This window comes from Trichoplusia ni, chromosome 2 (assembly GCF_003590095.1).
Source record: "Trichoplusia ni isolate ovarian cell line Hi5 chromosome 2, tn1, whole genome shotgun sequence".
Taxonomy (NCBI): domain Eukaryota; kingdom Metazoa; phylum Arthropoda; class Insecta; order Lepidoptera; family Noctuidae; genus Trichoplusia; species Trichoplusia ni.
The window spans coordinates 7980583-8051379 of NC_039479.1; the positions used below are offsets into that span (position 1 = coordinate 7980583).

The 70797-nt window shown below is 34.1% G+C and overlaps 10 protein-coding genes and 1 long non-coding RNA gene across 12 annotated transcripts in view; 6 read left to right on the plus strand and 5 right to left on the minus strand.

The window, feature by feature from the left end:
• Positions 1-600: 600 nt before the first annotated feature.
• LOC113506096 (polymerase delta-interacting protein 3-like) lies at positions 601-5006 on the plus strand. Its single transcript, XM_026888957.1, has 8 exons — positions 601-951; positions 1062-1239; positions 2542-2635; positions 2728-2853; positions 2949-3141; positions 3299-3476; positions 3559-3743; positions 3917-5006. The coding sequence occupies exons 1-8, from the start codon at positions 890-892 to the stop codon at positions 4005-4007; spliced, it is 1107 nt and encodes a 368-aa protein (XP_026744758.1). The 5' UTR covers positions 601-889; the 3' UTR covers positions 4008-5006.
• Positions 5007-8999: 3993 nt separating this feature from the next.
• LOC113506129 lies at positions 9000-11480 on the minus strand. Its single transcript, XR_003401697.1, has 2 exons — positions 10035-11480; positions 9000-9686 (listed from the first exon to the last, which is right to left on the minus strand). It is a non-coding gene; the product is annotated as an uncharacterized LOC113506129 (long non-coding RNA).
• Positions 11481-11582: 102 nt separating this feature from the next.
• Positions 11583-14029, plus strand: LOC113506120 (nuclear cap-binding protein subunit 3-like). Its single transcript, XM_026888977.1, has 3 exons — positions 11583-11858; positions 12016-12310; positions 12541-14029. The coding sequence occupies exons 1-3, from the start codon at positions 11754-11756 to the stop codon at positions 13536-13538; spliced, it is 1398 nt and encodes a 465-aa protein (XP_026744778.1). The 5' UTR covers positions 11583-11753; the 3' UTR covers positions 13539-14029.
• On the minus strand, positions 14024-22824 carry LOC113506105 (MICAL-like protein 1). 2 transcript variants are annotated; one of them, XM_026888966.1, is made up of 14 exons: positions 22439-22824; positions 22154-22338; positions 21937-22001; positions 21459-21807; positions 20334-20989; positions 20127-20257; positions 19148-19228; positions 18695-18899; positions 17835-17979; positions 17427-17597; positions 17039-17153; positions 16740-16839; positions 15980-16118; positions 14024-15822 (listed from the first exon to the last, which is right to left on the minus strand). In XM_026888966.1, exons 1-14 carry the CDS (start codon positions 22588-22590, stop codon positions 15629-15631), a joined length of 2688 nt encoding a protein of 895 aa, XP_026744767.1. In that variant the 5' UTR covers positions 22591-22824; the 3' UTR covers positions 14024-15628. The 2 variants fall into 2 exon arrangements, with proteins under 2 accessions (XP_026744767.1, XP_026744763.1); XM_026888962.1 differs by having other exon boundaries at positions 17421-17597.
• A 608-nt stretch (positions 22825-23432) lies between these two features.
• Positions 23433-26166, minus strand: LOC113506165. Its single transcript, XM_026889018.1, has 4 exons — positions 25866-26166; positions 24572-24763; positions 24049-24240; positions 23433-23579 (listed from the first exon to the last, which is right to left on the minus strand). Exons 1-4 carry the CDS (start codon positions 26099-26101, stop codon positions 23471-23473), a joined length of 729 nt encoding a protein of 242 aa, XP_026744819.1. The 5' UTR covers positions 26102-26166; the 3' UTR covers positions 23433-23470.
• Positions 26167-28523: 2357 nt separating this feature from the next.
• Positions 28524-32738, plus strand: LOC113506145 (trithorax group protein osa-like). Its single transcript, XM_026889001.1, has one exon. It carries the CDS (start codon positions 29188-29190, stop codon positions 30802-30804), a length of 1617 nt encoding a protein of 538 aa, XP_026744802.1. The 5' UTR covers positions 28524-29187; the 3' UTR covers positions 30805-32738.
• Positions 32701-34882, plus strand: LOC113506155 (G-protein coupled receptor 143-like). The gene is made up of 7 exons (XM_026889006.1): positions 32701-33049; positions 33241-33343; positions 33423-33517; positions 33597-33775; positions 33993-34152; positions 34227-34394; positions 34478-34882. Exons 1-7 carry the CDS (start codon positions 32897-32899, stop codon positions 34682-34684), a joined length of 1065 nt encoding a protein of 354 aa, XP_026744807.1. The 5' UTR covers positions 32701-32896; the 3' UTR covers positions 34685-34882.
• A 4-nt stretch (positions 34883-34886) lies between these two features.
• LOC113506136 (A-kinase anchor protein 10, mitochondrial) lies at positions 34887-36949 on the minus strand. Its single transcript, XM_026888991.1, has 3 exons — positions 36746-36949; positions 36532-36639; positions 34887-36455 (listed from the first exon to the last, which is right to left on the minus strand). The coding sequence occupies exons 1-3, from the start codon at positions 36768-36770 to the stop codon at positions 34939-34941; spliced, it is 1650 nt and encodes a 549-aa protein (XP_026744792.1). The 5' UTR covers positions 36771-36949; the 3' UTR covers positions 34887-34938.
• A 2686-nt stretch (positions 36950-39635) lies between these two features.
• On the plus strand, positions 39636-41804 carry LOC113506185. Its single transcript, XM_026889035.1, has 3 exons — positions 39636-40153; positions 40425-40834; positions 41543-41804. The coding sequence occupies exons 1-3, from the start codon at positions 39986-39988 to the stop codon at positions 41604-41606; spliced, it is 642 nt and encodes a 213-aa protein (XP_026744836.1). The 5' UTR covers positions 39636-39985; the 3' UTR covers positions 41607-41804.
• A 279-nt stretch (positions 41805-42083) lies between these two features.
• LOC113506174 (malectin-B) lies at positions 42084-43346 on the minus strand. The gene has a single exon (XM_026889029.1). The coding sequence runs from the start codon at positions 43153-43155 to the stop codon at positions 42358-42360; it is 798 nt and encodes a 265-aa protein (XP_026744830.1). The 5' UTR covers positions 43156-43346; the 3' UTR covers positions 42084-42357.
• An 8926-nt stretch (positions 43347-52272) lies between these two features.
• Positions 52273-70797, plus strand: part of LOC113506195 (sex peptide receptor-like) — a 34223-nt gene continuing 15698 nt past the window's right edge. Inside the window, exon 1 of the mRNA XM_026889043.1 lies at positions 52273-52305. The gene's annotated coding sequence lies outside the window, so the exon portion shown is untranslated. The remainder of the gene's footprint in view (positions 52306-70797) is intronic.

Here is a 70797-nt window from a genome sequence, read left to right on the forward strand (position 1 = left end):
AATGCTGATTACCTGTATTATTTAGTTAAGTGTTTTAAATAGAAATGAGTATCTGAGTGCATTATCCAATTTGTCATAAAGGTGCGGCCTCATGCAGCCGTTCGACGCCCGTTTGCAGCGACCGACAGCGATTTTGATTTTGAATCACATTCGTACCCAAGGCAGTGATACAAGTGCAAGAAATAAATGCCTTACCTTTGATTCTAATATTTACAGAAATTAATTTATAAACGGTTGCAGCATCACACTTATGTCGACTTGTCTCGCCGCTCAGTCTCGTTTTTTTTTCCACGACAAAGCTTAAATTTTTCAGCTTTATTGCTACATACCAAGTGACCAGATTTGTCGCTGAAAATGAGAGTTGAGCGACAGCACGAGGCCACACCTTAAGATTTGAGTGTGCAACAAAGAACATTATGTATATTAACCGGTTTAATTTTTAAGACTTGAATTACGTAGAAATGTTTTTTATAGACTGGTTGTAAATATATGTTAGTTTTTTACCACCGCTAAGAGTACATTATGGATTTCAATAAACGATTTGATTTATTGATTTTAGTGCATCAGATTTCCGGCCGGCCACAGATGCTCTTTCTGGACATAGTCTGTAAAATTTACTGTCAGTCAATTTGAGAATCTTTTATACCTATCAATGGCTGCTGTAATTGTTATATTAGTTACTTTTCGCCGGATGGATAGTGTTGAAGTTGTAATATATAATTGATTTATTGTGAAACCTTCGCATGCACTTATATTAACAAAAAAATAAAAAGTAACCCAAAACATTTTAAGAAGATAAAGTCGATTTAATAAATTAAGGACCCGTATAGCTGCAATAATCTGTTGTTATTTGTAAAATATTGTTGCTACGGCTATTTTTCGCTTTAGGATGACTTCCTATGTTGATATGAGTTTAGAAGATATTATTAAAAAGAAGAGAGAAAATTCAAGGTAAAAAAAAGTGTAAATTTGCTATCTAATTGAAAAACTTTGTAAGTCTCAATTTGACCCACATTTATTTGAATATCTTCAACTTATACCTTAAATTCTATATGTTTCAGAGTCAAGAGAAGTAAAGCAAAAGCGCAACCACCTCCTCAGAAGGCTCCAATGGCCGATGCCAGAAATAAAATAATATCAAAGAAAAGAACCCAAATAACTGATGCTAGAGAAAAGCTGGCGCAACTTGCAAAACAAAAAGATGCACGTTTCAAACTAGAAAAGCTTCGGCTGGAAAGAGTGAGTACCTACTTATAAATTTAATGACTTCCGGTGATTATACAGGAGTTGCAGGTTATGAAAACATAACTGGATCACTATATTTGTTTCAACTGATCTGAGCATTTCGCTGTATATTAAATGTACTAAATAGAAATATTATTATATTGTACATGTTGTACTGCTTTAGCTTTTCAATCTTCACTACAAAGATAAATGAGTCCTCTTTATTTGGGATTGAGACTTGTAATACACAACAATCAATAAAACATTTATATGGATAACAAAACTGCCTATCATACTATCTATCCATTTTGCTCTCTTAAATTTAATTGCTCTTTAATTGCCATTGCCTTCATCATTTAAATTCTAATTAATTTACTGCAAAAATGGCTTATTCAGGTAATAAATGATGCATAAATTGGTATCTGCATAATCATTGGGAATGCATGCCATTTTACAGATATTTGTCTCTTCTGAACATGCATATTTATATTCATTTAATAAAATGCATCATCTCAATAAGTAAAAAATAAGTACATATGGAAAAAGTACTTTAATATTTTATCTATCATTAGATTCTATGTCATTTATTAAATTTAAATTTACATTGTTATAGCCAACGGCGGATCCAGGGGGGGGGTCATGGGGGTCATGACCCCCCCCTGAGCTGGTTCCAGGACTTAGGTAGACCACTAATTGAACATAATGATTTTTTTAATTAATTTGATATAATATTATTTCGAGAACGAACGAATTTGATTTTTACCGCGTCACACTTGCGCGCGCTTCTCGACTACTAGCGTGTTACGATTTCCAAGTGTACAATAACGAATGAATATTTTTAAGTACAGTACTTCCGTACATTAATAAAATGCCTACTTTTTACTTGTATCTATTGTTATCAAAATTAAATTGTAAGTTTTCGACTTGACCACGACTATGTGACCCCCCCCTGGTGCAAAAGCTGGATCCGCCCTTGGTTATAGCCCTTTTCTACCAAGAATTGTTTAAGTTTATATTTAAACAGATGCTACTGCTTTCTTTTAATAGCTTTGGAAATGGTTATTTTAAACCTGTGAAGCAGTTCTGCTTTTATTCTTGTTATAGCATATTCACTTCTTTGAAATTTAAATCAAATTTTTCATGATTCATAACTTAACATACTCTGTGCAACTGCAATAACACTTTACTGTACTAAAGTGTACTACAAATTTTAAATGGTATATTTTTTGTTATTTGAATTGTGTCTATGAAACTTAAAAATACAATGGTGATGGTGCAGTAGTAGATTGAACAAAATGATTTTCTCTTTTGTGACAGGCAAGGATTCAGGGAGCTGTGAACTCTATCCCAAATAAATTTCAAAACCGAGGAAAGTTTAATAGGATGCCACCACCACCACACAAGGAGCGAGGTACAGGCTTGTTTAAATATGTATTCTCATGTGTTGTCATTAACTAAGGGGAACCATGACTGTACTTTATTAATTTGTTACTATCTCTTTAGTTTTTACAGATGTGTCAAGGCAGGTAGTTTCCCAGCCATTACATGTATCTAAAAACAGTGGTAGGCGTCAAGTGAACACTGGAAGATTTTTTGAGGGTAGGTCAATTGACAAGACAAAATTATTCGGTAAGTTTCATGAAGTATGTTATTAAGATTAAAGACTGTGTGTAAAGATTAATAACCTAACCTTCTTTGTTCTTTAATTAATTTCAAATTTACAGATTATGAACACAAAATGAAACCTAAACCCATACTTAGAACTGTGGAAAATGATTTGGAAATCATTGATGACCCAATGGAAGATGAATATGTGCCACCCAAGGTATCAGCACTAAATAGGAAAGCAAGTTTGCAGCTCAAGATTACAGCTCACAACAATGATCTGCGTGATCAGAGAATATCTAGTGTTCAGAGGTAAAGAAACAGAATATATTTAGCTAATAGTATTTAAATGAAAAAAGATTAGCTTGAAGCAAATTAGTACTATGAATATTATAAAATTAGTCAATCATTTGTTATTGCCTCTTTGTGTTTTGTACTTGGTTTCATCATTTATTTTTTGATAAATTAGGTCTGCTGTAATAGAAAAAGAATCAAGTCCACCAAGACCTCCCTCAATTCTCAAGAAACGTCCTATGGCAGCCCTAAAAAGTGACTCTCCAAAACCACAAAAACCAGATAAACCTGTTTTAGAATACAGAATAATTGTGAGCAACTTACGTAACACAGTTACTGCTGGAGATATAGAGGTTCGTAACATAACAGGTAAAATATTTTTAAATTACAATTCCCCAAAAATTAAAAAGAACTAATATAATATGACACTTTTAGGAATTATTTGGTGATGTTGGGGGTATGCTAGAGTCGCGATTAGTTCGCCCCGGCACTGCAGAAGTCATTTATAAAACACAAGAAGATGCACAGAAAGCTGTTGATTTGTATCATAATCGGCAATTGGACTGCCAGCCTATGAATTGTCTCCTTGTTACTCCAAGATCACCAGCATCAACTGCCAGGTAAATCTCAACAATGTTTGATCATTTTCTAATTCATGTTTTCTATTAAGCAATTTATCCAACCACTGCTAGTTCCAAGTCCAGGTGTTTTTTTGTACATGTAAATTAAATTGCCTACTGAAATTCGTAATCTTCATGATTGCATTTTTTATTTCAAATTATTGTTGTTACAGAAGCAGTAATAAGCCTGCCTTGTACAGTACCAACTCAAATGTAGAACCTGATATTTCTACTTTTCATAAAGTATTGTTTAGCAATTTGTAAAGTGTTGTGTTAAGTCTTCATACTTAAATTGTAACCACAAATTACGAATACGAGTCAATATCAAAGTGTTCACTGAGATGACATCCACATTATGGATGTAACCATGATTTTGCTACTAAATGTATGTATGATTTCAACTGGCAGTTATTGTTTTGAATCACCTATGAATATCTGTAGTCCTTTGTGAGTTCTAGTGATTACTTATTATTATCAATTTACATTCGAATGTTCCTGGTAAAATAGAAACAGGAAAAAATAAGGATAACAAGCCAGGTATAATATTGAAAAATCAATCTTTCTGTCATGATCTATAATCTAACTAGAAATATGAGCATTGAAAGACTATGCATATACATATTTTAAGATAGGCATTAAAATAATTTGACTGTCTTCGTGTTGTTCATAGATAAAATACACGTTTTAACATAGAATTTGATTAATTACATATTTGATTAGATACATTAATTATTGAAATATACATAGGTAGGTTTATTGTAGACTTAAACGTACTACGAAAATGGTAGTTGAATCTGAACTTTTCGCTGAAGTGTAACAAGTTTTCCTTGTTCTTCACATCCCTTACAATATTAGTAGAAATAAGTATTATGCAGAAACATAGATCCATAATCCAAATAATACGTTTAAGTCTATTTATAAATCTGTCTAAGATTAGACTTTACTCTAAAACTTAAGTTTACCATGAGTAAAATAAGTAATATCAATGTGAGTTACTGTATATTAATGGCTGCATCTATTAAATTAGTTAACTAAATCAATTGGGTATTGCCATAAAAACATTTTATAAATCTTTTTTGTACTTACAAACCAAATTTAGCTAAGTTTGATAAATAAAAATCTGTGTGGTCAACTTTACTCAATAAACAGGAGTAATGAAAATAATCAAACCCCAATACCCAATTGATGAAATCTCTGATCACTGTCTTCAAACCCTGTATTTCATTATTTGAGTAATTTGATAATAAAAAAATATAAACTTGTCTGGTGTGTATATTTTGCACGCAAAGAAATCTCTACCAGCCTCCTATAATTTAATTATTGGATTAAGCTGATTTGAGACTGTTACATGCAGGCCATGACATGACAGGACCTAATGCTATACTATAATAACATGACGTTCACATACGCGATATTCCAGTATTATGTCGCTCGTTTCGCTTGCGGGACGGCCGGGGGTGAGGGAGGAGGAAGAGGGCGGTGCGCAACAGCATAGCTTAAACTATGCGCATCGCACCAATTTATAGCGTACTAGCTTTTCGCCCGCGGCTTCGCCCGCGTAGAGGTCGGTTATATCGCGTTTCCAAAAGAACTCTTTAAAAATCCGAGATAAAAACTATCCTATGTTCTTTCTCAAGGTCAACTCTCTATCTCTGTATCAAATTTTATTAAAATCCGTTCAGTGATTTAGACGTGAAAGCGTAACAGACAGACAGACAGAGTTACTTTCGCATTTATAATATTAGTAGGGATAGCAAGCCAATAATATGTAGTACAGTACAATGTGAACGTGTCCATAAGAACGTATGGAGCGCGATATTGTTATGCTTTGAGCTATATTATGCTATTATAGCGTAGTCTGAAATTAGCTTAACGAAACGTAACATGGAGTAGCGAGAGGTCTGGATAACTGTGGCTTTGATGGATAGGTAGGTATTTAAAGTCTGGCATGCGAAAGCTGTCCACGATTTTTTTTTCAACACAATATTATTTCAACACTTTTCTATTTTTATGTAGTGGGTACCTAATTTATTTCATTGGGTATTGTGGTCGTATTTGGATCGCAAAATGTCGAGTCCAGAGGAATTAATAAGAAATTTTGATGGTTGCGAGGAAGATGTAGAAGATTTTGTGACCAATAGAAGAGCAGGAAGAATGTACACAAATTTTGAAATTTGATTTGTTTTTATAATCCTAAAAGTACAATTCTTTTTGGTTTTTGCCAACTCACTACATATTGTTTTTTTGTACTTTTATAACTCAAATGGGCTTAATTTAAGGTTAGTTTAGGTTAATATTAATATCGTTCTACCTTAAGCCCATTTGACCTATGTCACTCTCGTGAATGAGTCGGACATCATTAAGTATTAACTTAAACTTCATTTAACCCAAGTTTATTTATCTGTGTTAAGACCTATGATTCACTTAACTTCATTTAACCAAGTTTTATGTTTTACTTTTCTGCAGCCTAACTCTTTGTAACCTAAGCGTATGTTCCTCAAATGTGTGTCATCGGTGTCGGGGATGCCTCCTCCGCTATCTGCCGTTTGTTTTCGCGGCACAACAGTTTGTTTTACACGTTTCATTATAGAAATACACAATAGGATACACTTGCCTTTGTCTGAGTTAATTAGATAGCATAGACCCTTGTTCTCAATATTTGTATATTTCTTGTAATCTAACTCAGCATGGGTTTAAAAACTTCCAACTAGTAGCATATACATACTTTTGATAAATAATAGACGTTTGAATAGTTCAAGTTTATATTTTCAAATTTTTCAATTACCGCCAATCCAAATTTCCGCTCATCACCATGACTTGTCCACAGATAACACATATATTTATAATTATTTGTAACACCTCCACCCTTAATTATTACAGATAAACTTACTTACTAAATTATATTTAAACAATGTATCAATAATAATCATAACAATCTTATAATATATTTTCTTACTTCAATTGTACGATTACTAGTTCGTATATCCCTAATATTAATAGGAACCCTAGGACTACCCGTCTCCTGCACCTTGGGCATATTTAAAGGTACACTTGACGTTGACAAGGGTTCACTTGTAACCAAATCACTGTCATCTGTTTGCGTGCGGGATGTTTCCTCGGCCAATGCTTTCGTCAAGCTGATTCCGTTTGTCCGGTCCGGTTCTGTGTTCGGCGCTTGACTATTGTCTGAAGGGAACACCAGAGAAGAGCGAGAGCTCTGAACTGGTTGAAAGTTCCTAAAGTTTGAATCTAATAGCCTAGCTGTCATATTTATCACTCTTGGTTTTAGTTGGTCAAAGTGTCTATGCACCTCAGTGCCGTGGATAGATTTAATATTATAATCTGTACTACCTGTTTTCTCTATAACAGTCCCTGCAGACCACTTATTCGAGCTACGGTACTCTCTGAACCATACAGGGTCCCCCGGATTAAACTTTCTTGTGACGCCACTTGTAGCTTCTACACTCTCTTGGCGAGCTTTAATTCTCTCGTCATTCTTTTACCGCTTGCGATGTGGTGCTCAGCATTCTAATAGCTTCAATCCACTTTGAATGTGCATCGACTACCACTAGATAAGTAAGACCGGCTACCGGGCCTAAGAAGTCTACGTGTATCCCGGTCCACGGTCGATCTGGCCACGGCCAGGCGCGGGGCGCATGCGCAGGTGGTGCGTCCGCCACTTCAGCGCACACGGTGCAGCTGCAACACGCTGCCTCTAGTGCCTCGCCTATTCCCGGCCACCACACGTAACTTCGCGCTAACGATTTAGTTTTAACTATGCCCATGTGACTCTCATGGAGCTCAGCGATCACTTTATTTCTACACGTACTAGGAATTACTAGCCTATGCCCCCACATTACACACCCTAGCTCGATATATAATTCCTTTCTACGGTAAAATATGGTTTTAATTCTTTCATTTCTACCTCGACCGGCCAGCAGTGGCGTGCAGTCCATAGAGACAAAAAGACACTGCCTACCCTGAGAAATTCAGATATTATAGGTACATAATTACTATCCATAAAATAAACAATATTCGTAAAACACGTATCAGCGCCATCTATCTATTACACGTTGTAACATAATCTATCAAGGGAGGATTATCAATATTTCAAAATTAGTACACTTTTTTGCCGAAGTGCGCCGCCGCTGGCACCGTTTTCCCGTTGGAAAGACACTTCAACTCGATGTCTCAGTGACGTAGGTACTTTAAGCATGTGTGCGTGTGACAGACTCGTAGTCATGACAATGTGTCTATGTCTGTTTTCCTATACACATTTGTCACACAATGTCAAAATAGTCTGCGTTTCGTTAGTGTGTGTGATAAAATAGACACTGCCTTTGCACGACAAAGACAGCGGATGACATGAGCGGTTATCTGTGGTTATGTTTTGACAGTTATTATCGTAAAGTAAGCCGCAATATTTTTCGATGCATTTTTGTTTTCCTTTGTCATAATTCGTTTTCTGGGTCGTTGGTTTTTAAGTTATTTGATATAAGTCGATAAAAGAGTGAAAAGTTGATTAATAATTTATTGTGAACTTTCAAACGGCGTGTGCTCATAACACAAAAAGTGCGATTTTGAAACTATTTTTCTGTGATAAAAACAAGTGTTTGAAATAGATAAAACTACGCAAGACATCTAATAAATTAAGAAAGGTGAGTCAATCGTTCAAAACAATACGTAGAAAACATAATGATTTAAATCTAACGAGTTGCTCGTAGATACAGAGAAATCGCTTGTTCTGTTTCCCTATCCATTTATTTTAAACTATACTTAGATTTACTTCACTTATCTAAACTTATTTACAAAAAAAAAAAACAGAAATATATCTATTTAGTACCTTTGACACGATTTATTGGTAAGATTCCCTCTTGGTACCTACTTCAACGAAAAGGTTATTTTCGTGTTTACGTACGTGGTTACAATATTACGATAGGTATGTTGTCAATAGAAAAAAGTTTAAAGAAATGTATACGTTATTGACTACCTGCGATTCAATGATAAATGATCTGACGAAAAGATAGCTGTAAAAGTTTAATATTCAAATACGTTGGCTAGGTACACTAGGTAGGTAACTACAAAGTTTACCACACAACATTTTAAATCCGGCTGGCCTTCTGTCCGTCTGTCTTTCGGCTGTAGGCATGAACGTTGATAGTTATTTAGAGAGTAAACAGTTTCATAGATCACCGAGAAATCGAGGTTAAGCATCATTTGTTACGGTCGTGAATTTGATGGGTAGCCTTTTTTACATTTTGTACCAACTGTGAGAGTCGCGAATCAGAATCGCGCTTGGTCGTTTCTTTTTGCCTACCCTGACTAAAATCTCTGTGCACGCCACTGCCGGCCAGCCATCGTTTATATATCTGGCTACTCTGCTCAATATACTATCCGAAATGGTTTCTTTATTAACGTTTGTTTTATTTTATTTGCATCTATCTAAATATAAACCTGTTCAACTCTTTCTAAATGAGATTCTAATGACTTATTCTTTATTAAAATATCATCGTAGAATATTACTACGTCCTGCACGTTTTTAAAGAGATTCATCATGAACTTTTGAAAAATGCCCGGACTGGAAGAGACCATAAATGAGGCGATTGTATTTAAATAGTCTTCTGTGTGTATTAATTACTGTGTAGTTAGACTGGGTAATTGTCAACCAGTAAAGCCTTGTTAAGTGTCACCTTATAATCCGCGCATAAGCGTATTCCACCGTCTCCCTTCATCGCTATAACTAGCGGTGTAGCCCAGTCGGATCGTTCAACTCGCTCGATGACGCCGGCGCGCAGCATCGCGTCTAACTCAGCATCGACCCGCGCCAGCAGTGCATAAGGCACGGGGCGCGCTCGACAAAAGACTGGCTCGGTCCCATCCCGCACGCATAACTTGACTTCACCGGTATATTTGCCCAACGTGCCATCGAATAGGTTGTCATGTCTGAAAATGATATCGTTAAACATTTTATTTTTACAAAAAAAATTATGTGGTTACATCTAGTAAATTGTGGTATCTCAATATTCAATTCCGATAACCATTGTCTACCTAGTAAATTAGTAGTGCCCTTATCGATCACATACAGATCTAATTTCTTCATATTTTTCATAATTATATTGCACAACAGTCTCTAAATACCTTATTGGTTAAATGATTCATCTTTTTACATGGTTTCAAAGGTGATTGTTTAAAATGCTCATTATACGTAGACTTGCTTATACAGGATAACGCAGAGCCTGTATCAATCTCCATCGATAAGGTTTTATTATTTACTAGAAGCATTATACACACCGGTTTATAGTTGGTTAGTGACATTTGATACATCGGTTCCTCGTTTGTACTCTCGACCTCTTGCTCCGAGCTAGAGTTCTCGGCTCGCTCAGCCAGTACGCCGCGTCGGCGACGTAGTTGCTGTGCGCGGTGCGAGCGCTGCTGCGCCCACCGCACGCCATGTTGCCGCTCCGCCATGCGCCCGCTTCGTAGGCGCTCGACCCGATCACGCGTACTCTACGTGACCTTACTCGCAAGCCATTATTCCCGCGGTTTATTCGTAGATTTTATGCGACGATCAAAATCTTTTTTCCTACAAACTCTTCGTAAATAGCCAGGTTGTCCACAATAACTACATTCGAACTCCTTGTACCTACAGTTATGTGCCCCATGACCGTTGACCTCGCAGGCTGAGCATTTGTTGAGTTCCAACTTGTATATTCTCTCGCTTAGTTCCCGGCTGGTAGCTTGTTCCTGCGTTCCCTATACGGCCCCGGCCGCGGCGTCCCGCTCGGCTGCCTCCAGGCTTATCTATAGTGCTAGTGTTGGCATACTAGCGCTTTTTGATAATCTATTTTATCTTCCGCGAATAACCTCTGACGAATATATTCGCTAGGTATGTAAACCGCACACAAACTGGTCCCTCAAATTTTCTTCTAAATTGATCAGATTGATCTTGAATTAACAATAACGTGACATCTTTTTCAAATCTGCTATGTAATCAGCTATTGTTTCTCCCGCTGATTGGCGTCTTTGTCGGAACCTATATCTCTCCGCGAGAATTGATGGTTTCCGCTGTAGACGTGCTTGCAGTAGTTCCGCCGCTTCTTTATATTTCAGGGTTGATGGTTTTCTCGGGCTCGCCAAAGTAGACAATAACTCATAAGCCGGTTCACCGCTAACGGCTAAGAGCTATTAATGTCGGTAATTTCAAATCTTCCGCTATTTTGTTAGCAACAAAATACATTTCGAGACGATCGACGTACGCCGACCAATTCCCATTGTTTATGTCAAAATCTCGAACTTTCCAGACATTTTTAATCACCCCACTACACAACAATTATTTACGACTTTATTCTGCACCGAATATCGTTCCGTTATCCTAATAAATATAATAAATTTATAAGATAAATAATAGCCAATCCAAATTCCCGCGCATCACCCTGACTTGTCCACCGATAGCAACACATATATTTATAATCATATGTAACAACTTTTTCGGTAATTATTTGTTTTTCGATTCGAATAATAAGATATAGTCTTACGCAGATAAAACCCGTTTTGTAAAAAACAATATTTGCGACGCCCTTAGATAATTCTATGTCTATGGCGACGCCATTTTCGGACAACCTGCACCAGCTGTCATTTTATTTTATCTTCCGGATAGTAGTTAACAGCGATTTTTTTTAAATATACCGGCTGCGACATCTTGATTTTTTTTACTTATTCTAATGAAAAATAGTCCACTGGGATCAAAACTACTAATTGACTGATTTATTAATTACCTGTATGCCCAATGCGCTCTATATTATCTGTTCGAAAAGTAAATGTCATATTGTCATTGGTATCGGTTTGATTCTTTGATTGGTCTTGGTTTATTTCATCATTGTATTTTCCGTGTATTACGTATTTAACAAAAGACAATAAGATTAAAAAGTATCGCATCTAAGTCTTAGACAAATAAGTATAAGATCTAAGCGTAATTAATTACCAGTTAACGTATTCCATTATCCAAACATAATGGACAGAGAAGAAGGTGAAATGAGCGATGATAACGCTATGCTTGTTGATGATGATATTAAAGATAATAAAGAACCGATTTCGTTTACAGAGGACTGTACAGTTGTAAGTGTGAAATAGTCTCATTATTATAAATAAAATAGATATATGAAATATATATTAGTGTTTTTGTTTGTCTCTTGAATTTGTTTTAGTTTTCATTGAATTATCATTCAAATAAAATCAAATATAAATGGATAGCATGTTATGTTACATATTTCAGGTGTATAAAGCGAATAAAGCCGGTCTGATAATTGAAAAATTAGAGAAGGTTGATGCCTCTAAAATAGAAGAAAGAGCTAAACGATTTGGTTTAAATCTAACTGGGAACAGAGTTATCACTCAAAGACAAATAGATGACCTTTATTCAAATTTTGGGATAGAAAGTGGAAATGAGCGGCATTTTCGTTTTGATGCATTGAATTTGAATGGTGTGGATGGGCTTACTACTAAAGAAATATTTCAATATTTAGAAGACTACAAACCATTGTCTTTAGAGTGGATTGATGAAATTTCATGTAAGTTTAAGATTTTTTAAATGAATCATTGCTGTAAAACCAATGGTTGATTAGATCTGCTAATTTCTATTGTGGTTTTATATTGTTAAACAATAGAGAAAGTGAAATTTTCACTTTTAGTCGATACTTATCTAAGGAAATTGAGTTTTTTATATAAACAAAATGTTACAATCTATGTACCTACATAACTTTTATTTTAACAGCTTCCTAAATCTTTTGTTTGTTTATAGGTAATGTAGTATGTCAAGATCATATTTCAGCTGCACTGGCACTTCTGGTCCATTCCAGAGAAATCAGGGATGAAAATTTAAAGCAGATGCTTGATGAGAAACCTAATCACCATTGGCGTGAAGGCATGCCACATCCCAAAAAAGATTTAATTTTAATGAGATTTGCCACAAATGGAGATAAAAAAGTAATGAAAAAGAAACCACAAAGAAAAAATGTTGATGAATTTTATGACCAAAGTATGGATTCTATAAGCAAAAATCCCTGGGGTGATTTATGTAAGTCTTGGGGAGTTTATGATCATCAAGAAGTTTTCCACAATAAGCCTAGGTACAGGGATGAAGATGATGATTATGATGCAAAGCCAGAAAAAGTAATAAGGATAAAAAATAAAAGCCTGGCTAGTAGGCTTGGTAAAAGGCATGTTGATAATAATGACAATCAGGATGAAAATCCTGAAGATAGTGCATCTGATTCAGAATGGAAGATTAAATCTAAAACTCCAAGGATGAGAATGCATGCAGATGATGAAGAATCAAAGCAAAAGAAAAAGCTAGCTTTACAACATTCTAAAGATGAAGAAGAATACTCAGCATTGTCAATTGAAGTTGACAGTTCTGGCCGTAATTATGTTCCAAGAGAATATTCAAAGCTGTCAGACAAATTTAAAAAGCAAAGTATACCCAAGAAGGTGCATGGAATACAATCACGTTTAGGTGATAAAGTTGTTCCTCACGAAGGTAGATCCCTTTCAAGTGATGAATCATCGCAGAACTCTGACAGTATTGTAATGAGCAGGGTGCATAAAGTGAACAACACTAATAGTGTTTGGTCTAGATTAGAAATAAAAACGGCTAATACAAGTGCTCAGAGTGATTTGCGTCAAATATTGAAATCTAGAAAACATAAGAAAAATGATGACCTCCGTGACAAACTAGGGAAATCTAAACAGACTAACTTAAGAATTGAAATAGACAATAATTATGCTCATGATTTATAGTTTTACTCTTGCATAATAAGCCTTATGTATGTTTTAGCAAATTATATGTTAGTTATATTCAGTGTTTTCAAATATAATGTTTTTATGATCTGTAATGTCTTAATGAAATGAACTTTACATATTTTATTAAATCATTAATGTTTATTAACAATACCAATATGTATTCTCGTTTCATTGTTATAATTTGTAAATAGCTCAATACAAAGTGTATTTTTCTATTTTATCATTAAGATGAAATAGAATTGTGTTCAAAATATGCTGTAAACTGATGATGTACTTAAAAATAATGTTGTTACTTGTTAGTAGTGCCTCATACTTTGATTTTGTTACTGATATTGAACAAAGTATTTACATATTTTATACATACTGTAGAATATTTCATATAGATAGATGGAAAACACTTAAGCCTGCAGAAAAGTAACACACATGATTTACATTGGAGACATACAAGATAATTCTTTGGGAAATCAAATAAAATGCATTCAAACTGGGTATTTTTTTTATTTTTGTGCTATTTCATGTGCATGATGTATACTAAAGTTAGAAATAGTTTTGAGTTTGTCATAAAATGATTAGAATAACATGTGAGGGGGTTAGTAAATAACAATACTTGTAATGCACATAATATGTGCGGTAAAGTTATCATCCCTGGTTGACATAAAGGGACATTTAATAAATATATGGAAATAAATTGTAGAACTTATAAAGCTAGATCCGACAACTCAAGTGCAATGAATTAGTTCAAAATAAGTTGAATTTGATTTTTATCAATGACTTCAATATATTCATAATAACGCCGCAGGCAGAGCAATAATGACAATACTATATAATTGTTAAATTAAAAATGTAAAACAGCACAAATCAATTTCTTATTTATTATAATCGAATACTTAACATCCTGTTTTAAAGCTTAGCTTCGTAATCATGATGTTTAGCTAATGAAATATCTGTATTAAAATCATTTTTTTTTATTTAATAAAATGTATAATTTAACATTAATGCTAATGCAACAAAGCAAAAATATTTTAATAATTCGGAAGACGAGTATTTCAATTGACTATATTAGTTCTATAATAATTTCTGAAGGCATTGTGTTATAAAATTAGGAATTATTTAAGCGTCTGTGTCACTAAATAAAATAAAATTAGTATGGAATTAGCAATAAAAATAAAATTAATATTAGTATTTAAGCACAGTTTGATTGAAATAATTTTGATACATTTGTTCACAGTTTGAAGTTATTAAACAAAACGTCACTAATATTCTGTAAGTTGCTAAAAAGTAATACTGACAATTATCTATCCTGATTTGTTTCTACCATAAAATATACGTAAGTTAAGTACGTGAATATCGTCAAATAAAGTCATTCATTACAAAACTTAACGATAAAAAAATATCATTTGACCTGTTTAGGATATAAAAATATTTATAATTATTACATCTTAACAAAAAATAATGTAAAATATTAATAAAATTTAGGCACGCGTGTTAATATGTTAGCTAAAATTCTATTGTCTTAACATTTTGGTGCTGATTGCAATTAATATTATAAAGTGCAAGACTATGTCTAATAATATTATCATAGGATTATGCAACCTCCAGTTATAGCTGGCACAACTAAGATATGTAGTCAACAGATCAATTCTTAACGTTACTATCTACATATCTAATTCTGGCACGTAATTTCCACATTCCAGTATTTCCTAATAATTGTTAACTTTTGTTCTTAAAGTTTAACATTTGTAAAATAGAAATGATATAAATATAATTAAATTCAGCGTTGATTAAAATAATGTAAATAACAAAAATATTTAGTGGAATGTTTCAGTCTTACTTATAAGTACTTCCAGTACGCCAAAGCGTCAATATTATCGTAATAGGTATGTTAACAGTGAAACCTTTTTATGAACATAGTTAACGAGAGTTCCCAAAGACATAACAACTATTATTATATGTGTTTACCTAGAACAAAATATGTCTAATAGCGTATTGATCAGATTAAACTGTTAACACCATAAGTCAATTTAATACCAATAATGGTAAAATTAAATTGGACATAGTAATTTAAATGTGTCAGAATTTTCTGTTCATCATTTTAGCTTTTTCTGTTTTTCCGTTTTTTCTTCCTTGCGGTCACCTGATTCATCTTTTTTTTTAGATATTAATGAGTGTTTAGCTTTCTTTAATTGTTTCTTAACTTTGTCTTTAACTTTGTTCTTTTTAGGTGTTGGTATTACTTCAACTGATTTCATTGATGAACTGTTTGATTCACTGTTCCTTTGAGCTGAAATATGTCAAAAAATATTAGAATACATTATACCTTTTTTATCGTCTAAGTAAGCATATTCAATATTATTATATATTTTTTAAATCTTTTACAAATATTACTACAAATAATTTCATTAAAATGTTCCAGGTTTCTGATTTTTGTCTTATATTACCTCTTTTGCTAGCGATGGAAGCGGCAATCGCGAGATCCTCTTGGCGTTCTCGCCGTCGTTCTGCATCAATCTGCTGAACTAATTCGTCACGCATGCGAACTATTTCAACGAGACGTAATACTAGCTTTTCCTCGCGAGCCTGTAAAGAATAATTACATAAATATAAATGTAACAGTGTTATGTGCAGCTAAGGCCGACAATACACTGGCTGCTTTAATAACCGATTGCATGTATAAACAATGCAATATCCGTTTACAGTCTCCATAGACTGCTTAGCGACAGATTTTTAACTTGCTGTAACATCGTCCGTATTCTTAGTTTTGAGTTGAGCTGTCGACCAAAGCAAAGCATGGTGTGTACGGCGCACATCACAAAATCACGCATTGCTGTACATAGGCTAACTGCTCTAGCATTCCGAGTATTGGTGGTCTTTTAGCTTTACTACGAGGGAACAAACTGAATGCCACCTTTTTACGAGTAATTGGGACTAAAATACATAAAACAATGAAAAAACATGTTTGATCAACATTACAGCGACAAGACGTGAATAACTTTTTTAAAAAGTTACTTCAATCGTAACTGTGATTTAGCTGAACCACGGATTTTATTAAATAAAATAATAATACAAAGATGGTGACTCTTTTTACTCTTCTGTCTAGCCTTTTCCCTAGATATTACTTTAGCCTGTCGTCTGTTGACGACAACTCATTGACGTGGATAAGTATCTTATAATGTTGAGAGAATTAATATAATAATTGACCTTGTCTGAATCGATGCGGTTAACAGCTGGTCGTGATTGGATTATCCGAATTTCATGTTCAATGTCAGCTTGCTCTTGCTCCAACCGTTGTTGTCGTCGTCTGAAATATACACATAATTATCAAGATAGTTATTCAAAAGAGGTAGATAGAATTACCAGCATGAATACAATTGAACGAGAAACTTAAAATAAACAGTTTGTATTACATTTCTTATTTTTTTAGAGTATAACTTGTTCTATTAGTATAAGGAATAGTTAATGGGTAAATACTCAAGAATGCGATGACGAATGGGACTTACATGTACATCAATTCAGTTTGTTTTCTGAACAAGTCATTTTTCTCATTGACCAGTTCACACAGCTGAATTACTAAATCTTCGACTTCCTCTTGCGGGACTGCGACGGAGTCATCGCCTGTAATAGGTTCCATTATACATAGTACTACGCTTACGAGTGTGAGAAATATTCGCACTATTTTAGATTGAAATGTTTACAAATCAATGTGGGTCATAATGTTATTGTTTTATTAAACTATGGCTGTTTTACTGCTACCGACTTATAATAAAGTTTAAACAACTAATACGTTTCGTAAACATATATATTTATCATATGTATAACTTATAAGAAAGAAATTGATAGTTTGGGTGCTCAAATAGAAATAATGTGCATGAAAATGTTTACCCTCACACTTGTCGCGTATCATCTTCTCGATGAGCACTCCCTGCCGCTCCAGACCAAGCTGCTGAGTTTCGAGCAGGTCCAGTTGGACTTGAAGATCCTCAGGAGACATTTGTAACTTTACTTCCCGTCGTTCTGGAAGTGGCAGGCCAGGGGCTGGCCCTTTCTTCCTTCCGCTTGCTGTAATTAAAGAAATATGTAGGTATATGTATAATTTGCAGCATCTATCTTTTGTTTTCCGATATCAAAATTCAACTTAGATAGTAGCAAATCGACGAATTATCATTAACCAATACATTTCGTTCGATCAGTATCTTCAGTTACTATCTTCACAAACCCTTTTAATGAACATCTTTTATCTAAATTGCTATATGTCGACGCTAAAAGTAGTTAACAAAGTTAACGGAGAGTACGTACCGTCTGAGTGAATGCTTTTCATACCAGAAGTGTTGATGCCTTTCTCCATGGAACCTCCACCGCCTGACACCGTCGACAGGCTGTCAGGGGGAGTGGGCGCCGGCCGTCGCTTCTTGAGAATCGGTGTTGATTTACCAATCGACTTCTATAAAATATAAATATAGTATTTCCATATGGCAGGCCAAACACATCATTGCGTACATCCATTTAAGCTGACGATATTTTTGTTTTCGTAAAATATGTTAACATTGTATTTGAGTGCCAGTTCAGTAAATCTAAGGAGTAGTAAAATATTGTTATAATGTCACGAGCCATCGCAGGTTTTTTCTGCAGGTTTCAGATGAGTAAGACTAATTAGCGAAAAGGAGTTTAACTTGTCACCTCCGTATTCAATGACGTGCCTGATCTTTGACATCGACGACGAAAAATTTACGGTCGACTAATGAAATGGGGCTTTCAATGAGTCATTCGTAATGTTACTACATTATGTACAAATCTTATTTGTTCAGAATAGGTTATAAGAAGGTAAGTTTTAACCGATTAAAAAAATCTAAAACCCACGTTTTTTAATGTCAAAATTTATTAAAATCGGTCGAGCCGTTTTTATAGTTGTAAATTGCATTGTCATCGGGTTTGAAGCTACCATTACAGTTTTAGCTTGCTAGCTTATCGGAAAGTACCTTAAAATTGCGTACCCCAAAAATCCAACCGGATCGCCAAAAAAATAAGAAAAGTGAGTGTATAAAAATGTGGAATAAAGGGTAGAGAAAATCTCTAAGTAAAATTCACAGAGCTTGCTGCTTGACTAAGTTAAGTTCATACAAAGTGCTTGACGAGTAAAGTTTTAAATGCTGACTTACTTGATCTGAATGAATAGTGGAATTATACGAGCTGAATGAAGATATGCTCGCCACGTCGTCCATGGAGGTGGCGGGTTGTTCCATTCGCGGGGCTTCTGAAATCGCGATGGCTGGTGGCGGAGGCGGTGCTTTCGCTTTCTTTCGCCGAGCCATACTGCCAGGCAGATTAGGGGTGCTCGTAGCCATTGAAGACCTGTACATAGAGCTGCAAAAAAAAGCATTTTTAGAAGCACTGCTGTTGCCCGCAATCCTGCCCAGTGACAAGCCTTTTTATAATTACAAAAGAATTGATATTACAGTTGTACATAGCCATTTATAGTCCCAGGAGACTTCTGTACTCGTAGCAGAAGTTGGGATTATCGCCTTTGAAACGCTATCCACAGATTACCAACTTTTTCTTAATCTACATTGGGATTAACATTTTTTAATAGTTTTTAGCATTTGAGGACTCACCTCCTGCTGTGCGATTCATCTTCCTCCGATGAAGGCTCTTCTCCATCAGACCAAAAAGGATTGACAGCAATAAGTCGCTTTCTGTAATGTAAACCACCATTTATATACCTTACATTTTTGTTTCCATAGAAAAATATTAAATGAACTAGCAGTATGTACCTACTTTTCAATAATGTTCTTTTATAAACTAGTAAATCTTAAATTTATGATACTTAAAAACATAATTATAATTAACGAAAAATACACAATTAGTGATACAAAATTACTACATCGTCTTTTTTTTCTTTTATTTTTAAAATGTTGTTTAACTTATTTCTATTATAGTCAGCCTTAACGCTAAAAACAGTAAAAACGTTATTTTTAATTAATATACCTCGACAATTCTAAATCAACCATATTTAGGTCCACGAGTTGATATATTACGTTTTTATATCTAATCCTGCGATCTCAACGTGAGACCAACGGGAAAGAGTCAACATAATACACATATTGTTCTTTTGTTACATTGCATTGTGCTGATCTACGTACTCAGTTCACTCGTCATAATATATTACGAAGTCAGAGTGGCCATTTGAAATCCACATTGCTGTTAATACAATTAAGTAGGTACGTGGAAGTCATTCAAACGGAATGAGATGAAATAGCTCATTTGAAATTGACCTAGAAAAATAGAATAACTCTGTAACCAATTAGCTTATTGTATCACGCGAATAGCCGTATATGACGACGATGTACCGACATACGGATATTGTAACTTATATTATGACTATTTAGCATTACGCCTGCATACTTTGATGGGGAAGGCAGAAACGTTTTGTAGCTAAACAAGTTCCATTATCTTTCGTTGGAAAATATCAAAGCGTTTAAGATTTTTTTATGGTACGTAAATTTCGTATTATTATATTTAGGATTGTCACAATTTTGCAAAAAAAGCAATGCCTAAGTTCAATTTACATGAAGGTAAGATTAAAATACTCACACAGGTGTTGCAGTGCTTGCCGCATTCGTAGGCTTTGTAGCTAATTGTATAGGGGGCACCTCATCATCTTCCTCGTCACTGCTACCAAACGGATTCGTGCTTGCTTTCTTCGGTGATTGATGATTTTCAGCCTAAAATTATAATACTTACAGTATTTAAATATACAGTATTTAAATATTGGTTATAATATATTTTAAACAAGTTTACCTCTTCCTCATCATCTGAAAACGGGTTTAAATGAATTGGGTACTCTTTAGGGTTTAACGCATTTTCTTTCTCTTTTTTCATAGCAGACGCTAAAGCTTTCTCTAAGGCATTTTGCTTCTTTCTTCTAGGTGGTACACTTATTGTTATTTCTGGATCAGCTTGAACCTCTTGCTCTGATGGTGCAGGTTCACTAAGTGAAGAGGTACTGTTTGCTATCCTGCTGTCATCCGTTGCATTGCTCATTACTTTATGTACAAGAACAGTATTGTTGTCACCTTCTAATTCTACTTCAGGCATATTATGTACAATTGTATTTATACAGTCTTTTTCTTTATTACTTGTATTAGTTACAACTTCTTGTTTTAAACTCTTATCAACGTTTATTGTCTCATCAGCCAATTGTGTTTGCAAGAAGTTGAATTTGTCAATATTACTCTTATACACTTTGTCCGGAATATGTTTTTCAAAGATATTTTCGTTTTTTATTTCTGGTTCTATACTTTCTGATAAAGGTTTGGAGTCAACTTCGTTTTGAGATCTACTGCTACTGCTAAAGTCTTCAGGTTTACTAATACTATTGTCTTTTAATGAAATATTTGAGATTTTATAGTCGACACTGTCTTTATCTATGTTTTTCTCAAACATATTTATTTTCTCTGAAAGGTAACTTTAGTTTTTAGACAGGACTCATCACATGCACGGTTTTTACACATGATTAGATGAACACAAAAACATTAACAATAAAACAAAAGCATAGTCCTTTTTCAAAATAAACAATTGAAATAGTTTTTCTCCAGCTGTGCATTAAGAAAACATTGTAGGAGCTTGAAGGAAACATTCAGTTAAAGATTGGAGTCAACATAGCAAGAACACGATGCGGAGCAGAAAAATAATGAAATATATAAGTTTTAGTAAATTCAATGTTTTCTGTTAATCAAAAAATTCCACATAAATTCTATTGATAACAACAAATTATGTTTCATAATACATTTACCATGTTATGTTGTAACAATAGCATGTACTGATAAGGTAAGATTTGATTGAGCATTAATGTCTTTCATAAAACTAATAATTTATAAAGATAATCATAAAAATGTTGCAAATGAAAGTAATTGATGCACTCACCCAAGATCGACTGAGGTCTTGATTTGTATTTAGGACTAACAGGCTCCTCATTCAAGACCGTTTTAGTCTCTGGTAAACTATCAGTGAATGCCAGCATTCCCATCTGATCATGGTCATTATTATTCAGATATTTTGATAAAGTCTTTTCATTTTTACAACTATCACAGGTGAATTCAGATCCTTCTACTATTTCAAAGTTCTTAGGGTTTAAATGTCCAGAGCATTTAGAGCAACGGAAGCATCTCCTGTGGTACAGTTTGTGCGAGACAAGTAGGCGCTGGGCAAGGTATACAGGCAGGCCACATGCTGCACATTTGTCTAGACCAGTCTTGCCAAACCTTATTGGTGCCTATAAAGTAGTATTAAGATAGTTATAGTGTGTGACAGAAAGTATTAGAGTAATTAGAAAACAATAGTTTCACTGCAAACATTGCACACAAGTTTAGAAAGTGAAAACTAATAATATTATTATACTAACAGGTGACTCGGTGGTTGACAGTTTTGGTGACACCTTCGACTCACTCTCTGATGCCTTGGTATTAACTGAAATTATAACTTAAATAAATAGGTCACACCCATATTATGATAATAAAATCACAAGTAAACATTTTTAGGGACACAATAACACAATAATAATATTTTTTTATTAAATACAATTAGAGTAGTGGAAAAATAAAATTGTTAGTAGTAATCACCTGTGTGGCCTAAGCGTTGGTAAAATTGAGACAAGTAAGTTAACACTGACAAGCGATCAGGCACATCATTCTCCACCATATCCTCAGGGTCTAGTAATGCAGGAATGCCTAAATGTTTTTCAGCAACACTATATGCCAATTGATTATTTTCATATATATTTTCAGGCTTTAACTTGGACATATCACTGGAAGGTGGTCAAAAGATACAGAAACATACAAGTAATATTATTAAGTTGAATTTTTACGTTAAGTAAATCTTATTTTAACTTGAGTCACAAAACTTACATTAAATCTGGCCTAAAATGATGGACCAAAGCACAAAATGCTATACCATTCCTCCATGATGTTGTCATATTATCTATATGCACTTCAGGGCAGTCCTTCACTAAACGCTTACACCATAACTCTAGAGCTTTAGTACCTTTTCTTTCGGACATATTTACAACTTTTTAAAAACTTTTCAAGTTATTCAAAACGTTCATCATCTATGACTCATTACGGAATCTTTTCACTGAAAATAACAAAGAGCCATTTTGGTTTTTCATCGGACGTATAACGCAGTTTGAATTTTGCCGAATACTAAGCCATTGAATCGTATTTCAAATAGGAGTTTACAATAAAATATTCATCACAAGTTAGTGGTTAGTTGGCAATTTGGCATTGGCTAGGGATGTACGTGTTAATTTATATCACAAACGTCAAAAGTATGCCGATAAATTCTTAGCCGATTAGTCGATTTGTGAACTGATGTTCAATTAAATTTTCTGTTTTTATTTTGTTAAATAGAGATTTAATTAAACAAGGATTAATGTTTCATTTTAATAGTTTAGTGCTTGAGGGTATTTCTCATCATGCTTGCGGAATCTATGATTGTTTGACAATCAGCTATAACTACAAACACGCACGTCCCACTTGCTTATTTCAAGCATCATACTTAATTATAAATATTAATTGAAAGGAAATTTACGCATACGAGGCATTTCGCATTCGCGAAGTCAAAGTATTAATTACCTAATAATCTCTAGATTGGAAGATTGAAATGGATCGTTTAGGCATAGCGATTTAAGAAATGTATCCAGGATAAATTAGTTAGATATAAGTATGGGTTCGAAAGAAAGATAATTTTTTCGGATTCTTAATGAATGTTATATTAACTCGGATACAACGCGGAATACATTCGGAAAAAAAGATCTTTAGAATGTTAATTAAACAACGCATTGGTCGTTCTTTATTTTAAGTGAGATTCAGGTAGTAGATAACAAATTTAAAAAAAAAACAATAATATATGTTACCGTTTATTGACATGATTATTTTTATTTAATAAAAGTCACTGATTTTGCGGCAATTATTAAGAGCATCAAGTTTGTAGCCTTCAGGGCACTGGTAGGGTACACTGATGACATTCTTCTCGTTCACGTTCTGAAATCTGTGGAATAATATATCTGTTAGATTTTATGGAAAATTACGATTTATCTGTATTTTAAATAGGGACCTTTAGTAATAAAATAACTCGCTCCCTCAGACAATTTTCGACGAGTCAAGTGCTTATTGAGATAAGAAGCTTTATGTTTGATCTTTTGATCACATAAGCGATTGGTTTGATCACGGAGGTAATTAATCCTTCAATTGATTGCGGCTTAAATTTTAAGGTGACTCATATTTGAATCGTAGTTTTTGAGGTTGACTACCCTTTTAATCAAATCTATTTATAAAGGACTGGTACATATACAAGTAACGCTTTGATATTAAACATTTTTTTTATTTGTCTGAACGGGTGAATCATCACTTTTTGAATAACTCGGCAAAATACGTATGGCGCGTAGTATCTGTGTGATCAGTGTAACTATTTGTTCTGATAAGTCTGGGTGATTTTATCTTAAAATAAGATTGCCTACCTCCAAACATCGCGGCATTGTCCATTGACGAACTGCTGACCAGGTGGGCAGTTCGGAGGAACTTGAACAACATTTTTGTTGTTGGCATCGCTTTTCCACACATCACGACATTCACCGTTGACCCATTCCTGACCCTCTTTGCAGTTAGTTGGTACAGTAACTACATTTCGGTTTCCAAATTCGTCATCACTCCTGGAATAATAATTATTACTTTGATTAAGGATAGATTCTTATAAAGGTCATGCTTAGAACAGATATGTATCTTCGAGTAAAAGATGTATTTTTTATAAAGAATTTGTTAATAACTCTCGTAAACGTTATGGATGGCGCAGTCTCGCAGAAGATATACATGACAAAGGTTTTGCATTTTTGAATCCAGCAGTTGAGAATAATTTAAGACTTTAGAAAGACCGGAAATAGAACTGGGATATTGATATATCTATACAACCTACTTTGTTTTGATGAAGTTTTGGAAATTTTATCCAAGTAAATTCTATAAATTATGAGAATTCTGCTCTCTTACCTCCATATGTCTCGGCATTGTCCATTGACGAATTGTTGACCGGCTGGGCAGTTAGGAGGTACTTGAATAGCATTCTTATCGTACGCAACGCTTCTCCACACTTCACGGCATTGACCGTTGACCCATTCCTGACCAACGGGGCAGTTAGGAGGCACCGTTACTACATTTCGATTGTCAAATTCATCACCACTTCTGAAATATTATAATATGACATCATCATTTTGTAACTAAAACCCAACTAAAGGAAAACAAACAAGTATCGTAGGTACCAGGCACCTACATAAACAAACGGAATACAAATATCTGCTCCCCCTCCCTACTGAAGTAGAACGTTAAATAAACACTTAATCATATATCAGCTAACGTCAAATCTAGACTTTTACACCCTTAGAGATACGCGATAAGCTCCTATCTGTAAAATTAATTAAACGATCGAAAGTAGATACGAAATTTTATTAGATTGTCACAGTATGATTATAATTCTTATAGGCAATAGTGAAGTCCATGCAAGTTATCACTCTAAGTGGCGATTTTTATTAAAATCACCGTTGACGTTACTTAATTAATATAACTACTGCGTATGACAGAGTATGACTGTACGAGGTTTGTCTCATCTCCGCGCTTTAATGGTAATATGGTATGTGCATTTGTCTTTGTGTAGTTAAAGACATGAGTCTTACTTCCGTAGTGACCGATACGATTCTCCTGTCCAACCGACCCATACATAGATATGAGTTTTCTGAACAGTTCAAGTATTTTAGTAAGGAAAGGTGTAAAGAGATTTAAACGAAAAGCGTGGAGCGGCGTCTCTTTGTCATGACGACGGCAATAATATTTTACCTTGAGATTTGGTGGTAGGCCCCCAAGAATATTAAATCCGATCACCACTAGGCGGTCCTTTAGGAAATAGATTCTCTAGAGGGAGTCACCTATGGACCTAGGCTCACAGGAGCATATGGAAGTACCTAATCCTGATACTCTGGATTTGCAGTATCGGATATCGGTGCTTCTGAGAGCGCAGGCCGCTGTGGGGTCGGATAGGTCGGTCGGGATAAGACAAAAAATATTTACTCCGCAAAAATGCCATATCATAGTGAAAAATATACTGATAATCCCAAAAAAATATAATTAGCGAAGAACTTGACGTAATTAGTACGTACGTATGCGGCAAATCATGACAAAACAAAAAGTTTGCCTGTCTACCAACAACAAGATTTCCACATAGATAAACATTTATTTATTGCGTTTAGATTTAATAAACACAGTAGCTTTACAAAGAAAATATAGAGCTTACCGGCACTTTCCATTAACAAATTCTTCTCCTTCTGGGCATGGCGATTCAAAAGTAACTTGAACATCTGAACGCCAAATTTCACGGCATTGACCGTTCACCCACTGCTGACCAACAGGACAATTGGGTGGAACCGTTATCATATTGTTGGGTGCATGGCCAGAATGGGGACGAGCACTACAAGTACTCGCGAAAAAATAAAGAAACGTGACGAATAAAAACATTTTTGAGCGGCGCATTCACCGAATTGTGAAATTCTATTATGAAAGCCCGCGGCACACTTGGAGATGAGACAATTGGACAAGAGTTTTAATTGATTTCTGATTGTATTTATCAGTTTAAATGTATGTACAGTAGATAACAATGTGACGTAGTTGATAAGCTATCATGCTAAGTGTTTTGTTTTATTTCAGGTATTTATTTGTTTTTACCGTGTACTTGCCCTATGAATATATCCATGACTGTCCTTTTTCACACTAACAAGCATTTTTGTATTCTTAATATTAAAAACATTTGTCCTTCGAGATATCTATACTCATGTACGTTCTTCAAATATATGTAAGTATTATAATGTTTGAAGCGAAAGCCCGCCTGCGTAAAGACATACATATAAGTAATAGAGAATGAACCAACGAATAAAGTCTTAGGCATGAACTTCAATGTTGTGTACGATGTTGCATTCAATTAAAACGACTTTTAGTCTTGTTTCAACTTTTTCAGTTAATTTTTTTTTGGTACCTGCTGGGTTACTTTTTTGCAGGCGTGTTATTATTTTTCAATTATTTAAATCCTAACTACAGCGCAGCATGAAATTAAAGGTAATATTCTTATGCTAATTAGTTAAACCCGTTCAGCGGGTCAGCATAATAAAGAATATTACATACATATCTACAAGATAGGTACGCGCGAAACAGCATAACCATCGAGATAACTCATTCTGGGTTCGCGAATTCAAATACAACACTTTGTTTCCTATCATCCTGTCGCCACTTCTTAAAGTTATTGCAGATGAGGAATAAAGATGCTGCTCTACATGGTGTTTTGGGATGTCACGCTTCCTCAACTACAGTTATTACTTTTTAAGGATGTTGTGGTCGTCCCTCAGGTTTTTTCACCAGATTTACTTTACAGTTTGTTAGTGGCGTCCTACAAAACTTAGCCTGCGTTGAAGTCCAACTATAGCACCTGAACACACAAATTACACATGGAACTGCAAAGCCAAATAATATTTGAGACGTAAATAGTAAAAGCAACAACATTGGGTATATCAGGTTAGAGAGGTGTGTACCTTAGAAAATGTACAAACACACGACAAACACCAGTCCCGGTTGTCTGCGATGCTCTGCGCTGTCCCATCGTCATCGGCGAATTTTGGGCGCACCTGTTACGAAACTAATATAATTTTTGAAAAAGTCATTTTGTTATTTAAAAACATTGGGATCGCACGTAGGAACCAGCTTTTACAAAAAGTGAAATTAACGTTTTGTCGTTAAAAATAATCTAATCGTCTGATTGTCATGTTTGTTTCCAAATCAAATTACCAAATAATATATTATAAATTGTTATCAACCTAAGTATAGGTAATCATATTGTCAAAGATTTGTCGCGTGAATAAAAAATAACTCCTTAAATCGATCAAGGAGTATTCGAGATATCGGGCAACAGACATAACAAAAAAGGTTAACGTAAGGTAGTCAGAGGCAGGCAGAGTACTTAGAACATATAAAAAATATAGTACAATATTTTAATGTTCTAAAAAATATTGGAACCAGTAATGCCATAAAACGGATAGAAATTCCAAGATAAAAACAATTAACTAATTTGTTTACTATTAAGCGCAAACATACAAGAATCACTCAAGGTATCTCGTCATCGTTTTCGTATAAAGATTGATAAGGATGAATATCGATGCAAAATGGATATTTCTGGTAGTCTTTGAGTTTATCTCCATAAACTCGTAGACGTGGGGAGGGGGGTATAATGAGTGTCTTTATAATGATATGTGATGTATAGATAAACAAATAAAAGATAAAACCATTGAACAAAAATATGGAGTGTTATTTTTGAGGTATGCCTACCTATTTAAATCTTTAAAGGAATCAATTTATCAATCGCTGGTAACCCTGTGGTTAGTGCTCTCAGAATTTGTAGACAGAAAATTTTAGCTGAATGCGAAAATGAAATATAAGCTAATATTTTAGCGAAGGAATATGCACTGTATATTAAGTAATTAGAGTCCAAGGTAGCTGTTCAATCGTTGGTAACGTCGTGTACGTTAGTCCCTGGTGTGGATGAGCGATTTCCGGTTATTAACCAATAGATTGTGTTGTGTATCATCTTCGACTGAACATGTTTTTACTAGAAGGTACGAGTAGGTATAATACAGCATTACATATAGGTATATTTATTCTCAATATGAATACTTGAAGTAACAACGTGTTCAAACAAAGTCCACTCATACTTTGAATAGCCATTTAATACATCTAAATAAACAACGTACTCCAAGAAACTAAAAACCAATTATAGCGAAGGTAATTATAGAATTTAAATTTCGGATATTTGAGAAAAAATCCCTATTAATATTATAAACTGATTTCAATGAAATTTGGTACAGAGATAGAGTTGACCTTGAGAAAGAACATAGGATTGTTTTTATCCCGGACTTTGAAGAGTTCTCTTAGAAACGCGATATAACCTCGACGCGGGCGAAAAGCTAGTATTCTATATATCCGTTTTTTGCGTAGGTAACCTGGTAGATAACAAGTGCCCCTTCAGATGTCTATCTAGATATGTAGCGGGCACAAGTAATTGACCTCTAAGGACATTAAGTAGAGGAATACAGCACATCAACATTATAGTTATCGTGTATTCCCTACATTTCAACCACAATGTATGTAAGTCTTCATAACAATAGCTAGTACTTTCCATTTAGTCAATGTTTATTGATTACGGCCCGAGTCCTATTATAGACTAGGTATATAGGCAACAAGGTTTGTTTGTACCCTGTTGTTTAGGTTGCTACGTTGGGTTATTGATTCTACGAAGAGACGGAGTTGTAAGCGTGTGGTCATTTGTAACGTTGGCCTAGGTAGGTCACAAGCACTTATTATATATACATGCTTAGTATGGTACGCCGTAGTGCGCATTGGGTGGGTGTACAATCGACCATATTCCTTAGGTTGACTCACTTAGCGTTCGAGAAACATGACCAGAGTGTTCCACACAGTAGCACTGTGCTGACGTATGACGGCAGCAAGTGAATACAGTGTAATATAATACCGTGATACATTTGTGAGAGACTATAGTGATTACTTGAGGACTGAAAATGTATTTGAAATATGCTGTAGTGGCCTTCACTGTACTTCTGGTTGTCAGTGTGGAAGGAAGAAAAACGTCTAGAGGCCGCAGTTCAGGGGCTTCTGGTCGAGGCTCCAGTAGAAAAACCAATTACAACCCTCAACCCGCGCCTACGTCGTTCAGCAGTCCACAGGCTTCTGCACCAAAACCATCTTTATCTGGATGGCAAGAAAGACCTGCACAAAAATCGAATACACAAACTTTGTCATCCTGGCAGTCGAAGCCATCGAATGGTCAGGGTCATTCGTATCCTTCCAGTAATACAGGATTATCTGGAGATAGACCAAAACAACCAGCAACTAATCAAGAAAGCATACAACGGAGCAGTGCATCAAATAATTTTGGCCAACAACAGACAAATAATCAACCCAGTCATTCCTATCCGTCTTCAAATGGTTTGTCGGGAAGTGCTGGATCAGGGTCAGGATATCCTCAACAGAATGCCAACAAATATCCTCAACAACAGGGATCTCCTATGTCAGGGACTGGAAGCCAATCTGGATACCCACAATCACCTGGGTCGGGGCTGTCAGGGAACCAGCCTGGGGGTACGTATCCCCAACAACACGGACACGGCGCGGCAGGCTCTGCTGGTGCACCACCTCCTTATTCTGCTGCTGGTCAACCCCATTATCCTGCTGGAGCGCCTCCTGCTTATCCCGGACAAACTGGTGGCTACAATAATCACAACAACTATGGAAACAATTACCATCCTCAAGGTCCGCCGCCACCTTACTCAAACAACAATTATGGATCAAGCTACGGTGGATTTGGAGGACACGGACCTTATAATCCTGGTTACGGCTCACAATCACCTGGATACTTTGGAAACTATGGTAAAGGATACGGAGGTGTTAGTCGAACTGGCAGCGCTCTGAAGGGAGTAGGCATTGCAGGAGCTGGAATTGGAACAGTATTAACTGGGTTAGCTCTCTGGAATTTAGCCCGTTCAACTGGAAGTCATCACCATACCGTTATATACGATAACCGTGGTCAACCGGTAGCTGTCGCTCCAGGTAACGATACAGTCCCAGCTCCAGTCCAAGATTCTATTTTAGCTGATTTGGTGAATTGTAGCTTAACAATAAGTAGCGATAACAAAACAGAAGTGCTCGCTATTCCTTGTTCAATTGCTACGTCATTCACGCCGGATGCGGATGTGAAAGATTCAGGCATAAATCAAAATGATTCAGACAATACAAAATGTACAATTACAGTCCTAACAAAAGCTTTGAAAGAATTCATGACCACTATACCATGTTCGATACTTCTTAATACCGCAGCAGAGAACAATGTCACGGAACCTCCTTTGGTAGAAAATGAATCTGAAATTATGAACAATTTCACTAACAGTAATAATGCGACGGAAATGCAGAACAGTACATTGACTTCAGACATCCCACCTTTAAATGAACCCACAGCTCTTAGACTGTCGGGTGGAGATTTGGTTGATACAGTTGCGAATTTGAATTGCACTCCTCATTCGGGAGAGATAAGAGACCCGATAAATCCTTGTTACGCTGTTAACCACAACCTAACGGTTATACCGTTACCAGCAACGGCAGCAACCGATGCTCCAGTATAAGGCAATTGATTTTGTTTATTTTCATTTTTGTGATGTTTTATTGCCATGCCTAAAGATAGCATAATTATATTAGTAGTGCTCAGTATGATTTAAGATGTTGTATTATATGGAGTTTTTTTCAAAAGTTAAATAACCGTGAAAAAGTATTTTTCTTTAAATCATTTTGTGAAGTCTGTAATCATACTTCTTAATATTTGATTCAATACATTATGTAGGTTATAACTTGTAATAAATTGCCATGTTTAGTAGTTCTCACTGTTATCATTTCCAAATTCATATTTTGTAATTTATCCTAAGTATGAATCACAATCTGAGTACACCCAGGTTTTTTTGTAAACACCACCTAGCATAGTTAACATTTGTGGTGAAGTGATATAATCTATTAATCATTTTTACCGTCAATTCACAAATTATGTAAAAGTGGGTTTTTCAGATTCTCGTTGCAATTTGCCAAGCAACTCCTATCATTATTATTGTTTGTTTTCCTGTACTCATATCTATAGCACTTCCATTTTTTTTTTATTAAGTAGTTAATAATCTCTTTTATAATCGGATTCAACAATTAACTCCAGTCTTCCTTATTTTGTCATTGTCATTTTGATAGAAATCTATTATTAAAAGATAAGCATAAATTATTATTTTATTACACCACATGTTTGTTATTCAATAAAAGTTGTAGTGTGTAAGAATGATTAAAAAAACCTTATCGTCTGTTAAGATTTATTGTGTACATGATTGACTTCAGAACGTACCTAATTCTCAGGGACAGGGGAAGGAGTTTCATCGTAAAATCTATAAATTATTTATGAGTAGTACTTAGTTTCGAATAGAACATACCTGAGTTTGTGTTATCTCACTTGAAACAATGAATTGATTTCAAATGTCATCGAGATTATCTATTTTGGCTTACGACTTGATTTCAGTAGATATTGGTATGGTATTTCCAGTGAAAACATCTGGAATTTCTTTGAAGTTTTAACTGTTCGGCTTGACAAATGCTTCACGCTACTGACTTCTTTATCAAACACATTAAGGGAATCGACTTCTTTGGCATCGATTTATGCATGCACCAATAAATATTCATTGTGTTAGGAACGCCTTTAAAGTTAGATCAGCTCAGCATTTAGGGTCACTCATATCTTGAGCTAAAATGTTTTGGCTCTCACCTAAGGACAGCAGGTCTTTTTGAATGCATATTATTATCAATCGCTTGCATTTATTTGTGGGAATAATCATCTAAACAAAAAGTTTAATTGTGATAGTAACTTTATTGTAATTGGTAAATATATGAAGTGAAATAAAATCAGTATTTTATTTAGTACAGACGTCAATAAAATTTATTAGTTATCGTATCAACCTTTTATTTCAGGTATTTAGGAAGATACCATTTCCGGATCCGAGAGGCTTAAGACTGTAGTGACGCACTGAATGGATTTAGACGATACATAGTACACAGATAGTTTAAAACCAAGATAACCCATAGGATGGTTTTATCCCAATTTTATGTGCCCGGGGAATTATTTTCAATTTGTAGCGGGTAGCCCGCAGGGCAACAGCTAGTATTATATTTATTACGGTAATTTTTTTTGTTTCCGCTCACGAAATCGAAAAACTCTGCGGATAGTAACGTCGAACTTTATGTATTTTAATACTCATATGTGGTATAAATTTCCAGTAAAGAGCAAGTTAGCAATAATATTCGCCTGAAGTCTGATGTCGCGTTAGATACGAAAAAAGGGGAACAAATTACTATCACGTCTATGAAATACTAAAATTGGAAAAGGAAATCACTAATCTTAGTCTATGATGGGTGACTTAGAACCATGGACTTATTATAGTTAAGAGCAGTTCGAACTGTCACTACCAATTGACAGTCGGTGTTTCTTTGACGTTTGCTATCAGTATGTCAATAAAGTTGTAATCAGTGTTCAAATGTGGGGGATGGAGTTCAAAAAAAGCTATTTAATTTGACGTTTACTGTAACTTAAAGAAGGTTTGACGAATACTTAGGTAGGCAATACGACTTAAGTTATGAAGAATAATTAGACCAGTGACTTATAAAAAATAATACAGAACTTAGCAGTCCAGAAAGATGTCGGACCCTACAATTCAAACGTTTTGTTGTCATCACACTGGAAACAGAGAAGATTTTGCCGTAAAAATCATGGATGAATTTAACACGGATTCATACAACATAGTATGTTTAATTTCGTCTACAATTGGAATTCTAGGTGCAGCATATCAGGTACATTTTAATCTTGTCTACACTATCATATTTAGTGGGAAACCTTACTTCTCAGTAGGGTTCTCGAATTACAATGCACCGGTTCGAATTACAGTACTTATATTAAGGGCACATAAGAGATGAAGTTGTGTAACTTACATTTTATTAAGTTTTTGTACAAGGATGGATAGCTCATAATATTGTGTTTTCAGATATTGCCAGATGTCTTGAATAAAATTAAAAGGGGACATGTGTCAACTCGAGGTCGCAGGATTATTATTTGGTTGGCTGTAGCTGACTTGCTAGCTTCTTTTGGTAAAATGACATTTATTATTGACACATGTTTATTCATATTTTTATTATGAATATATTATTATTATTTATTTTATTACAGGTGTTCTAGTGCGGTCGTCTTTGTGGCTTAGGTATAAAAATATTATGCCACAGCCAGATGACGATGTTAGTGTACTATTTTGTAGCATAACCTCAGTGAGTATCAGACGGATAAAATTCTTAACTATAAATCATTTGGTATTTGGTATTAAACAGTTAAACTTGCTAATTTCAGGCTTGGACGCAATACTTTTATACGGTGACTTGGTTCTGGACTTTGTTTTATGCTGTTGATACGTGGCTTACAATAAAAGGCCGTGATTCTCATACATTACTTTACCATTCAATAGCATGGGGTTTACCAGCAGCCACAACTGGTGTAGGACTATCTATTCTTTATATCCCCAATGCAACGTGAGTAATCAATAATAATAGAAGTAATAACAAAATTATGGAATAAAATTTATTTTGATTTCCAATTTTATTATATAAAAACATCATAATAGTATGTACTTAAATTAACTTTTATATACATTATGTCGCACTAATAGTACTACTCAGTTATGTGGAATTTATAGGATGATCTTTAAACTTATAGTTAAGATTAATATCCAATTGTATATTATTTCAGGTGTCACAACCTACCAACTGTAACAAGTGCCTTATACAAGATATTGCCCAACTATTGTGCTACATATCTACCAATTGCAATGGTTATGATAGTAAACCCTATTATGTATGTACTGTCAAGTAAAAATGTGGAAATGGCTGTGGCAGTTCCCCTTGCTCAGGTGATTTTTAAAAGCTATAAAATATTTTAATTTTAATTGGAATATTGTTTCTAATGAAACAATTTCTTTTTCAGTTTACAAGTAAGGAAAGGAGAGTAGTGGACACATTAAGACTGAAGTTTTTCCTGATTAATGCTGTTTTTTATTTGTGTTGGTTGCCAAACCTGTTAAACGGTATCCTTCTATGGACAATGTGGTTCAATATACCTGTTAAAGTCATTCTTACTATATGGTACATAATGGTTAGTATTTGACAGATATTTATATATTTGTTGAAGAGTGTATTAATTTTCCTGGAATTAATCTTCAATATCTTACTTTACAGGCATTAACAAACCCCATGCAAGCTTTATTAAATGCACTTGTTTATCGTAAATGGAATACAAACAGATGGAGACATAATACATTTAGCAATGAGATGAGGAAAGAGTTCCGGTTTTATGATGAACAGTCTCCATTGTTAGGTTCAGAACCTCCAAGATTACAGCTATCACCTATTCCGCCAGGCATCAATAATTATTCAACTTTGTAATTAATTGAAATGATTTCCAGTATTGTTTGCATTTGTTATACATTTTTTTATATGAATATACATTTTTTAGTGTTTACATACTTGTATTAATTATTGTCTCAAGTTTATATGTATGTAAAATGGTATTAGAATGGAAAATTAGTGAAAAAATATGTTCACAATATTAAGTGAAATAGATGATTTTTTATTAGTTACAGTTTATATATACATTATAATTAAATTTACAAAATATTAATGTAATTAAATGATAACTATCACATATCTTCATGCTCGTTATCCGGTGGGGCCATAGTTAGATCAGTAACATCCTTTACTATCATATGGGCTATTTGCCAGGCCATTTCCTCCTCTACTTTAGAGGTACTTGTGGGCACAAACCGGCTCACCATTTTTTTTAGCACAGATTTTCCTTTTTTGTCAGGATCAGGTTCAAATTTTGATTCAAATCTGCCTAAACTGTTTACTCTTCCCAGACTTAAACCATCAGATCTATTTCTCTGCCACAAAGCATCAGCATTATAAAGCTGGTTAGAATCAATTGTCATGTCAGGTACAGAGAGGTTGCGTTTTTTCTTCCTGAAGACTGGGTCTCCCATGGCTAGAAGAGTGTTTTGTGTACTAATACTAAATTCACTGCTGCAATCAGAATGGGATTTGTGATGGGAGGTTGACCAGATGTTTTCAACTGAATGTATCATCTCTGAAAGATATTTGAAATATAGTTCAGACTCTAAAAAAGTTTTGACATACAAAGCCAGTGTTTTAAACACAATTCTATAAGGCATGTCAAAGCATGTTGGAAGCGGTCCCTCCTCTCTACATATGTCACTTTCTATTGTAAGTCTAATATCAGTTGGAAACCCAATTGGGTGTGTTGCTTGCAGGGAAAAATATTTCTCATAAATAGCTATAGCATCTGCTTGTGCCTGAGCTGGGTCCTGGCTTGAACTATTGTTTAACAAATTATCTCTGAAGTGCATGACACCCATCAGAAATTCTAACAATACCCTGCAAGATTCTTGTTCTAAAAATTCTGTAAAATAGAACAGTATTGTCTCATTGTGTAAAATATCTTTTAGGTTCAGAGAGCCGCTTGTCAATATGTCAATTTGTGCTTTAATGTAAAAGGGGCTGTTGACAAAATCATTGAAATAATTCTTTTCAATTTGACTAAACAAAATGTCTTGGACTGGCTGAAAACAGTCTTCAGTTATCTTTCCTTCAGGCTGACATATATTTGAGATAACAGATTTTCTATTACTATCAGGTAAATCTAGTTGAAATGGAGCTTCTAAAGCAACATATTTCTTAAATATTTTTATAGCTTCCTCAGTGTAGTTGCCTGTTTTCACATTTTCTTTTGATGTGTTTGAGGAATTACTTGTTAAATGTTCAGATAAATTCCTACATGAACTCATGGAACATTCATTTTTATGTCTTGTATTACTAGTGCTTGTAAACAATTCACTGTTGTCTTGCCAACTAAATCGTTGCGTGTTCACATCCTTATAGTCTTTCTTTGAAACACACTTACAATGAAGGTCTAAACTCTTTGTTCTATTTATTTTTGAATAATTTCCATTTTCATTGCTACTATCCTGATATTGTGTTTGGATTTTAAAATCTTCTATCTCCAGCCAACATTTGATAAGAACTTCTTTTCCTATACTTTCCATATATTGTACAAAATATTTGATTGCTTTCTTTTCATTAAGAATGTCACATAAACTTAAAGTCAACTTAGAATTCTTATCAAACATGTGTTTAGGATCTGAAAAATATATAAATAGTTTTCACATCAGGATAATACTTTTGTTGTTTAAAAGTATAGTGTCGTTAATATTTACCTTCATTTTCTTCAAGCAAAAGTTGTGTATTAATTAGACTCTTGATATCAGGTGTGCTGGTAGATTTCAATTCTGGAGGCCGCACAGGGCAACCAGTTTTACCTTTCGCTGAAACAATAAAAAAAATAATTGTCGACTATCGCATAGTTACTACCAACGTGTATAAGGATGTATGATTAGAAAACAATGATGAATTTCTTCATAGGTACTTTACCTGCACTTTTCCAGAACTTAATCATTTTTGTATAAATTCTTCGTTATACGTATCGATTGGAGCTATAAACCACTGCAGAAGTAAACTACGTAAGCTCTTCATAAGTGCGTTTTATGACCATAAGCGTAAACAATAATAAGAAAATGAAAACAATTTGTTTATGTAGTACTTGGATTACGTTTACATCAGAAATGTCACTTGTGTCAAACCGAAATTGAAAAAGTCGCACTTTACATGGCTTTTGCATTTAGCCTTTTTAGTTAAATAAATTTAAGTTAACAAACTTTCAAGAGAACCTCCTCCTGTCTGGGGATTAAGAGGCCATCTAGGAGGTTCTCAATTCAACAGTTTTTGGTATGACTAGATGAACCGATTGATTCCAAATTCATTTTTCTTAGAATAGCTGTCCCACGTCTATCATCATGACGTCGTCATTTGGTCCCAAATCATCAAGTATCGCTCAGCAGAAGTTTCATTGAAGTCGGTTGTATGACTTTGTTGTTAAAAAATGTTGTCATTATCTTTTTAGTAATATGCTCTATTTTTTACCAAATAAATCTTTAAATTGAGAATCATAATCTTGCGGTGTCTTCTATAGGATAGGACAGTCGAGTGGTTGAGGTCATCACGCTAAACCCAGTGTCGCGGTTTCGTTTGCCGCGTAGGACAAGCGTTTGTGCGATCCACGAATGCTTGTTCAGCCAACAAGTGTTGTAAGTGTAAGTGTTTGCATGCCGAATGGCTAAATATGGCTGATCTATATATAGTATTAAGAACATTTTTGTAAACCTAATTTGCAAATAAAAGTATATTCTATTCTATTCTTGTTCTGGGTATGGGTGTCTTTGTGAATGTTTGTGAAATCTCTCGCGAAACAAGGATTAAATTCTTTAATGCGGGACGCGTTTTTAAAAGGAAGAAGAATATAAACACTAAACATTTCTGATTTACTTCAGCGGTATATTAGATTTGGAAAGGAGGGTCTCAGTTTGTTTATATGTATGTTTGTTTTTAGTTGTGTTTTTTTTAAATCAGTTTTTAGGCAAAGAGATACCTACACCAAGGTTGCACCATAACTTATAATATTGCTTAGCACCCTTCATGAACAATGCGCTCGAGCATAATGGAAATCTGCGCGTAAAAGTGATGTCAGCGATAACGAGGCGTATTGTAAAGACACCTAAAACGTTTGTGTAATGGACTGTCTAGAAGTCGCGGGCATTTCGAAAAAACCCACGGTTCTGGCAAAGGCAAGTATGAGACTGGGAAATTCCTAGGCAGGGCAAGTCCGATTTATCCTTGAGTTGTGACTGCGGCGTTGTTTAAGTCAGTCTATATAGCTTATTTTTCCTACGCCACATTGTCAGTGTCTATCGGTTTATCAACAAACAGTAAACAAAAGCAAACTGCACATAATTTTCTATGGCACGTCCAATAAAACGCTTTATTAGACAGTTTGCAGCCGATACTCAGTGTTATTTTCTGCAAAAACTTAGGTGCTTTGAGACGCTCTGAAAAAAAACATCTCCTAAATTACAGGGCTTATAATTATCACGACATAAACATACCTATTAAAATAATTTTATTAATGGTTATCTTTCAAACTACGCAACGCATTTTTTAATAGATAGAATGATTCAAGATGCATAGGGATTGCAGTAGGGAAACACTAATAATTTTAGAAGTTAATAATGTAGGTATTTATTTATTTAACAATTTATGTACCTACACAGAAAATTTACATAAATATGGGATATGAAAAAAACATGTACAAAGGTACTGCTTATTTCTATAAGAAATCTCTTCCAGCAGACCTGCGAAACGAGAAGAAAACTAGATAATTTTAATAGACATAGGTGCACAAATTTGCAAGAGAGTATAATAAGATTATAATATATATACTATTTATGCGAAAAGGAAAAGGAATAGGAGAACAGAGATAACATAATAATATATATAGGTAACTAGCTTTTCGCCCGCGTCGAAGTCGGTTATATCCCGTTTCCATGAGAACTCTTCAAAAGTCCGGGATAAAGGACCTTTCTCAAGGTCAACTCTATCAATGTACCAAATTTCATTAAAATCTGTTCAGTGGTTTAGACGTGAAAGCGTAACAGACAGACAGAGTTACTTTCGCATTTATAGTATTAGTAAGGATACGTACAAGACAGTGACACACATAAAAAACTAAATTAAGAGGACAGGTATCTATTGACTTTTTTCCTTTAAAAATAAGTACATAATTTTAAACAAAGTTGCCCTATACTTCATTTAATTTTATTAATCCATGCATTTTTAAATCCTATTTCCATTCATTCATTGGCCTTTGTAAATAGCAGAATCGGGACCCTGATGAACAGAGATGGGTAGACAGTTAAAAATTTTCACAGATGTTGTACATACCTTTTCTCTTGCTGCTTTAAGAAATATAAAGTTCATGGTTAAGTAACGGTTGTTACGGTTCTCAATTCGTTGGATGAAGATTTGCTTTTCTTTAGCCTATTTGTACGAAAATCTTCGACTCGAATGTTACCGGTCATTTTATTTCAGTTTTATTCCAGTTCAAAATTTAATACTGTTTGTTGTACCTACATAGATATTCCTTTTAGGTACCACATAATAATATGGTATGCATTTGAAGGTTTTTGAGGTTCTCCAGGTTCTTCTCCCTGGAAATTACAGTTTGAAACCTTGCGTCTAGTCATAACTGCAATGTTTTAAAAGTGCTTGGAAAACGGTTTATTTAAAATTTAAGCTTTTGACTTTGAATGTATACCTCCATTTGTCTAATGCCTATAGGTACTCACTTCAGTAGACAATCAAGCTTTTACGAAAGGTAGTCCTTTGTCGCTCTCAGCTTCCATCTACTAGGTTAGGTAATTCAAAAATACCTACTGGTTATTCAAAACGCTTACTGCTGGAGTATTTATTAAAAATAAATAATTTCACCATCATCTCTAGGTAATTGTTAAAAGATGGATTTGTACCATTAGCGCGACAACAAAGTGATGAGCTTAAACCTATAGTCGCAAAGTTTGCGGTCCTTACGTAATCCGAAGTCGCGATGCACTGGCAGAGGCTATCGACCTTCCCAGCTACTTGATATAACTGTTATGTTGTTGGAAATAAACTTGTGTTAGGTACTGGGCAACCGGTGTCTCGGGTCAGTCGCGCATCATCGCGGGACTTGATCGCAATTCTTACGCTATTACATATTTAAACAAAACATATTTAGCAAAAATGTCCATGTTTATAGCTTTAACATTGTGCTCTGTATTAGTCGTAACTACGGATTGCATTTCTAGTTCTAATTTTGATCAAAGACAAACAGGAGAATTTAATGTGCAAATTGGTTTGAAAAATATAAAATTAATTGCCTTGCTTAAAGGGGGGAAAGAAGAATATGTGGTGAGTGTTAGAAATACCTATTTATTAGATAGTACTAGATGATAAACCCTCTATGATAAAAAAGCTTGTTGTATTGTACATAATGTTGTTATTTACATCTAGATAGAAATCTGTACTTCTGCATATCAGTACACTACTGGTATTAATGCGTTAGATTACGATAACTAAGTAAAATATTAATTATCCATGAGCGAAGAAATGTATGCGTACTATTAATAGTACCTACCTATGACTAGCTAATTTCATGGTGTTTTGTAATTTCATTTTGCAGGACTACGATTACGCTTACGATTACTCCGATATGACGATAAAACCGCCACACGGCTCGACTCTGAAACCGTTAAACGTAACAAACATCGCTATAACCACTGAGTCGCAATCGATAGTTAATAGTTCTACAACACCTATAAGTACCACAGTGTTACTGGAGCAGACAACAGAAGCCGAAGTAAAAACTAGCACGAATATACCTGTGCAGCCAGACGTGAACTTGAATCAGGCCACCACCACTAATTCAGTTGATATTGCTACAAAGATAACGGAGGAAACAACAACCACAATATTAGTAGATTCTTTGAATACCACCTCTGTTGCACTGCAAGCAGCAATTAAATGCAGGAGAGGTTTTGCCCAGAACAAAGAAGGAAAATGTGAATATAAGGGACATGGAACAACGAATGCGTAAGTAAAGTTGATGATTTGAGCTTTAAAGAATTATCGCCGCGGTGCTGTTAGAGATTTTACACTCAGTTCAATTCTCGTATTCATATCAGACCTAGCGTCTTGGTGGATTTCTGACAAGCCATTACAAAAGGTCTAAATTAACTTTTCCCGCATATCTTCCAATATCTATTTATATCCGAAAATGACAATAACCTTGCAGAGAGTAGGTCTGCCTAATAAAACTCGTTAATAAGATCAATTATTATCTAGTATTTATAATATAATATTTATCATAGCTACCGCATTAGGTTCAGTAACCTGTAATGGTAGATTAGTGTGATAATTAAATAAATAAATACTTTACAAGTTTATCGCTTGACACCAAAAAGGAATTCTATAATCAAGAGATTACCTAGATGGGTGTGTTTAAGGCTTACAGACGAGGTGGAGATAAAATTTAGCACGATTTAATTTCAAGTACATAACAAATCTTGATAAAAGCAAATTTTACTTTTATAAAAACAGGTAAACAAGGGCGGGTAATATCTACCAAAATATGTAAAATTAAAAACAATTGGTACAAACGTACAGATCGTGTAAAACCAAAGCGCACGAAGGTATTGAATTTATGGCTGGGTTTGGTTATCCTGTTTTTATTTAATTTTGACACGTAACGCTATAGCTGAAATTTAATCGTAACAATTTTATAATATTTTTATCTTTCAGATTACGGAGAATCGTGAATTTAGCTCAGAAGATTAAAATAAGTAGAGACGTCAAAGAACCATAACGATTTTTATAACATCCAGGACAAATTTGCCGCATATTTGGAGCACGTTTTGCAAGAACAGCAGTTACAGGAAAATAAATTATTATCAAATCAAAATGTGGACGGTTATAATAATGACTATAGATTAAGCCTAGTTTATTTTGAATTTGGAATGTAAGACTGTTCTCAATAAAGTTGAAAAAATAAATGTGACAATTATTTTCAGTGATATATTTTTTCATAATTTGCTAGAATGAGGTTTTTTCTGATAAAACCAACTGTATTGAATGTATAATAATAAGGTGAATATATTTTTTCCTTTTTACATATCCAAGTAAGAAAAATAATAGTTTCCTGGTTTTGTACCATATTCAAGGATATAATAATATGCTGGACATTAATAATATGTAAAGGTATGTAGGTAGGTATTAGAGCTATTAGACATACTTACATAATGTAAAGTAATAAAAGTAAAGGTATATTGAAAAAAAAAACATAATTAACTCAAGTTTTTATTTACATAAAGTGCATCTGCTCTGCACATGTGTGCGCATAGTGTAGAATTTAATTAATATTTTAACATGGGACGGGCACTAGTTATTTCACATTTATTGGTTTTGTACTATCACCATTGAGCTTTGATATCAAGTGCTTTGAAATAATGACAATATGATTTTTAAAATAAAATATATCATTAACCACAATAAATAGAAATATACTAAACAGCATACAATCACACGAAAATTATGTAGGAAGTTTAATCACGCAGAGATTATAGTTTACATAGGCAAAACAAAAGTGGAATAAAAGCACCCATGGTAATAAAAACTGGGATTAAGACGGAGCTCTCATCCATGGAGTATGGGTCCGGCTGCTTGGGCCCGCTGGCGCGCCGGGGAGTTGCACTCTTTTCTTCCACCTCATCCCTAGGCTCCTCAGCTTCGTTGTCTGGCCACACTAAAGGTGGCAGTTTAGGCACTTCATCAATTGTGCCTCTCATAACATACAATGCATTGATTTTTGGATTGTCTCTGTAACCTTTAATGAACTCTACCTTAATTTTACCTCCTCTTATATCAGACTCTTCTTCATTATAATATAGTTTACCATTTTTGATTGCATAGGGGATATACTCATCATGCGCCACACCACGGCCTACTTTATCAAAAATGTCTAAGTCAGCTACTATTGTATGATCGCCGTTCAAAACAACGTCAAATACTTTCATGTTAGGTGCATTAAAGTACACTTCACTAAACTTCAAAACCAACACGTAATCGCCGTCTCGGTTCGCCGGTATGTCGTAGCCAAAAGTGCTGTGGTGGTATCTTTCAGTTTGATACAATATTTCATCTTTTGGATTCACTCTACCAATCATGACCAGTTGTTTACCATAATCCGATGCGGTGCCGATTCTTCCTTGTAATGGATCTTTCTCGTAATGGATTCCATAAATATCAGTATGAGCTGGTCCACCAGCGTTAATAGCATATATTATTTCACCTAAACCGGTAGCAGTCTTTAACACAGAAAAAATTGAAACAACGATATAAAATATTAGCTGACACATTTTTTATTGCCACGACTATCCTTGTTTGAGTTAAGTAAACTAAATAACTGGTGTCAATAGCTATAAAAATATAACTTCTTTATATAGTGTGCTCTCTAATACATTTTTAATTAAAAGTAAATTAACTTTTCGTTAGAAATTGACACAGTAAGCAACAGCCGGCAATCGGCAAACCGTACCATGCCAAATTCTTGTAAATCGATTTTTTAATGTCATTTCTTGGTTTCGATACCAAGTCTTTTGCGCAATGAGGCAACATCTGTTTATGTGAGACAGTTGCGCTGTCTTAGCAACAATATAACCAAATAGTGTTCATAATGTTCTCACAATATTTATAATCGGAATAAATATATAAAAAATATAAATAAATAAAATCGGATACTTGGGCTTCATGGTAAGTTCGAAATTAATGAACAAAAAAATATGTTTTTATGTGATTATAATGCCATTTTATCAGTAGTAATGATACGGTCTGTTGCTATTATTATTATGATACTAGCTGTCCCGGCGAACTACGTGCCGCTTAACCTTCGTTGATGAACTTTTCCGTATTTCAACACCGTTGAAACCATTTTTCTGGACTTCTGCGAATATTTTAAGACTAAAATAAGCCAAATCATTTCAGCCGTTGCCAAGTTTTAACGAGGGTAACGAACAGCTACAGATACGGCTCGACCGATTCTCATGAAATTTTGTGTGCACATCGGGTAGGTCTGAGAATCTGAAAACATCCGTTTTTCATACCCTATTATATATTTTTATTTCTTTGAACTCCCTTTTATTGCAAAACATCGTTATATGGGGTAGCTACTAATATATAAAATTTACGTGTCACGATGTTAGTTACCGTACTCCTCCGAAACGGCTTAACCGATTTTTAACAAATTTTATATGCGTATTCAGTAGGTCTGAGAATCGGCTAACATCTATTTTTCATACCCCTAAGCGATAAGGGTTGCTCAACCAAAAAAAAAATTTTTTTTTGGACGATTTTTTTATAATGTTGTTTTAAAGAATACATACAACTAGAAATAATTTATTGGCCGAAACAACGTTTGCTGGGTCAGCTAGTATTATATACTCATGTAGGTAGATTTAGTTAGGTTTAATACACTGAAGAAATTCTAAACCATGAAACACGTTATTGTGGTTAATTTATAAAATATAGAAATATACTGTTCAGGACTTTTTTGTAGATCTTTCAGAGACCATCATCTTCAGCGCGTTTTCATCCTACTTGCTTAAAATTTATCGTCAGTGCTCACCTCCTATATGTCTTAGAGTTACATTATGTAGCCTACACTCTGCTCAGGAGTATCTTCTTAGGTACGCGTTAAGGTATCTACTAACTTAAAGATTGTAGAAGAGTAAAGCAAGTAACTTGTGTAACACAAAAGTAAATACAAATGTTTGAATACCGATTCCGACAAGTTTTAATTAGGACAGATAAATTTAGATTTTCAATTTTCGTTTAGGTCTCCTCTTGTAATAGTTGACAACAAAAGTTTAGGGATTTAATTGACAAACTTTGAAGTTCATTTCTGTGTTTTTAAGGGAATTAATATCAGTGTGTCGTAAAATAATAGTAGGTATATAAGTAGTGATACTTATAAGTAGTATTTAAAGTGTGTTTACATCTTAAGACTTTAAGTATCGTTAGAGTGATCAGACTGAAGTAAAGTTAGTTGATGGAATAATGCTTTGCAGAGATTTTGTACAAGGCCTGTTAGAAGATTTAATTACCTAAAAACTACATACGGGTGCATTTATTGAACTATCTCAGTCGCTAAATGGTTGGGCCAAGAGAGAGATAAATATAGCAAATACATTTTTCTACATATCGCTTGTTCTCTCTCTAAACTCTTGAATTGTGCAATGACAAGTAGGAATCCTGCACAATCCTGTTGATTTCTAGAAAAAACACTCGGTCGTCCGGTCAATGATTGATAGGAATAGTATATATTATATTCATGTAAAAGGTAAAATGTTATGTACAACGATTAAATGATGTAGAAGGCACATAATTTATGGATTTAACTTTTCTTCTTGACTGTTCTTGAACTCCGTAAGTTTTCAATACCGTAGCACTCTCGAGTCTCGACGCTCCCGGCTCTCGGCAGCTTGATAAATGTTTCTGGATGGTGTAGATGACGGTGTAGCTACTTAGCTAGAAACTTACAACGAGAAGAAATATAAAATACGAAACAATACAGTTACCACATTTTTACATAAGCTGAATAAATAGCTAAGTATTTTCTTGTTTACGGAAATGACAAAAGCGCTTTAGATCCGGAAGGTCTCGGCAATGTCTGAAATGTTCAATAAAGAATTTCCCTACAGGGAAATGTTGTTAGTCTGCCCATAATGTACAAGTTTATATTGTAAATGAAAGTAAAAATCATCGTATATATATAATCATAGTGATCATCATCCATGCTTCTCCGTCCATTTCTATAGTTGAACCCAATGAAGACTTTTATAATTAGATTGTATCATAGTTACTAGAAGGGATGTTTCAATTATAAGGCTGATTATTTTCTAGCTTGAGAAAAATATCAAACATAATTAATTTAAATTTCACTAGGTAAGTACATGGATGTGTTTACTCGTAAGTACGTGAAATGATTAACGAATTGATCATGAATTGATTCAGACAATCCCTGAAAATGTAAATTACGCAGTGTGTACTAGGTAATTATAACATTGAAGTAAGAAAAACCCCACGTCGTATTGTTTCAGAAGCCAGAGAGAACGAGCGAACTTAAGTTGATTAACGATATGTATTGAGAGTTCAAATTAGGGAGGGACACACCTTCCTTGAGAACCTTGAGGGACCTTTTTCCATACGGTCCGTTTTCTGATTGTGTTAGGTTACTATCATCATTCCTCTCTACTACCTGCCAAAACCTTTTGATTTGTCAGGACAATAAGTTCAACGTATACGGTTAAATATATGTAAGTATGAATACAACGTATAAATACAGATCACGGTAAAGAAGGTTATATATATTCGGTTAGGGGTCTTAACTCCTTTTATGAAGGGCTAAACATTGAAACCTTATCAGTTGTAAGCATTCCGGGGATCATTTCTTTGTGGATTCGTGCGTCAGTAATAAATTCTATGTGTAAAAATACATGAATAAAGTTTATCTCGTTCCATGTTTATGTATATTTCATTTATTGTTGTTTATCAATACATAAAGCGTAATATTCAATAGCCGAAAAATCCGTTTGTTAAAATACATAGGAATACTTTTTTGATCTTTGCCATGAAACCACGATACATTTACTTGTTTAATGAATTAAACTTGTTTTATTACTCTCGATCCTCTTTATTTTTGCCTTATTGAATTAATAATAAAAGTTAAAAGCTAAAAGGAAGATAAATATTGAAAAAGTCAAAATATTTGAGTTATTGAAGTAAGTATTTGCAAATCATGCAGATAATGGAAAGAATCACTGACGGAGCAAATATAACGGAAACAATCCGGAGTTTCCATTTCAAGGCAACGCCCGAGGCTGCTTTTGATAAATTATTGGAGCTTTTTGCGAATTGACCATAGTTACGGGGATTACGGTCGGAGGCACAGTGCGACGCGACCGGATCACTAAGTGGGCCGCAGTCCGAATCTAACAATGGGATTATGTCGACCTCCGAAAACGTCAGAATACTTACTCTTTGGGAAAGAAAAATGGAAGGAAACATGTGGGCCAAGTTGGCTAGCTATAAACTATATTTATGTATTTCGGAATATTTGACTTTAATTGGATTTAAAAATTAAGTAACTTTTTTTTTGGCACGACTGACGTGATAATATATTTTGACCACCGTACAAGTCGCTGCACAAAGGACTTGCATCAAGTAAATCATAAAGCTGAAATTATAGAAAAGGCTTTTCAGTATGTATTGGCTTTAGGATAATGAAATGTTTATCATCTCTCACTTAACATTTTTGAAAATGTATGTTTTTTTCCAGCGTTTGGATGTTGCGCTCATTACGCTTAGAACATTTGCATTTGTATTGACTCTTGGCTGACTGTCAAGGGCATTCCTATTGTAGTGACACTTTTTGTCATTCAGATTTCTGTGATACTAGATTTCCCCACGGATACTCATTAAGAATATTTTCTGGGAAATATTCTTATTTCTTGTCAATCTGCTCGACGCGAACTTACTCGTAACATGAGTAACAAATGAATCTTAAACGATGAAATCAGTAAAGTCTATCTAAAAATACTGAAAGCATAATTTCACGCCTGATTGTGTTTGCATATAATTTTAGTAGAGCTCTCCATTTACGGCGAACATGTACTCAAGAAATACAGCAGCCAGTCTTTTGTTACTTTTTAAAGATGTTCTCCACATTTACATAAATTGCTTGATAATAGTCCGGAACGGTCTTCCCCAGCTAGAGTCGAGCAGCCCGTCACATCTATGGTATGCTAATTACTTCTGTCGTCCGCCATCAATCATGCTAATCACCGTAGAGTTTAATTATGTCTCTAATTTACGTGACTTGAGAGACAACTACCTTCTTAATCTACTATTATACACTCAACACTTCATTTCGTATTCTATTTTGCACTACAATTAAGGAAACTGTTTAAATAAACCAGAAATACAAAATGATTAAATAACATTTAAACTCTTTAGGAATAATGGTTTTGTGTTAAATTTTAGAAATGAGATAAGCAAAAGAAAATTTAATTTAGCAACACGACCAGTAAAAATGTTAATGGCTGAAATTGTTCCTAAAACCATAGTTTATACGAACATAGAAAAATAAAATAGTTATATGAAACGTATAAATAAATGTCATAAACATGTAGATTCGGTTTTATATGTTCGTTGAACAAGTCAGCGTATCGCCGAACTCTTCGATATTGCTTGAAGATTTCTTCGCCATTAAACATAACGTTGATGTAGGTAAACTCAATTTTTCTCCCCCGTCAGCTAAAGATAAATGTTTACAGTGCTATCCATAAAAGGATATCGAATTGGTCAGATTCGGAGACTTGTTGGAACTAATCTTGGGTACGTAAGCGTATTTGAAAAGTTTCAACAAAATGTAAGAGTGCACTGAAATTGCCGAAGTGCTCTACAGTGCACGGCGGTCGTTGTTCCACGTACATTAGGGGAAACTTACTGAAAACGACAATTCTACTGTCTCCTGTCGCAAACACATATCTATACTTCTATACTAATATATAAAGCTGAAGAGTTTGTTTGTTTGAACGCGCAAATCTCAGGAACTACTGGTAAAAATTGAAAAATTCTTTTTGTGTTGAATAGACCATTCATCGAGGAAGGCTTTAGGCTATAAACCATCACGCTGCGACTAATAGGAGCGAAGATACAATGGAAAATGTTAAAAGACGGCAGGTATAAATCGTAACTTATATCTTCTAGCCACGGGGACGAAGTCGCGGGCAACAGCTAGTAACAAATAAAATGACTGCCAAGGAAATATAAAGTTCAAATGCTTACCTCTAGATTTTATTTCGATGGACACAGCTTACAGTTTTTGTTGTTGCATTTAGTAATCAATTAGTATCTGAATGTGTGCTGAAATGTTCTTTCTACTAAAATATTATTGCACTCGTAGAAACCGTTCCTTTAAAATCTCCAAATTCTAACTAAATTAGTAAAACAATTCTAAGTTATTGCTGAACTTAATTCCAAGAAACTGCTTGCGGTAAATAACGATTTGCATGCCTAGAGGCGGCATATGTTCGCAACTATGGAATTTATGTAAGTACTTAGGTAGGCATCCTACGACAAATGTTAACCGTTATTTTTAAGTTTTACCCTAACTAATCAAGAGTGTTGACATCACACAAAAGTTACCGTTTTTTACCCTTATACAGACAGATATTAATTGAATGTGAATAACGGAAAACGATCATTTAATTAAATTATCCGTAGTTCCATAACCGGTACTCCTTCAGAGACTCTTTGGCTAATGGATTTTTATTTAAATAGTTGTAATAAGGATTTTAATTAAGCTCCGATTGAAATCTTATAAAAAGCTTAGCGATCAGTAATAGTTGGCTATAAAATCAATCTGGTCTTGGCTTTTAAAGTGATTAAAGCTTCGACGTATCTAAGCGATGAGTTTAATAGAAATTTGATTCTAAGAGCCATGCCTGTTTATGTTCGAAGAAAAATTGGACCACAATCCACAGCGTTGAATAAACCAGAGATATTCGGGATGTTTTACTAACACCTACACAAATATTCGCGTGTTAGTGCACAACAGGAAGTGTGGTGCGAACTTACATAATACGCCAGCCACGGAGGAACCTACACGAGCACGCTCCAGTTAAATTGAGTTGAACGCAGGCGACTGGCGCGAGTCACCTCCACTCATACCGAGCCAAGATTATCATTTGGACTCATACATACAATTTACGCCAAGCCTCATCTAAATAATGATGGGTACAGTACGCCAGATTTGAAGATATTGAATTATGATGGGACGTCACATTATAACGATTTATTTTTTAGTACTATTGTTGTTATAAGCTTTTGGATATATTCAATTAAACCTCTACCTAGTTTCTACAATCTTTATCTAATCTCTATATCTTAAACATAAGTCTAAAACGAACTATAACTGAATATATACCGAATATAACTGATTAAAAGAAATTGTATGCTTACTTAAGTAATTCGTTAGTCCATTAATAAAGTGACAAAGTCACACTCCCGAGGTTTCTTGCTTTATTATGTTAAATGATGCTAATTGTGTCGCTGATTGCTGCGAAAACAAAAGCTTTGTGTTAATGTGTTTCGCCGTTGTGGCCGGAGCGCTTCGTACTGGCGACTCTCGCGTTCTCTTATGAATGAAACTAAGCAATAACACTAACAGAAGTCTGTATTAATGTTTATTTTATCACCGTTTGGAATTGCTGTAAATTTATTAGTGCATGAAATGTGCATTATTTTGTATAACATAGGATAGATGCCAATGTGTTGAAACAAGGGCAAATGTAACAATCCACAGTAAGAACTGAAACTTGAGCAAGCTTTACGAGGTATTTACTGAAATGTATAACATATATTTATGATCGCAATTATAGTTTATTATGAGGAAGACTAACCTTCCTTTACCTGGCAAAATTAAGTAGTATTGATTGATACAGCTTTGAAGTTTCAGGGTGCGTAACCTTATAGCAGGCTACCTGTTAACAAATCTTCTGAATACTTAGGTACCGCTAATTGCTTAACTTTCAACGCCGTTTACGTGATTTTCGCTAAGAATATTTAGAGTAACTTGTTGTACTTTCTTTAATTTAACCTAGTTGTTACTTATGTGCAGAGTTTGAAATATGGTAAGTTATCGTGTGGTGGCCTTACGGTATTTCTAAAGTATAGATATGATTATTTACCTTGCAACACAAAGAACTGAGTGATCTATTTAATACGATGTTATAAAGAGATAAGGCTAGGTACTATTTTTTGTATATCATACAGTAACGTTATGTAAACTAAAGGGATTAGAAATAAATCTAAGTAAACAAAAATCTCTTTGCTGCCGAGAGGCGAGACGAAAACATAAAACCTGGTCTAATGTTATTTAGGGGTTTCTTTTATGAAAATGTACAAAAATAACTACATAAAGAGAAGCTAATCCTGTGGCTAATGCTTGGAAAAACAAGCCGTGTACAGGGTGATTGACTGCTCAATACGATGAACTTTCTTTGAAGAATCGCTGACAAATCAAGTATTGAATTGCAGCTTTTTTATATCTACTTTAAGTGCATGTTCAAATAGAAAGGCGATCTTTTTGTTACTTTTGATATTCTTATCTTATATGTATTATTTATTATCATATAATGCAAGTAATCTTCTTTTCTACGAAAAGTTTTGTTTTTGAATAATGTTTTAAACACAATAACTTTTATCAGTTTTCCCAAACGTCGCGGCAGAATTTTATAAATGTAAACCAAAATTATCTTTTTCTATAAAATTGGATTTCATTACCTAAGTCAGCACTACTTTGGACTGTAGGCATACCATACGTATAATTATATTTTCTCCCAAAAATAATTTAATACTCCTATTAAAATAAAAAAGAAAAAAAACTGCATTGCCACTACCCACTTCACGTTATTTATTTCAATTAAGTGTTACCGTCGTGCAGGCGGTCTACATTCTTGTAAGGTTTAGTATCGACCGGCGAGTGGCCAGCGGATATTAAGGTGTATATTTCACGTTTTACAGCCCCGGACATGTGGATAAACCCGGGCACTAGATAGGCTAGACAGGTCAACAACCGGCTTGCAACTTAACGAAGGTGCACAAGTCACTGTGTACCCACAGTATATACACTTTGTGTGCCAGTGTTTTTGATGTGTATCCGTAAGTGTATAGTGCACTGATTGGCATTAGAGCTTTAATTTTGAGCAAATAAGGAACTGATACAATGGTTAATGAATTGTTTAATTTATTTAAAGGTTAAATTTAATAAAATTGTGAAACCTTCTTTTTTACATAAATGCTTTTGTTCTTTTTCTTAAAAAAAATCTCGCACTACAACTAATTCTTTGTCTATTAAATAATATTGTTAAATCATTTTAATAATTAATTGTTGTAACTAGTACAGTCTCTGTTTAACAAATAACATCTGAAACTCTTTAAAGCGAGAAATTGCTCATTAAATTAATTTTCACATTCCTTCAGCTTTGTAGAGACGTTCAGGAAGTGTTGATAACGAAGTAATTATTTAGGTATTTGTCTTCTAAAATTTGAAATAAAGTTAGTTAAGACAGTTAACTTGGGGATGTAAGACAATACGAGCGATTTGCGAGGGCGGGTCGCATACAAAATTGTATGGGTAAGCGCGGCGGCTCCATCGCTTTTCCAGTCTCGTCAGTCAGTATGAGACCGGGCGGGCAGTAGCACGCGCACGACGACGCACTCCCGCTTCCCGCTAAGCACACACGATTTAAACCCGCCGGAAAAAGTTATCATGAATGATTTTCAATCCCCAATAGTTATCCCAGTGATTCTATTAACGTTCAAAATATATTACACAAACAAACATTAAAGTATGAAGTTATTTCAAAGTTACCTGTAATGTTTTTATAATTGTGATGATGATAGTACAGTTTAGTGATGCTTAAAAAACAATTGGAGAATAACAAGTAAGTATTTTGGTTGTAATATCAGTTGACATTTAATTTTTGTTCGTAACATGTTGGTACTTTTCTAAACTAAATATTACACAAACACATAGATTTTTCTGGAAGATTTTTGTTTATTTGTTAAATAAGTAATTATTAAATACGAGAATTACAGCGAGATACTGAAAAATAAACTCTTGTTAATTTACCTAGCCAACTATATCAAGACTTAATAAGAATAGAATGCATCATATTTTGTTTCTAATATGATTTTTGTTGGCAAAATTTAGAACTTCATTTGATGAAGTTCTAAATTTTGCCTTACATTTTTTAATATATATGAGGTCAAATTCATCACTTAAAAAAAATGGCAATGGCATTACATTGGATGTATTGAATTGAAGTATCATATTAGGATAACGTGAAGGTACGTTTGCCTTATTATAAGAGAATTGTAATGGCCCTCCGAGGGACTCTTAAGGTGCTTCACTGTCTACCTCTTCCCGTATTTCCCGGGAAAACCCTTTTAAATAGGTTATATTGAATACCTGCCACAATATAATGAGATCATTACTTAGATCTTTAGTATATGACGTTGTTTCGCTAAGTAGCTATTTAAATCCTTATTTAATTTCAATTGTCTTTCAATTTTTACACTAATGCACAATCCGTAGCAAAATTCTTAGAGTTGTCTCCATTAAGGCTTAAATGCCTCTTCACCAACTCATTTGGGGAATGGATGTTTAATGGAACATAACATGATGGTCAAACGGCACGGACGCGGGTTTAAACCGGAAAGAGACCGTAAAAGCCTTCCTAATCTTGGCTAATATTCGACGAGTTCATCATTCAAGGCCGAAAGACTCGATTAAGGATTTAAGCACCACTGATCCCATACTTTTCTCAAGTATGTGTTAGAAAAGAGGAGATTTATGTACAACTATACCATAATACTAGGGGGGTTTTCCAAATTGACTAATGTCACATACTTTCTTAACGTCCTTGTTACTGCATTTATAATTAAAAACGAGCAAACTGTTCAGTAATTTCTCAGAAGCAGGTTATTGATAGCGAAGTAATTACAGATTGCAGGAACAGCTTTTTCTTTGTCTTTGAACCTACCTACCTATGTTGATGCAGTATTATTATATTCAATGGAGGGTTGCAGTCCTGTCATAATCCATAATAATACCAGCGTAGCCTTCTATTAAAGGCAGTAAAACAATTGACCGCATTATATGTATGTAGTTCAGAATATATATTTTTTTAATCTGTTCGATTCGAATTTTATAAAAAAGGGCGCTTATTTCTTTTTGAACAAACGAAAAGATTCTTTATTCAAATAGAGTGGATACTTGAAATGGCATTTCTAATTCATAAATATTGAAAAAATCCTTCCTGATATGACTACACAAAGTTGTGTAATAAACCGAAACAACCGAATTTTTATTCAACGTATTAAAAGTACATTTTTTCCTGAGTATCAGTTACTTTTATAAATTCAATTTATTCAAGATAATTAATATCTCGATCATATTTATCAGACTTTCTAAGTAGTAAGAAGCGGTGCAGGTAAAAGGCGACGCGTCGAGACAAACATATTTGTAACAGAACGCAAACACTGAAGTTAAATTATTATACTTTGTTATTACTCTTTCCTTTTAATAAAAACACTTTGTCAAGACTCGGCATTTCTCATGGGTGCGTTTTTTTGCATTCGTGTCGCGGACGACGGAAAACTTCTTGTGAACTTGTAGACTACATTTTTATTTATCTTATTAGCATGAGTTTTAACTTTAGTTTGTTTTACATTTCATGTGCACGACCGCATATACGAAACGCTTCGTTCCTAAAAAAAAATGTCTTGCTGACCCACGAAAAGAGAAATGAATTAAAAATATTGACAGAAGCTTAATAAAACAAGAATCGGAGAATAAAGATCATAATTAATAATGATCAATTAAATAACAAAACTACTATGTTATGCCAACTTAAAAACATTAACTAAAAACCATTCACTTGACTGGTAAAGCCAGAGTAGTATTTGATTTAAAACTTATTTACTCAAGGTCCTTTCACAGAAATGAAATATAGCAGAATAAAATAAGTACATAGGTACAAAAATTGTTAGGTAAGTAAATACTAAAAATAAATGTTTTATTTTTAAGAAAAACTTAACAGACTTGTTTGCTTTTGTGTTCTTCAAAGTTATGAAAGTCAAAGAGAAGCTTTTAAACCGTGTAACCCACTCAACCAACTTGTGTATAAAAAAGCTTTGACATGATCAGAGGACCTTCCGTCTTTTAGTAATATTAATATGGTTGCGAAAAAGCTTTCTCTCTTTCACACCCGCAACAACTTCATGACCTGGTGGTAGACCCCAAGTCTTTGTGATATTTATAATCTGTGTATGTTTTCCTACCTACCTAACTGGGTATGGTAATTATGTTATCCTATTCTAAAATTGTTCAGTAGGTAGAATTTATACCTCGCAATTGTGATTCAACCCCCTATAGTAGTTTTGTCCACTAGATTGGCTGCAAGCGAAGCCATTTTTTTTGTTAACAAACTGTACTCTCCTTACCTAAAGGAGTTTTTGGAGGTTATTATTTAATAAGGATTTTATGTACCAACCCTCTTTACAGGACTCCTTCACATTTCACGCTTAGACATTACGCTCAAAAAGCACTTTTCTCAAACAAGTGTTAGGTGGTTAAGGTAGGGCTAAAAGATTCTGTTAAACCTAATAAAAGTAACTTGTTCGAGTAAAGCATAGTACCTATCTGTGCGCCATTTTTATTTAATTTATTTTTTCGTAAAGCATTTGCTAGCATTTTGTCATACACCAGTCAAGTCAACCTACAAGTATTTTTTTGATTTTCTGCAAAACATGGTCTAATGTTGCACATAATCTATAGCAGTTTTCCTGATAAATCATTTCAGACAGTGTACACAGAGCAAACATTAATCAGATACGTCTTACTAAAGTGCACTCAAGCGACTAATGCTGTTTGATTTGACTCATGATACATTTCGGATTAAACTATATCGAACGAACGTATTAAAAATCGGTCAAGTGAGAGCCGGATTTGCGGCACTGAAGGTTTCGTGCAAATAGGATAAAGAAAAACAAATTATCAAAGGAAATTGGTTAGCCATTAAATTTAAGTATGGCTATAAACCGCTGCCTAACTACGAGTTTTATTTTTAGTATTTGTTGTTATAACAGCAACAGAACTAATCTCCTGTAAAAATGTCAGTTGCCTAGTTATCGGTTTTAAGGTTTAGCCTGACAGACAAACGGACAGACGGAAAGACGGATGTACAAACACTCGTGCTTTAGTAATATTGTTCCAGGTTTACCTTTCGCGTATAGAACCCTAAAAACGTATTTAAAAATACTCGCTCTTGTGTTGTTTATCTGAGCTAATGTAAAAATGCGAGTTTAGATGGATGGACGGAGTTATGGATGGATGAATGAATGTTTGTTACTCGGTAACGCCAGAATAGTAGAAGGGGAATTTGGCACACATACTTTATTGCCAAGGCTAGCACTTTGGCTTATTCCTATTCCGATAAGCATCAGGATCCTTAATTACGAGGGTAAAGCCGTGGGATTAAACTAGTGTTGTGGGTGTATTTTAATGTTAACTTAGTTTTTACTTACGTATTTAACTTGGCTATCATTATTGGCAACTGATTGTACGTAGTTTTTATAGTAGTAACTGTAAGCTGCAAACGCTTAATTAAGATTATACCATTAGAAATGAACCGATTTGATTAAACTTGTGACATAGGTACTGTTAAGATTAAGTGGGCGTCTTTGTGCATGTGACTTGAATGTTTCTGCTCGACAAAAGGATTAAGAAGTATTATGTGGGAGTCGTTTGAAAAAAATACGTTTCAATATTAGGGAATCTAATTTATTTCCCGGATAAATATATCTAATCATTTTCTCTTTTTTAACATTTTATAGACTTTTTGTTAGGTGTTACTATTATATTGCATTCTATTATTCGCTTGCAACTTGTTCAGTGTCAACTTAAAAGTAATTTAAAACTCATCCTTTGTATTCCGTAAAAAATCGATCAAACGGAACACGCACCAACATAATAAAAAGTTCAATATGCGGGACCAGTGGACGACACTGGGATAACAAAAAACGCCGAAAACTTATTTCTACGCCATCACTCACATAAATCTAATAAATTATTTAAGTTCGTTAAAAGTCACGACATTCGACTTTGAATAATAATAATATTCTCTTTGAGCAAAGAAGTTAGAACATGTGTAATTTATAATTGACGCCAATTAAAACTCGATCCAAAGAAGTTGTTTGATCATATTTTCATAAGTTCACTAACTTAATTACTCTGGAATTTAAAAAGAATTTCAGCGTTGTTAAAAGATTATTAAAATAAGTCAGATATTATCATGCACAAGTGAACAATAGAGTAGAATTCTTTACGTATTGTATCTATTCATGAAGCTTTTCTGGATGATTCAGCATTGTGTAAGAATTAGAGCAAACTGACTTGGAGTTATTGTTAAAATGTTCGACTATTATCTGTTTCTAAACGAGACTTGATTAAAAAAAATATGATGCCTGCAATACTTACAAAATTAATCTTTTGTATGCTATTATTGCTTCTGTTAATGTCTGCAGCCTATTAAAAGGGGCCCTTTTTCTAAATCTTCACAATTTTTACATGTGTCTCAATCTCAAAATTTAAACATGTGCTCGAGTGGTTAGTAGTTCTGACTAACATACCGGTCGTGAGTTGCCCAGAATTCATTCGGACCCAACCGGAGTACTTAATCATGAGCTGACGCGGCAGCTGCCGATTGATTAAGGACTCCGGTTGGGTCCTACACTATTTGGGCAATCCCGATACAAACGTGTCAGTAAACCCTTGAATCATTTAATATATCAATAATTTTCACGATAGTTACTATAAAAATATATATCAAAGTGTTTCTAATAAAATAACAAGTTTTATGTACTTTTCATTTCCAAGATATTCACCGCAGCAGCAAATCTACGTTTCCATTAAAATTTGTTTTATTTATGGTTTCGCAAACAATTTACCGAATCACCCAGGATTGCGTAAGATGTTGTTTCAGGCAAATATTCAATTAAAATATACAACCCGTTTAATACAACATAAATAACATAAGCCTGCTCAGTAATAAGGTACTGAAGGTGTAGAAACATTAAAAAATAATTAAAGTATAGAGGCTTCATTGTTTATAATTTAGTTTGCTGTTCTAAGTTTATATTAAACCTGTATTTATAGAAACTTGTAAGCCTCCTGAAGTTACAGGCTCGGACTCAAACGACCATTAAATGAATGGAGAAAGCGTAACGAGATCATTTATGTTTATGTGCAAAAAGTTTTCGAGACAGCGTGGGTCGTATTCCCCATTATTTAAGTATTTACTTTGAAGTGGAGGCCTTGTATAAACTTGTTATTCTAAGATATTTTAGTTCGTAGTATGGAGTAAAGTTTGGCTCCCAAACTGGTGTATGGTATGATATTCCACATCATGTTTTGTCAAATTTCACTCGTATATATAGTTTAAACTACAAAATACTTAAAAAATCTTTAACCGATTTAATTTTATAATCTAGGGCATGCTTAGATTCGAAATTATAAGAAAAGAAGAGACAGAAAAGGCCGATTAAAAATAATAATGTTATCTATTAATAATAAGAAGAAGGTTCTATGAAGAAATCGAGAAACCTCAGACATTTTTACTCTTAAATTAAATAGGTATTGTTTTTCACTATCAACACTTATTAAGATTAATAGAGTTTCAGTTGCCTTCACAGTTTTCGGGAAATTCAATAAATTACGAAGCTGTGATGTTTTACGTAGACATGATGAGATTATAAAAATAGTAGACATTCCTCTGTGGTGACTTTGGCGGTTCTTTGTTAAAATGATTTAATTAATTTAATGGAAATGATATTTATAAAAGTTTGTAGAGTAAATGTTTTACAGTATTATGTTTCGACATATTTTCTTTGACCTAAATAAGAATAATTGTGTACTTCTGTATCGTGACATCCAAAAAAAAAACACACATGTTTTTTGTAGTATCGTAGACATGCTCACATTTTATAAGTTCAAAAGTTTTCAAAGATGTTTTAAATGTTTTTTACTAGTTCGGGCTATTTTAGGCAGCTTCTGAAACATCTTTCAGCTTCGATACCAGACAAAATTAGGTACATATAAATACTTTAGAACTGATTGATCAACTATTTAAAAAAAAAAACATTTTATCTCTCGACGTTATTCGTTTCATATCTGTTTTTCTTTTTGGTTTCTATTTCAATCAAGATGTATCATAATGAGCTTCATAAATTATAGCTAAGTACTTTGCATTATTCTTGTTCAATGATAATAATCCTAATCGTGGGAATTAAGTTTAAATGGATGTGTCAGGTTTTGCATTTATCAAAGAAATTACTTTATTTTTTGCAGTTCTTACATAATGAAGTATGTAATATTATAAAAAAAGCCGCTTACGTAATTTTATACAGATGATTGAAATCATGATAAGAAAAAGGAAATGTCTATTGACTGATACCACTACTCTCAAAACACAGGTTCTCTAAATCTCTGATTTCTACTTAATTTATTTTACACGCTACTTAAAAGTATTACCAAATTTAAAAAAATACGGCTTAAAATATTTGTACCAAAAAACTTTATTATGCAGTCATAAATCAAAATGTAAAAAGTATTCATAAAATCATGATTTTTCTCGAAGAATAATTCACATAGCTTAATCAGATTCTTAAATGTGCACCGAAAATCTCTTTTCGAGAAATTTGTTTGTAAGCTAATATCATTATAAAGTAAAAATGTTTTGAGAACGCTTTCAACCTCGCAACTTCATATTTCAGAGGGTCCTCGGGTAAACAGGATTTTATATAGACATAGCCACATAGCTATACAGATTTTTACAGCAAAGAGAAAATATGTTAATGTTGTTTGTTCGCGACGATGTTAACAATTATCTCTCGTTGATTTTGTTACAGTAAAAAGTAGAACAAAGCGAATTGGGTGAGCTGAATAACTATGAACTGTATGAAAATGGTCACAGCAAGGTAGATGTTTGACAGACTATGGATAGATTTTAGATCAGTAAACACTAAACATGTAAGTGTGAAACTTAAAGAAATTACAGCAACTTATACAGTTAGTGCACTTAATGTAAATAGTACCTTAAACTTGTACAATTAAAGTGGCATTTGAAGATGTTTTAGACTAAGATTTTGATGCTTTTGAGAGAAGGGTTAAGCCCCTGGATACGAAAATATTCGAGATATTCCTGTTTGCTGTGTTAGTGTGAAACTTGTCGTTCTGTTCGTCTGCAGGTTGTGGCACGTGATTGGAATACATTAAAGGACTTCAGTCCGATAGGATCATGTACTTATGTACTTTACTAGTCGTATCGAAGTTCTCATACGCGTGTCTATGACGGGAACTTTCTTAGTATATACAAATTGGATAAAGCCGATGCTTATGTGTAGTTTGATAGTAAAGGAAGAAATCATATGGCTACTTTTATTTCTTGAACAAAATTCCGTGTTTTTTTTTAAGTTATTTTTAGATTGGTTGTGATACGATTTACGACTTTTTTTTAATAAAAATTATATTCTTTATTATATTTAAGTAAGCATATATACCTAGTAAGTTCTTTAATACAGAATAATTTTTGTGAATAGTTAGCCATGATGGATATGAGCGCTGAGTCTGGAACGCAAATCTGTCAGTCGAGGCTTTCAAACGGAAAATAGAATGGAAATGGAACTAACTGCGGGCTTTCAGTAAAGATGGACGCACTCGTGCACCTGAGCCTACTTTTATATAGCTCATACATATGTATGTGTGCATTAGTGCAACAGCTGAATCAACGTTAGAATGCTGAAATTGGTTGAAATGGTATTTAAACTAGAAATGTGTGTGTGGGTGTGTGCATGTGTCTGTGCATGCGTGTGTGTGGATAATCCGCTAAAACAGTCGGAATAATCGTTGTCCTAAAAATCTCTGTTATTCGATGTTATCTAAAATTTATTATTTAAATAAACATTCGCGTAAAAGGCCATGCAAACATGTAACGTACCTTGAAACTTATTCGTATAACTATTTTAAACTAAACGAACGAATTGGCCACGATCGATTTAACTTGTTTACACTCGGACCTTGAAAGTGTCAAATGTAGGGCAGAATAGAGGTACTTTAATTGGCTTCCATAGTTCCTATGTAAGTTGAAATTCTTATGTAGCTACAGTCAGTAAAGTTCACATTATGTTGTTTTACCTTAATTATCAAACAGTTTAGTACATTTTGATAAAATATGATTTGGATGAAAATGGTAAACGACAACCCGGATTAGTGCAACACAGGGGAAAAAATGTGTCCTCGTAGGCTGAACAAGAAATCACACAGTAACAGATAAGCAACAGACTAAATCTCTTGTAGTATAGGCACTAGTGTATTTCGTGGCACCAATTTGTGCAATTCTGGCGACAAGTCATGCATGCGGCTTAAGTGTCACAAAAAGCCCAACTTAAAACCACTAGTAGTAGTATTTGGCCTTTGTCCAAGGCTTTAATTAAAGTGCAGATGTTATATTTTATTGAGCGAAACTATATCAGGTAGAGAGAGAGAGAGGAACGAAGTACCTAGAGAGTTGTTAAAAAGGTAAAGATAAATAACAGATTTTTGTGTGCTGAAAACTGCAACCAAATTTTGTTTTCGATCTTTCGTAGTGGGAAATAGAAGTATGTTTTCTATACCTAAAGGCGAAATCCTTAGGTTCTAAATATGTATGTATCTTTAAGAGAAAAAGCTTAAATTCGATACACGCACACCCGTATCACTTAACAGAATTATATTCGGACCCAAACAGACGGATTTCTAATCATCCATAACATTTACAAAGGTTTTATAGGTCCGAGATTATTTATCTATGTTTATTCTTTCAATATTCTAAGGTTTACCCTGCGATTGTATTTCGACCCTAAATACCCGACCGGACATCAGCTTTAGGAGATAAAAACGAATTTTGGGTAAAAATATTTTGCATTTAATACATTTCGGCCATGAACTACAAGATAAAGTTTGAGAGAGGTTTTTTGCAGCCAAGTCATAATAATGTGCTAAGCAATAATAACAATAAACACAAGTATTTGATTCTTTAGGGTTTTAAAGCGTCTGATCAACCTTCAAAGGTCGAGAACAGTAATAAAAAAATAACATAACCTAAACAATTTTTTGTTACCGTTGGAACGAAAAGTTTTGATTACCTAAAATTATCTACGTATCAATAAATCCATCTCTGAGAGAAACAATAAACATTTTTTTATAATCTTCTAAATAAACTCTTCAAACCGGATAGTTATAGATCTGTTCATTGAATACAAAAGGTCATAAAAATGTACCCACGATAATTTACTTCAGAACAATGAACAGAATCACGCCTCAATTGTATCGTCATTTATATCATTCTAGTTGATTTCTACCCATCTCAAAGATATATAGTATTTGTACTCGCGTAATAATATAGGTATTAGGTATGAAAATATTATTATTTCATGCGTACCTCTACATTATGAATACTAACCGTGAAACAACCTCAGCTAATTAGTCCCTATTTGTCTACACTCATGAGTTTTGCATGTGTTAATTAGGAATTTAATTTTCTATTGAATTTCCTTGGAAATACAAATTCCATTGGGGTTTGAGTGTAATAATAATTAGGTATAATTAAATCTTTTGAAAATATGTGTATTTAATGCAGGGTTTGTTGAAACCGTTAGGTAAAAGGCAGACTATATTCATGAAATTATATTTATTTACCTAGTATATACACCGTGATTTTTTAGTCGTCTTACAAAAGCAGCCCAGTTCATCTATCCAATGACTAGAACACGTTCATGATAAAAAAATAAGTATTTATGAGATTTGAATAAATTTAAAATGCAATTTTTATTCAATATTATGATGCAATTCGTAGTTTTTTAGAAACACAGCTCTGTTGCGAGTGCGGTCCAAGCCTTGTAACAATGGTGAGGGGCGCGGGCTGCGGCGTTTTTATCATTTTTAAGAGTATATGTCAGATTTCTCTTGTTTAATTTTGCTTCGTACTTATTATCTTAGTTGATGATTAAAAAAAAAATCGCGCCTAGGGGTATTTTACGTCGGATACATGAACTGGGCTTCTTTTGTAAGACGACTAAAAAATCACCGTGTATAAAGTATAGCTGCAACCAAAATTCGATAAAATCAATCGTTATATGTACAGGTAATATTAAAAACATATTTTGAATACTACGTGTAGACCATGAGAACAAGTATTTGTCGGTCTTGGACCTCAGTTAATGTTGGGCGATTGTGAGGGTAACCACACCACCACTTTCGGCTACACACGGTACAGGGAGGTGCAAAATTAGACCGCACATACTGAGTGCGGTAGCCTTGTTACCGTGTGCCACCACAGCCTGGCACTAAGCTACTTACAAGAGAACCCAGTTTCATGTACCTAATTGAAATACCACGTCAATGGATGGACAGGACAACTTACCTAAGATACTTACTTTACTATATAACTATTTAAGTATTAAGTCTTCATTGATGTAATGAAGACGTTTGACAGTTATACAAACGGATTCGTAAAAAGTATTTATTCAGGGCGTAACGTAACTTTTCTTAATTTCTTGGGAACTTCCAAGTTAATAAAAATAATCCAGGTCCCTTGGGTGACACTTAAGTGTTTCAGGCTCCAATTCTCTTTATATTTGTGTTAAAACATAAAAAGAGTATATTTATATTATTACTTTTTTGTTTTTAGATGCGGCGAGAGACAAAATTTTAAGGTATAAGTCAGTGAATTGTAATCGAATCGTACTATAGTAAAAAGTAAGAAATGGACTTCGATAGGACAGATAGTCGGATGATGGGTCTTAGGTCAGGAGGAAAAAATGGAGAAATAAGCATGACTAGTGAAGTGTTAGTCGATTCGGTCCCAAAATAAGTCGAGGACTTAAAAAAAATCCGGCTTTAAACACGACTAGTATGGTATCGAAAAGAATTCTACGGAAAGAGAAAAGGCATCCGGTATAATGCCAAAAGCAGAGTATAATGATGAACTTTCACCTATTAAGTCCTTCCTATAATATTATAAATGTGAAAGTGTGGATGTTTGGATGTTTGTTGCTCAATCACGTTAAAACGGCTGAACGGATTTGGATGAAATTTGGCATGCATATAGCCATTGACATGGAAAAGAACATAGGCTACCTTTTATCACGATTTTTGAAATAGTTCCCGAGGGAAAATTGAAAAGGCGTGTAAAAGCTATAAGATCACTAAGGGGATGTATTTTCATGGAAACGGGGACCATCGAACTCTGTAAACTGAAGTAAACGCAGACGGAGTCATGGGCAACAACTAGTAGCTAATAAAAAGTAAGAATACTTGTAAGAAGAATGATAAGCCCAATATAATTCCTAATTTTAATTTTGCCTTTGAATAAAAGAGAATACAATAATCTTCAAGTGAAGGTTACCAATTGTAAGAAATATTGTTTAAAGTAATATTTATATCAATCTGTCTGCCCACTTTCATGTTTTCAAAAATATTTAAAATGAAGATTTACGAAATTGGATGGAACTTTCTAACGTAAGACTTAACGTACTTCGGAAAATTGTTTTTGACTGGCATTATCCATTTCAAAGGTAGAATTACTTCTATAGATTTTTATTACATTATATTTATAAGTACATTAATAATTGTAATATACATACATATTATATATCCAGTGGAGGGGACAGGATAGCCCTTGATTCTCTAAACTCATTAACGTTTTTTCCTAGTGGCAATATCTCTATGGAAATTTCCTTAAAACGCCCATCTATACTTAACTAAACAATTTACAATACGTCAATATCGATACGCATATTAAATGTCGAAGGTGGATCCTATTTATTACGTATAAGATACTATTTAATACGATACTCATGTTCTTCTCCAAGATATAAATACATATTTATTGTCTTTACTGTACTCACCTTGTAAATAAGCTTCATTTTAATTATTAATAAACTAATTAATTCCAAGGAATTTCACCAATGTAAATTAACAGTCTGGGTCAAATATACAAATTTAATATGCCATTTTAGAGCAGGTACGTTTGATTGATGTGATTAAAATTACATTAATCATTTGTAGCATATTTGTCACTTGAATACTAAAACGACGTATAATTTTGAGTCTCCGTTAAGACCTAACTCTCTTTACGTATTCCACTTTATGGTGGAGCACTCTATGGATGTAGTTGTGTACAGCTAAAGAGAAAACTAAAACGCGTAAAATAATAGATTTAAAAAATCTAAATACCCACGAATTTTTGATTCAAATTTTATCAAAATTGGTATTGCCCTTTTTAAAGTTGTAATTCTTCATCTTCAATCCTTCATCGGGTTTGAAGCTACCGTGAATACTGCTATCTTACGGGGAAGTGCCTCAAAATTGAGTTATAAAATTCAAACGGAACGACAAACAAGAGAAGTGAGTGTATAAAAACGTAGGAAAAACGCGGAAAAAGAAGATGCACTTTTTTCAATTTCGTTTTTAGATAAAATAAAATGCAAACTTTTGTCCACGTTTATCAACTTTCCATTTTGTTTTTTCTATAGAAAACATGGAACGTGTCAAAGCAATTAATTTGATCAAGCGCAGTCCAGTTTATTCCGAATCGAATCGAGTCAAATCCCTGTATGTTGTCTGAACCGTGGAAACTGTGAAAACCGAAATGAAATCTATACTTAATAGATAAAGCTGAAGAGTTTGTTTGTTTGTTTGTTTGTTTGAACGCGCTAATCTCAGAAACTACTGGTCCGAATTGAAAAATTTGTTCTTTTTGTGTTGAATAGACCATTTATCGAGGAAGGCTTTAGGCTATAAACCATCACGCTGCGACTAATAGGTGCGAAGATACTTAGGAAAATGTGGAAAAAAACATGGCCGGTATAAATCATAACTTATATATTCTACCCACGGGGACGAAGTCGCGGGCAACAGCTAGTACCTAATACGAGTCACCGAGAATAGTAAACGTAATCATAAAACCAATGTTCACTATCTGCAGTAGTGATTTCTTATCGTTATTTATTTGCATTAGTTACTTATTTTATTATGAGGTATTTTAGGAAATAATTACGTACACAACCCACTCTAATTTAAAAATACTCATTTATCCATTAAAATATTATAATCTGGGGTAACCAATTTTTTTTTCTGAAAAAAAAATCTTCAAACGCATTCGAGTTTTTACAAACAGTTTTCACGGTATGTTATAAAAACTGTTAGCGCATAGCATAGAGTTTTTAATAAAGTTTTAAACAACGGGTAAGCATTTTTTCCTGAAATGCACCGAGTATGCTGTATGCCCTTTGTATGGGGCAAATATTTTTAACATTTAATTAAAATAATTAATTTATAGTTAACTATGCACTTTAAGAGCAGAGGGTCGTATAAATTAGTTCGGTATGCCGAGTTGATTTCCTGCAAAGGCCTCTAGCGTTCAGCACACTTTAATTAAACTTCATCACACATACTTTTCGAGTCAAGACCGATAGTCGGCTATTGATCACTGAACCTTTCCATCTATTTGATAAAAGGCGTTCTTTGTTGGTTAGAGCATTCACAAGATTAAAAGGTAAATAAATATCTAAACAAATATTTTTCGAAGTATTAAATGAACTTAATAAGTAAAACTTAGAACTTCTGTAGTGTACTGTTACCTTGTGGCTATGGATTACTTGGACCGATAATTTCGTTAAAACGTTTTCTGTATTAAGTCCCGTTTCTAACTGAATCTTACGTGAATAAAATGTGATGTGCTAGGGATAGTGATGGGCATCCATTTGCGCTGCCCTCGACACACTAATTGCTAGGACTTTCTTCATAGACGTAAATCAATAATCTGAAAATGAAAGCATTGTAAACTAGTTATTAGTCTAAAGGTTCTTATGAAGCCCATAAGGTGCTTTAATAATCTCGAAAGAAAAACAATGGGTTCTCTTCATTTTCATGAAAACAATACTTCTACTAATACCTTCAGTGTTTTACCTGTAGGCAAGGTTGTTTCCAAGAAATGATGAATATTAAAATCTACAAAGAAAATGTTGCTTTAACAGCATTTAATTGTTCAGTTACTGGAAAGTAATTGACGGAAACACAGAACTCTACTTTTTTCAGCAATTAAGTACTTTACTAAGTGAAAGTTTAACGTATATTATTTCATAATCTAAGTTATTGAATATGAAAATACTTAGAACTTTATATTTGTAAGGCTGCATTTATCAAAGGATAAGAATGTGAATGTTTAATATTTATTTTAGACTAGCTGTTGCATCCGACTTCGTCCGCGTGGTTAGAAGATATAAGTTAGGTATTTTTGAACGGAAGCCCTCGAAGATGATAATTTTATCCTGTTTTTGCCATATCTTCCATTGTATCTTCGCTCCTATTAGTTGCAGCATGGTGTTATTGTTTGATTATACTCTAAAACCTTCCTCAATATCTTTTGAACACAAAAATAAGTTTTAATTTGAACCAGTAGTTCCTGAGATTAGCGCGTTCAAACAAACAAACAAACTCTTCAGCTTTATATTTTTTATTAGTAGATATATATAGATTTAGAACCTAAGCGTTAAGTTTTCGACGTTTCAAGAATACATTACAACATTCATACCATTCATAGTAAATAGGTTTCGTTTGCCTAGGTATACAATACATCTATCTAGTTTAATAAAGGGCTCGCCGAGCCTCGTAAAAAAGGGAAATCGGAATCCTTGTCTGTGACGTGATTTAATTTATCAACCACATATCTCTGAAACAATTTTGGCTGCGGTACTTTTTGCGTGAAGTGATAAGTGAACTGTCGTGTACCTACTATAATATAATGTAGAGTCAGAACTTTTGGTTTTCGGGGGTTTAGAACTTGTTGTTTTTGTGTGATGATCACAAAGAGCACCCATTATCTTATAGTATGATACAACTGTACAAATCTAAAACTCGGTTTTAAAAGTGTATGTTGGTTAACTAATTATCAGTGAAATATAAAAACAACTTTTGTGGTACTTTTTATTCTTTGTCACCCAATCACTTAAGTTTGATACCTTAATCTAAAAGCTATTGGGGGTAATCATTAATATAACTTAATATTATGAAAGTGCTTTTGCGTGTATAATAATCAAATCAATCAAATTGACCATTTGATAAATAAAAAGAAGTACACGAAACCAGAAAAGAAACAATTTTTTCGTTGAAACTCTTAAAGAGAGACTTTAGTTATCTATTGTACGTACAAATTAGTTCTTAAGGTCAGTTTATTCTCCATATTCTGCAGAGTAGCAAGCCTAAACCTCCTACAGTAAAACTAAATACTCGCTGCTAAGAGACCTCTTAGTCCAGCCCTCGTCTACAAAGTCCGGAGGCCCAGTGGAGGGTAGATTAGGTCCATTACTTAGTACAGTTAGCATCATGTCCGTTTCATTTAGTTTAGGTCTCATTTCCACGGTATAGTTAAAAGTTTAGTTGAACACTAACCATTAGGAAGTTCAGTTACAACTAAAGTTACGTATTTGCATTAGAAACGTCTTTGTGGGAAATGGAAGTGTTTATTTCTTCCATTTTTGACATTATTTTCTATTTTTATTTTTTAAATTTCAAGGCACGAGTATTGTGTAATCGTCCTGTGTATTACAGTAATATTTCAACTATTGGTAATATTGAAATGAGAACTTTTTGCTTCAAAAATTATTTGTGACCGCATCAATAACGCCGCTCTTGCATGACATATATTTATCCTAATGAATAATTAGCGGTTAATCATGTTCCTGTTACAAAACCAAAATAATAAATTTAATTACCTTCGTTTATTAAATTAAATCACAGTTTTATATTTTGACTAGCTGGCCCGTGTCCGCTTCGTTGAGTGTTTTTTTTTGTCATTGTAGGTACCCTTTTATTTATTAATAAAAGAGTTACCTAAAACGGTTAAGCAGATCCTAAGATTACCTATCCCCGACACGATACCCACAAACTTTACTCCTTCGTAATATTAGTGAAGATAAACTATACAAAACACAAATGTATGAAAATGCAATATTTTTGTTCGTTTCTGTTAAAGCAACTTGCATTTCAATTTACTTTCTGCAGATCTGAGAAAGAAAGTCTATTAAGGTAATATGTAGTGCCTTTGTGTTTTACATTCTCTAAGTAACTGCTACCTGCCTGATGGATTCTTCTTGCTGGTTAATGTACATTTTGTATTGCTGAGGTATATTTTAATTGTGTTTGTTGAGCAGAAATTCTTTAAGAAGTATACGTTTGTTTTTATTCAGGTTTAATTATATAAGATGAAAAAACACGATTTTTTCTCTTGGTACAAAATGTAGTTGTATGATGCAAAGGTTGACATGCCTGCATGATACAAGACCAGTGCTGAAACTCAGATGTTTTTTTTCTGAATTGGACAAGTTTTTTGGTGTTGATTCTTTGATTCCGCCGTTCGTTCCCGGCTTCAGTAACGGAAATATTTTTATCTCTATCCGACGACTTTACATTTTTTTTCTTCTACAGGTAGGTATGTACGTACTAAAACGTTAAAATTCCTACAGTTTTTAAGTTTCACAAGAGTTTCTTGCTGGTAAAATCTTTAACCGCAGCTTAGTACTCAAACACAGAAAAGTTGATTCCTGATTAAAGTCGTCGTAGTAAAATTCATGGCGCATTAAAATGCACAGCGCTCGAGGAGGCGCTACCGACGAAGCTTCGTCGAGAGATGGCCGCCATTACTAAGTTAATGCACGTCTTTGGCTATTTGCATTCCGCTAACTACGCCGCAAACATACGGCCGCAAAAAAGTACCGTGAACACGCCACGCAGAGCAGCGGGCCGGCTAACTGTTCCCTCTCTAGTACCATATTATTTAGGTTTAACGCTTCATCAGTCGTTACTGTTATGTAACTCTGAGTAAATTATGCGACCCACTGAATGTTCGACTGTCTCTTTAATAAGCAGCCTTCCGTTACCTATTCCTTCGGCCATTTTACAGGTTATTAGCGTAGAGATGCCCATCTGTGGGTTGCTCAATCTAAGTTAATTGTTTGTATAGCGTGTCTCAACAGATTGTGCCCATATACGTGGCCTTACAGATAAGGGTGAAATACGGATTAATTAAACTTTGGCCTCTCCCAACCTTCACTGTACGTATAGACATCACATTGTTAATTACCTCCTACTTGTGAAGAACAAACTAACTCTCCGTAATTCTACTTTTATTTGTACTGGAGTACCTTCATCATGTTGTTTAGTCAGCTTTATTTAGACAGCTTTTGGATGTTAATTAAACTAATTATCTAAATGTTTGATTAAAATTGCAAGTTTGTGAAAATTGGAAACCTCAGCCGGACGTAGAACTACCCGTAGCGGAACTAATGCCGAAAAGTAAACGATCTGTTTGTTTCCTCTCCAACGATGTTCAAGTGGTTGTTTAGCTGATCTTCTTACATTTATTCTTGACTTTACTCAAATACCTGACTGAACTTTATAGGTTGTTTATTTGAACATACTGTTCTAATAATAGTCGAAAGTATTTCATATTGCACGAAGTATATTATCTAATTTAGTTTCGATTAGCCATTGTAAATTCTCAGGAGGCATCTCGTCTAATCACGAAGTAGTCGGAAGCTTAACTAACGTAACTACGTACCTAAATCCACCTAAAATTAGGGCTCGAGGGATACTTGCGGAATTCGAAGGAGCTTCGTTCTCAGGGCTCCTTTTCAAAATTGTTTAAGAACACATTGTTAAGGAAATTACTCTTTCAATGAGTTGTGTCTAAGAAAGATTTTTAAACCATAAAAGTTATATTTTTTGTATTATTTTATTATTTTGTAGTTATGATTATGGTTATATACAATACAGCCCTCTCGACAAACTTTTGAAGATGATTCTGGCTTCATTAAGTAAATTGCAATTATATTTGAAATAATATCGATTTTAATTCGTATTTGAAACTTATTTCGTAATGAAGTTCTAAGAACACACAAATATACAAATAAGGTACCGTTTATTAGTAACATACATACATATAAAGCAACTTAACTACGCTGAGTAGCTTTCACTGTAATTAATTAAGGTACAACATATTCGAGAGAATTCGATTGATAGCAATTTAGCCTCCGGGATTGTTTGAAGAGGCATCTCTATCGAGTAATGGTTTCTGAGACTATTAAATAGAGGCTAGTACAATATTTGAAACTATTTCATTTACATTTTAACTGAAAGCTTCATATAAGGTATTAATTAATATACGAATGTTAATACAATACACTACGAAAATTATAAAAAAATTGACACTTCATGTGACTATCCACCGTATCCCACAGCTAGGCAAAGGAGTCAAGAAAAAGATAAAAAGTTGAAA

Coding starts and splice junctions, on each gene's coding strand:
- LOC113506096 (XM_026888957.1), top strand. CDS start 890: ATGACTTCCTATGTTGATATGAGTTTAGAAGATATTATTAAAAAGAAG. Junction 952..1,061: donor AAGAAGAGAGAAAATTCAAG/GTAAAAAAAAGT, acceptor TATATGTTTCAG/AGTCAAGAGAAGTAAAGCAA. Junction 3,477..3,558: donor TTACTGCTGGAGATATAGAG/GTTCGTAACATA, acceptor TGACACTTTTAG/GAATTATTTGGTGATGTTGG.
- LOC113506120 (XM_026888977.1), top strand. CDS start 11,754: ATGGACAGAGAAGAAGGTGAAATGAGCGATGATAACGCTATGCTTGTT. Junction 11,859..12,015: donor TTACAGAGGACTGTACAGTT/GTAAGTGTGAAA, acceptor TACATATTTCAG/GTGTATAAAGCGAATAAAGC. Junction 12,311..12,540: donor GTGGATTGATGAAATTTCAT/GTAAGTTTAAGA, acceptor GTTTGTTTATAG/GTAATGTAGTATGTCAAGAT.
- LOC113506105 (XM_026888962.1), bottom strand. CDS start 22,590: ATGTCCGAAAGAAAAGGTACTAAAGCTCTAGAGTTATGGTGTAAGCGT. Junction 22,002..22,153: donor CCAACGCTTAGGCCACACAG/GTGATTACTACT, acceptor TTATAATTTCAG/TTAATACCAAGGCATCAGAG. Junction 19,229..20,126: donor GCAAGCACTGCAACACCTGT/GTGAGTATTTTA, acceptor TTTACATTACAG/AAAGCGACTTATTGCTGTCA.
- LOC113506165 (XM_026889018.1), bottom strand. CDS start 26,101: ATGCGCCGCTCAAAAATGTTTTTATTCGTCACGTTTCTTTATTTTTTC. Junction 24,241..24,571: donor CAATGCCGAGACATATGGAG/GTAAGAGAGCAG, acceptor TTATTATTCCAG/GAGTGATGACGAATTTGGAA. Junction 23,580..24,048: donor CAATGCCGCGATGTTTGGAG/GTAGGCAATCTT, acceptor ATTATTCCACAG/ATTTCAGAACGTGAACGAGA.
- LOC113506145 (XM_026889001.1), top strand. CDS start 29,188: ATGTATTTGAAATATGCTGTAGTGGCCTTCACTGTACTTCTGGTTGTC.
- LOC113506155 (XM_026889006.1), top strand. CDS start 32,897: ATGTCGGACCCTACAATTCAAACGTTTTGTTGTCATCACACTGGAAAC. Junction 33,050..33,240: donor TTCTAGGTGCAGCATATCAG/GTACATTTTAAT, acceptor TTGTGTTTTCAG/ATATTGCCAGATGTCTTGAA. Junction 33,344..33,422: donor TGACTTGCTAGCTTCTTTTG/GTAAAATGACAT, acceptor ATTTTATTACAG/GTGTTCTAGTGCGGTCGTCT.
- LOC113506136 (XM_026888991.1), bottom strand. CDS start 36,770: ATGATTAAGTTCTGGAAAAGTGCAG. Junction 36,640..36,745: donor TAAGTTCTGGAAAAGTGCAG/GTAAAGTACCTA, acceptor TTATTGTTTCAG/CGAAAGGTAAAACTGGTTGC. Junction 36,456..36,531: donor TTTGCTTGAAGAAAATGAAG/GTAAATATTAAC, acceptor TATATTTTTCAG/ATCCTAAACACATGTTTGAT.
- LOC113506185 (XM_026889035.1), top strand. CDS start 39,986: ATGTCCATGTTTATAGCTTTAACATTGTGCTCTGTATTAGTCGTAACT. Junction 40,154..40,424: donor GGGGGAAAGAAGAATATGTG/GTGAGTGTTAGA, acceptor TTCATTTTGCAG/GACTACGATTACGCTTACGA. Junction 40,835..41,542: donor GGACATGGAACAACGAATGC/GTAAGTAAAGTT, acceptor TTTATCTTTCAG/ATTACGGAGAATCGTGAATT.
- LOC113506174 (XM_026889029.1), bottom strand. CDS start 43,155: ATGTGTCAGCTAATATTTTATATCGTTGTTTCAATTTTTTCTGTGTTA.